At 43.0% G+C, this 72089-nt stretch overlaps 1 protein-coding gene across 1 annotated transcript; it reads left to right on the top strand.

Moving 5' to 3' along the window:
• Positions 1 to 17341: 17341 nt before the first annotated feature.
• Positions 17342 to 18973, top strand: LOC310771493 (amphoterin-induced protein 3-like; the record flags this gene model as incomplete). The annotated part of the gene is made up of 1 exon (XM_083664093.1): positions 17342 to 18973. One exon carries the CDS (start codon positions 17342 to 17344, stop codon positions 18971 to 18973), a length of 1632 nt encoding a protein of 543 aa, XP_083520219.1.
• Between the last annotated feature and the right edge of the window lie 53116 nt (positions 18974 to 72089).

The following is a 72089-nucleotide window of genomic DNA, read 5'->3' as shown; positions in this document are numbered from 1 at the left end:
GAGTGTTGTGTATGAGTATATTGTGTATATGTGAGTGTATGAGTGTTGTGTATGAGTATATTGTGTATATGTGATGTGAGTGTATATGTGTATATGTGAGTCTGTGAGTGTATGAGTGTTGTGTATGAGTATATTGTGTATATGTGAGTGTATGAGTGTTGTGTATGAGTGTATTGTGTATATGTGAGTGTATGAGTGTTGTGTATGAGTGTATTGTGTACATGTGATGTGAGTGTATATGTGTATATGTGAGTCTGTATATGTGAGTGTATGAGTGTTGTGTATGAGTGTATTGTGTATATGTGAGTGTATGAGTGTTGTGTATGAGTGTATTGTGTATATGTGAGTGTATGAGTGTTGTGTATGAGTGTATTGTGTATATGTGAGTGTATGAGTGTTGTGTATGAGTGTATTGTGTATATGTGAGTGTATGAGTGTTGTGTATGAGTGTATTGTGTACATGTGATGTGAGTGTATATGTGTATATGTGAGTCTGTATATGTGAGTGTATGAGTGTTGTGTATGAGTATATTGTGTATATGTGAGTGTATGAGTGTTGTGTATGAGTATATTGTGTATATGTGAGTGTATGAGTGTTGTGTATGAGTATATTGTGTATATGTGAGTGTATGAGTGTTGTGTATATGCCCCCAGAGCTCTATGGGCTTCCAAGAAGCAACAGCGTCGGGATTAAACCAAGATGTAAGAGGTCTTAAAACATATGCCCCAAAATAATATTTAAAATTGTGAACAGCGAGAGCCCCTGAAGATTTATCACGCTGTGATGTAGTTAGTTTAACACAAGGGTGCTTCCCTGCCCAGATGAATCTGGAAACTACCCTAGTTGATATAAATTGTGAATAATGGACCTAAAACCGAGCCTTGCCGCACCCCCTTGTGGACAGATCAAACGTCAGAATAAAAAACATCAGCCTGAACACATTGAGTCCTGTCAGTAAAATAATCACAGAACCAGCCAACAGCAGAATCAGACAATCCAATATTAATTAACCTTTGCTTCATTACATTATGGTCCACAGTGTCAAATGCTTTAGCTATTTCTCTAAGGTTTAGAGAAATCAATAAAACTTGGACTAAATAAAGACTTGGACTCGTGACCAGAGACTTGAGACTTGACTCTTAGACTTGCCCCTCAAAGCCTTGAGACTTGACTTGGACTTGAGCTCAAAGACTTGAGACTTGACTTGGACTTGAGCTCAAAAACTTGAGACTTGACTTGGACTTCCCAAAAAATGTGAGCATCTCTTATGAATATGTATATAAAATACTATAGTTGTACAGGATTTAAATCGTTTGTCTGTTTTTGATTCTTGAATCTAGTCTCATACTCCATCCTACTGTATTGTAGTATTAAATGTAATCTTTTTTGAATTTCTCCTTATACCTTCTCTTTTAGCAGACTTTTTCTGGGGTCATGGTCAGTTTATAACTGAAGTGCCTGGTCAATAGGTATACAAGTACAGGTTACATAAAGGTTAAAATAAATAACATTTCATATTTATCTAACGGGGACACAGGGAATAGTCTGAATGTAGGGCTCATTAAAAAGCAGAGATGCTGATCCAATTAGCTTGAAACCAGCCAGAGTGTCTAAAGGCTAAGAAGAACAGCAGCTTGTTAGTTTGAATTCACCGTCTGAATGTCTATAGTCATGACATGCGGGGTAGGGTTGTCAAAAGTATTGACTCGATAAGTACTGTATCAATACTAAACATTTTAAACAGATACAATACTCATTTGCAACAGTATCGATACCAGCAGTGCTTTCTCTTAATGAAAAATCAAACATACTACTGATTTGCCCCTCCCTATCATTGGTGGGTATCTGTTGCTTCAACAAGTTCAAAGTGTTGTGATAGGCTGATGACTAGAGCAGTAGTAATCACCTGTCAGTGTCTTTCTGGCATGGAAAAGGCGGTGCCTGGAGGGTTTTTTGTGAGAAGAAACAGATGATAACGCCTGCTGCTAGGTTACCAGCTTACCAGCCGCACTAACCACCTGGTTAACCTAACGTTAGCACTTGTAGCAGTAACGTTACTAACAATACAGTGTTGTAGAACAAGCAAGGCAGATGGCAGGTATTTACAATACATGTCCGATATACCGTAATTTCCGCACTATAAGGCGCACCTGAGTATAAGCCGCAGCAGCAAAATTGCCTGTTTGTTACATATATAAGCCGCGGGTGTTTTGATGTTTAATTACCATATGTAAGGGTTCGTGCACAGAGGGGATTGTCGGGAAAGAGATGGCTGTTTGGGGAAGCTCCCATTTATTAACATTTCAACAAAACAAGCATATCCCGCTGGGGATCTTTTCTTTTGGCATTGTGAGACGCTTAAAAATCACCATCGGCGGGAGCTTTACTCCAGATGCTGTGCAGCCAAGAACACAAGTGAAATTCGTTCTCTCGTGACCTGTGGTTCTCAACGTGATGGACGATTCACCTTTCTTGTTAACAGTCCTAGTGAGAGGCAGGTCGAACGTCAAAGGCACTTCATCCATATTTATGATCTGCTCCGGTCCGATGGAATATTCCTTGATCTTTCTTTGTGTGAATTCGCCGAAGTTTGTAATTTTCTCCTGGTAGTCGGGAGGGAGTTGCTGACACACAGTCGTCCGCGCCCTGACGGACAGTCCCTTTCGTCTCATAAATCTGAAACACCAGGATGGTCCACCTCTAAAATGTTCAATTTTCATTTCGGTGGCGACTGTTTTGGCCTTCAGTCGGATCTGAACGGTGGACACACCTCGGCCGTCTGCTCTCTGTGTCAACACCCTGATGCCAAGGTTACGTGCTGCTGCTCGATTTCCTTCTTTCCTTCTTCTTCTCGCCGCCATCGTCGTAACACAGCCAGTTCTCCATCTTTTGAAGCATGATGTTAGATTACAACGAGCTAGTTGTGTGGCTTAGCCTTCCAAAATGTTGCCGTTAGTTTTTTTAGAATGTAATACATAGAATTGGGAATGTTACATTAAATTTCATTCAGACTGTCTTTCAGGCTCAATCGCTGCCATTTTCCCCCCGGAGCGAGGGAGGAGGGAGGGTGTTTTACTGTAGTGGCTGAGAGAGCGTAGTGGCACAGTGCTCCAATCAGGTCGCGAGGCACATTTTTTGCAACATCATCCAATCAGGGTCTCGCTCTCGTAATGTCTGTCTTGCTCTCGTTCTGCCTCATACCAACATCCATAGATTTTGGAGGTCCCCGAGCGGCCGTTAGCTGATAAAAACCATAGATAAGCCGCACCGTTATATAAGCCGCAGGGCCAAAAAACGGGGAAAAAGCCGCGGCTTATAGTCCGAAATTTACGGTAATCCATACTGCCTTTATGATCGCTGTGACAGTAACGTCAATTCAATGATTAGCCTATAACATCCTATTACTCCATCGCCCGGCTGGAAGAAGTGGTTCACATCAGCCCTTTTCTGGAAATGGTAAATGGTAAATGGCCTGCATTTATATAGCGCTTTTATCCAAAGCGCTTTACAATTAGAGCTGGGTATTGGTTCAAATTTCAAGAATCGATTTGATTCCGATTCACAAGGTTGCAAATCGATTAATCCCGATTCGATTCGATTCCGATTCGATTAATTTCAATATCGATTTGGTTAGTGATACCAAAACGTGTTTTTTGAGCTGTAACCTGAATTACATGACTGTCCAGTTATGTAACACAGGGGTTCCCAACCTTTTTTGCGCCAAGTAGATACATGGGGAAAAGAAGTTGCAGACCGGTTGTCAATTTTAATGGTTTTAGTTACACATATATTTACTCACCAGGTGGTGACAAAGGGTAAATAACAGCCTTTTCATGTGTAAATAAAGACACTTTCACAATTATGCACAGTGATTTGATTTCAGCCTATATAATTTCTAAAAGTAGATATTAATGATCAAACATTTCCATTTATGTAGCCTACAGCAGTGGTTCCCAACCTACGGTACAAGTACCACCTGAGAAAGTACATGGCTCTCCAAGTACCACCATATGACCGACGTTAAAATACAGTCTATTCAGCTATGCACAGTTCACGCAGGAGGCAAATTTATTCCAACCTGCAGCCTATGTGCAACCTGCAGCAGCTGCACTTGTGCTGGGTTGACTGCTGTCTTCACCTCCTTGTGCTTCATCGTTGCTGCTCTCCTCTACTACAGCTCTTTTACGATTCCCTCCCGTTTTGATCCACTTTAGCATCCCTCCTCGTCTTTGTTCACCACTTGTGTAACCATGCGGGGCGGGCAGGTAATTGTGCATGCGCAACAGGTATAGTGTCCGTCAGAAACAAATATTTGTTTCTAAATCTCAAGACAACAAAATAAACCTCAATTTCAATGATCACAAGTTTATTTTCATTCGTAGTATTATTTTGATAGATAAACATGTTTTACAATTGATTTTAAAGTTGGGTTTATTTCATAATTTAAACATTGGGATTCCAGGGATCAAGTACCACCAGCAGGGGGGGGCGCAAGTACCACCTACCTTGAGAAACACTGCCAATAATATTAATAATAATTATTATTTCACTTCACATGTTTGAAAACTACTACTAATGACCACCATGGATTTTGCACAAAAACTAAAAAAAAAAAAAAAAAAAAAAAAAACTTTTTTTTTTTTTTTTCTTCACAGAGCCTTCCAAGTAACACCAGCAGGGGGCGCAAGTACCACCTACGGTACGCGTACCGTAGGTTGGGAACCACTGATATACACTATATAAAAGCGTTAAAAATATAATAAAATAAGTAGAGGAGTTAAAAGACATTGACTAAGCTACACGGTTAAAGTACATCAAACATACTGTAGGAAAACAAAGGAAATTAAAATGGGGCACTATTTAAAAGCTAATTCAAAAAGGTGGGTCTTCAGGTGGGACTTGAAAGTGTCCAGAGTCTGAGCTGCACGGATGCGGAGAGGGAGGCAGTTCCAGAGTCTAGGGGCTGCTACCGCAAAGGCTCTGTCCCCCCTGGTTTTTAATCTGGACCTGGGCACCGTAGTGCTCTGGAGGGGGTATGGTGGCGTAGGAGATCGGACAGGTATGTGGGGGCTAAACCATGGAGGGATTTGTAAGTGATGAGCAGAAGCTTAAAGTCGATGCGGTATTGGATGGGGAGCCAGTGGAGTGAGTGTGTGTGTGTGTGTGTGTGTGTGTGTGTGTGTGTGTGTGTGTGTGGCTCTGGAGACCCAGAAGAAAGAAAGGACCAGACGACAGGACATGCTCTCAGCAGTCACAGGCAGGTGACTTCTCATGCTTATACAGTATACTGTATTTTAAAAAAGAAAAAAAAGAAAGAAAGAAATACAAACAGAATATATGGATTGGCCACAGTCAGAACCCATATAAACCAGGTATGAGAGGCCTCATGGGAAACGTAGTTTGAAGAAGAGAAGAAAGCAGCTCCATAAAGAAGCTCTAAGAATAATACGTTGTGTACTGTACATCAAAGACATTCCTTTCAGCCTATATTGCTTCATGTAGGTGCCCTCAGTGTTGATCAAGTGAACCTTCTCCAGGTTGGTTTATGCCTACCCCACACTACAGGATAATTTGCAAGATTATGGCCAAGATTCCCCCCTCCCGATTTTCTCGGGGGTGCTCCAGATTTGAGGCGCGTCGGGCAGATAATCTTCCCAAATGATCCTGTAGTGTGTGGGGTTCAAAGATTCACAATCGGGAAGACTGCCTCTTCCCGATTGTGAATCGGGCATATCTAACATGTTAGATATTTACAACCCGACAGGCGATTGCATCTTGAGCAGAGAGCCAGTAGTAGCTGCGTTTCCATTAGTTTTTCGCAAAATAATCTGGTCCGCGTTCGCCCGCAGCCCCACACAGAAACAAAGAACGAGGAAATTGTCATCGAGGTGAAATACCCGTGCGTCTTTGAACGGGACGGAAAACTAATGCTATACTGCAAAGCATGTAGCCTACAACAAGCGCTTAGGTCTCATATGCTTCCCGCCACGGGCGAGTCTCCGCACGGAAAAGTGAGTCAAATCAGCAGACGCGCCTCCACAAGGCACCTGTGCAGACGGTTTTCGTCTGGCCGTGCACAGTAGGCCTACACCCCGAATGGACGCGGCTGTCCGCGCAAATATTAGTTAAACAAATCCTTTCAGTGCAAATGCATTATAAAAACAAAAAATAAGATTTGTTTAGAAAACGAAATGACACAAATGTATTATTATTATTATTATTATTATTATTATTATCATTATTACTACTACTACACCCGGTGCGCACACTGAATAGGCATTTTAAAAGTTAACGTCGAGCCCTGCTTCCAAGGTGAATCTTCGGCATAATCTTCTAGTGTGTGGGGTTGCGTTTGAACAGACGCGATTGTGTGTGTGTCTCAAGATTGAAATGTTAAAAAATCGGCTCTCTCTGTCCTGTAGTGTGTGGGCTCTCAAGATTTTTATAATCTTCAAGGATTTGAAAATCCTGTAGTGTGGGGTAGGCATTATTTGTTCATAGTTCCTTAGAAAACCCCCCCCCGGGTTGGAATCACCTGATGTCCCACGACACAATATTATCGTGAGAATTAAGTCACAATATGATAATATTGTGATACTGTGAGTGATATGCTTGTATTGCGATGTATTACCTTTTTTCCACTGCAAATCATGTCCCCATAGGAAATTTGAATAAAGTTTCAGGTCTGTTTATCTCACTTCAATCATTTTTATTGTAGCAAAATGGTCAAGCAGACAACACTGTCATCAAAACATGTCAGAAATATTGCATACACCTGACAATTTATATACCGTAATAAAATATTGCGATACTTGGTGATATATTGCCACACAAAATATCACAATACTATGGTGTATCAATTACCCGCCTCCACCCCTACTTTCAATTTCACAATTACTCCGCATGGAGCTCTTGTCTCCCATACTTCCCAATCTCAGTTTCTACCTCAGGGTCCAAAATGTGGAATTCTCTGCCATGACATGTTTTGAATTTGTCTTCATGACAGTTCAAAAGAACCCTGAAATAACTTCTCCTAACTAATATTTTCCATATGTGCTGTCTCAGAGACAGACTTCCCAGTTGTGCTGTTTATTTCTAGCTGTGGTAGACAAAGCTTCTCCAAGATAGAGCGAGATCAAAAGAGGTCTTGACTCATTCTGTTCACGAGCTGCTTCTGTGGAAAGCAGGGCTGCTCTTAACATCTGACTAACAGACCATGTGATTTCGAACAACCAATAACATGCAAACCAACAGAGCATGTGACCCCAAATAACCAATGAGCATGCAAGAACAGAAATAGGTGACACCTATCCAGGAAGTGCCAGAACCTCCAACAGAAATAGGCAACATTCATAGAAGGTGCTAGAAGCCCTAAACAGAATAATGCATGAAACATTATTCAAGTTACTTGCAAGTTACTGAACAGTACAAGTACAAACAAACTAATTTCAGGGATCGTATGGTCATGAGAAACCTGGAAAAGTAATGGAAATTTAAAATACAATTTGTTTTATAAATATTTTCATGTCATTCATTTACACTGAGTTTACAATAATTCATGTGCTAAGAATTAATGTTCACAAGCACATGCTCACTCTATCTATCTATCTATCTATCTATCTATCTATCTATCTATCTATCTATCTATCTATCTATCTATCTGTTCACTATTATTTAGGCTATACAGTAGGGTTGGGCGATGGGATGAATATATGGGCTATCTGCGATTGAGTCCACCGTCGGTTGCTTTTGTTGGGTGATCTTTTACGTGAGTGTTGTCATTTTAATTTGCAAACTGAATGGAGAGAGAGCGTGGGGACAGAGCAGAGACATGCGGCTCAGCACACACGCACGCACGCACGCACACGCACACAGAGACACACACACACACACACACACACACACACACAGACACACACACACAGACACACACACACACAGACACACACACACAGACACACACAGAGACACACACACACACACACACACAGACACACACAGAGACACACACAGACACACACACACAGACACACGCACACACGCACACACACACAGACAGACACACACACACACACACACACAGACACACACGCACGCACGCACACACACAGACAGACACACACACACACACACACACACACACACACAGACACGCACGCACGCACGCACACACACACACACACACACACACGCACGCACGCACGCACACACACACACACACACACACACACAGACACGCAGTGAGAGAGAGGCAGGGGAAACGGAGCAGAAACACGCTCATCTGGGAATACGAGGCAGGATGAGGGCAGATTAGGAGCGATGCGTCCTCGCATTTAAAATAACTGCCAAATTCCGACTGAATCAAATGAAAGTCAAACTATCGAAAAGGTAAAGCAGCCATAGAGAAGATTCAGACACTTTTTGCACCATGAGTTCCACTCTATCTGCCTGTCTGTCTCTCTGTTTGTTTAATGTGCGTGTGCGCATGTGTGTTGAAAAGAGGTTTAATTTGCGTCCGTGTCATTTTCATCGCTGTTCATTGTAACGAGCAGAGCGTGTGTTTAGCCTTTTTTTTTTTTCAACTATCACCCGGCTCCGTCCCCAAATTAATTTCATCATCCTGACGCTATTTTTTTACTTCCCCCGGGATGACGGGAGGTCCTTAGTGTCGAGCCCTGGTTAAGTGTGTGTGTGTGTGTGTGTGTGTGTGTGTGTGTGTGTGTGTGCATGTGTGTGTTTCAAACCAACTCCCCCTCCATGTTGTCGTCCTCCATGCTGCTCGCACTTTGTGAAGGGGAAAGGGGGGGGGGGGGGACTTTGGAAGCGTCTTTCAGACATAGAAATGCAACTGATAGAATGTGCACCTTATGTAGCACGATACTAACGATCTGTCTGGAAAGGCAGATCGTGAAGACATTCTAATCATTTAACGATCTAATATCGTATTGCGAACCCCTAGGTCGAACCAATATTTTCGTAGTCATACAAGTCTAACGGCCTATTTTTAGGGGTACAAGCCCCGAAGAGGCTGAAACCCTATTGTTTTGAATTGATTGATTTGAAAATGCAATTTCAAATCCATTTTCAAATCGCAATTTCAAATCCCAATGCCATTTAGCCATTGCATAGACTCTACTTAAATAGATATTACTATTTAAATATTTTCATAACGTTAGGTGGTGCTGTTGGAAGCCTTGCATCGGAGAACCAATCAGGCGGGCCTGCTTTCTGGGAGCAGTGTCATGCAGAACCGGTGCTGTCGCGTTTGCAGAGAAACATATTAATCACTTAGAAACAAACATAACCTGTTAATAGGACGTGTTTCATCCGGCCCCGGCTGCTAGAGGTCTTTCCCCCAGCGATAAGCCCGACTCCTGAGGCTACGTTACAGAGCCTGCTGATGACTTCACACAGTAGCAAGCGGACCACTTCCGGGTAGGAAAAATTATTGTAAAATAAACAACAGGTATAAATTCTCTTTGCAGCACATCAGTGTCTTGCTCTATATTGGAACTATGAAACATTGCATTGCTGCTACCAAATAAAATTCTAATAATAAATGTAGGCGTGTCTGCTGCTGGCCGTTCTCGCCGGGCTCAATGAACCAGATTTGGAACAGTAAATTCACAGACGTTTGGTGGTTAGGTAGCGCTGTTGGCGCCACTCACCAAACGTCTGGAAACCGAGACTAGCCATTGCATGACTCTTTTGGCAAAACTGTGCAAAACAATGCAAATTAGACATGTATTTGAAATCCCTATTTGAAGGATCAGAAGAGTCATTTGGAATGTAATAAAGTGTTTCCTTAATCATTATCTAATAATTGTAAATTTAAAAAGAGTAATTTCAAAACAAATTCACAAATGAAGTATTAATCTATCAATAAATAGTTCAATTTGAAAAGGGATTTTCAAAATCACCTATTAAAGAGTCAATTTAAAAATGGAATTACGAATACATCTTTTCATTGGGCATTTAAAAGGTAAATTCCTTATTGTATTTGAATTTCCTTATTGAAATTGCAATTTCAAATCCCTTTTCAAATCCAAATTTCAAATCCATTTACAGTTTCCATGACTCTCCTGGTCCTTGGCTTTCCAAGTCTCTCTCCCCCTCTCTCTCTCTCGTGTGTGTACAGTGATTTATGACATTTATGACTGATGACATGAGTGGGACAAAAATTGAAACACTGATGACATCATCAGTGATGTCACAATGCACAATTGCTCAAGTGACATCACTGATGACATCACTTATCACATCATCAGTGATTTATGACATCACTGATGACATCATCAGTGGGACAAAAATTTAAACAGAGAGAGAGAACAGAGAACAGTTTGCCCACATGCTCCCTTTTATAGATAGATAGAAGGTGGGTAGTGCATTCATCAGTATTACTCACAAAATATAACAAATACTATGGTGCATTATTATTCATTAAACCAGTTTATATAGGAATTAAAATCACCTAACCACTATGCCAATATCAACATTCATTAAGAGAAACGGTGAAAAAGACAGACTTTGCCTGCAGCCCCCACATCACTATCCACCCCCTGATCTGAAACTGCATTTCTGAACGAGAGCTCAGATGTGTTTTGCTCTGACCATTTCAGAATGAATTTATGAACACAGCCATAGTGAAACATTAACCCATGTTCATATCATTGAGTTCACTCCTGTGTGGGCTGTAGGCTGAGCATGCATAACGTTACCTGATGAACGAGGCATTTCTCCACGTGCACTTTTTACTTTCACTTAACGTTCTTTGCACGTTCGCTCAGTGTTTACAGATCACTCCTCGTGTTTCAAGCAACGTGCGTCGTCCACATCGATTCTACTTAAGTGTATAACCACACTTTAAAATGTTTAACGTTACTTCTCTCCGGGACCGTCAGAGAGAGACAGACTGTGTGTATCGTGTATCGTGTGTGAGTGTGAGCTGGGAGCCCCCGCGTGCCCCACCTCCTCCTCCTCCATACAGGCAGGCTGCCTCACATCACTGGATCATCCTGCACTCACACCTATGCGACTCCGTGAACATTTTACCCGCACACTCTAAAATGCATTCAAACTGTGTATTTCACATTGCTGTAATTATTTTCTGTCATATGCTGTCTGGAGAATGCCACTTGAGAATTGTATATTGTATCAATTTCTTCAATTTGTTTATGTAAATAAAGAAATTAAATGAAGAAAGATGTGATGGGATGGAAGGAAGAAGACGATGAGGGAGAGGAGAAGGAATGAGTGGAGTGGAGTCATGCTGCTCATGTGAGAATAGCCCAAAATCAATGCAGGAATGTATAACCAAATAAAACACATATATGTTGTGGCCAAGCATGTGGTGAAATGCTTGGTTGGGAATACATTTAGTGCACCATTACGTTGATACAGACCTAATCAATAATTCAACACAATATGGGTTTGATATGAGAGCCCTTTAAAATCAAATCTTTTTTGGGGTTTTTATAAGCCCCAGGTATACTCTCTTGCCTAAACAGTGGACTTATTTTCATGACTATAACATTGATCCATGTCAGCATCCATTATCCATGAGCAGATCTACAGCCAACTGTGAAAAACCACAGATGAAATGCTATAAGGCAAGGCAAATCAATAAGCATTATAAAGAATGATTTTAATATTTAAAATGTTATAAATATTTCTGCTTTGAATGTGCTGTAATACACCAGTGAAACATGATGACCATTTCCAGTCTTATGACTGGAAATATTCACATGAATAATGCATAGTGAGAAGTGAAGAGAAGATGACGAGGAGAGAAGAGACGAGGAGAAGAGAAGAGAAGAAGAGGAGAGGAGAAGAGACGAGGAGAGGAGAGGAGAAGAGAAGAGAAGAGGAGAGGAGAGGAGAGGAGAGGAGAGGAGAGAAGAAGAGGAGAGGAGAGGAGAGGAGAGAAGAGAAGAGGAGAGGAGAGAAGAGACGAGGAGAGGAGAGGAGAGGAGAGGAGAGACGAGAAGAGAAGGACATCAATGCTGCCTTCAAATGGGAAAAAATCTTCCACTGAGGAAGTTGTGAATACCACAGGAGGGCTGCGTTCAAATGAACTTTTCTCGTGAACACAGTAAACATGACCGCATTTGAAGGCAGCAGTTTCAGTTCAGTTCTTATTTATTTATAGTGCAACATCACCCCAAGGGGTCTCTGTACACTTCACAACAAAGCAATTCGGAGCACCGGTGTTTCCTCGAGGATTTTTTTCAGCAGCGGTGGTGGAGTCCCGGGGTGGGGGGGTGTTCTCAGCAGCCCAAACAAATGTTTTTTTCCCCCTCCATAATTTTGGTAATTTATTATACATAATATGCACAACAGTGAAGTTGTGATATTTTTTAAGAAAGAAAGAAGCAAGGGTGAAAAATACTGAATATACCTGATGTGTCTTTCCTTACTATACTATATATTTCTTAAAAAAATATTGACTAATTGAATATTTTGAAACTTGAACTCCAGCCTGTGTCTTTTGATATATATACATTTTTGACATGTGTACATCTTTTCGTTATTTTGTTCTTAGATAGCACTTCCTCTTTAAAGTGAGACTAGGTCTACCTCCAAACCAGTAGAGGGAGGTATACACCTATGTACAGTAATGTACTGTGTACTGTATGTACCGGTACCTATACAAACACTTCCTGAAATGTATGTGCTTCACATGACACTGACGAAGATCCATATCGGATCGAAACTGTTTGTCTCCGTCTATTAAATGTTGTCCACAGGAGCAAAAAGAAACTGTGTCGTGAGCCATTTTTCTATTTTATTAATAAAATACAACCATGCTATTGTTGATATGTTGTGTTTTTCTGATGTCAATTACAGAGATATGATAAGAATCAGCCCCCAAGCCCCCCGGCAAAGACATGCTGTCAGATACACTAATCCCAGCATGGTTTATGCAGTGGAGAAGGAAAACATCAAGAAAGAGTTGCAGAAGGTGAGGGAGGTGGCTCTGACTGCTCTGTGGCACAGGACCACTACCTGACAGTTACAGTACACTACGTGAAAGATGGGACAATACTACTGTATTTATGCTGTAACTATAATTTAAAAACTGCTTTAAAAAAATAAAACAAAAGATTTGTATCGTAATTTCAATGCGTAATGTAGTTTTCCTTTTGAAAATGGATATACCGTATATTAAAAAAAAAAGTATCGAAAAAAGTATCGTTCAGGAACTGGTATCGAAATCAAAGTATCAAATCGGTATCGATACCGAACATTTTTCAACAATACCCAGCCCAAGACACACACGCATGCACTCTCCCTTTCTGACACACACAAGAGATGAGATGACAGCGTCAGTCACGTTTTGGGTCTAAACACTATGAGCAGGATTTATAGTGGTTCTGAATGTAACATGGCACATCGGTGATATATTGGGATTCTACTTCCACTGGTGTAATGATAGATACGTACTAGGAGTATGTGTACGATGCGGGGAACATATTACAGGCGGAGTCCCGGAAGTAAACAGTTGTTAAATAAACTCGATAAAGGCTACACCTCTGTCTCCCGCTTGATACATACAGTACCTTGGTAACCTGTTACATGTTGTCAGAAGTGACGAATCTCGTCTCATACAGCATCGGAGGTTGGGATAAGATGTCTCATACAGCATCGGAGGTTGGGATAAGACGTTCGTTAAAACGAAAAGTACAATAATAAGTCAGCGGTTGGAGCTAAGCTATCCTAGCAGTTATAAACTGGACGCAGCAGAGAGCTAGTGAGCAGTTCTTCTGACCAACTTCTCATTAGTGGTTGAATGGGTGCTTAATGTTACGTTGTGGTAGGCTGTGTGTTAAACAGCTTCTCCACCCGCTAAAATGCAACCAGGGATACTTAACACATCGGCATTGTTGGAATGTAAAAATCTGTCTTAACCCTTCGCCAAGTTTATTCTACCTTTCATTCTTTTTTGCTTCTCTGTGTTCTTTTGTTCATTCTCTGTTATGTTGTGTTAAATTGTGGTCCGACTGTATCTCGCCTAAATACACAGCGCTGTTCGGTTCTGATCTGCTCTGTCTGTTTTCCGGTTATTTACTCCTGCCTGGGGGCCTTGAGACGGAGGCAGGGGCGGAAATTTGAAGTTTGAGGGACAGTTTGAGGGCGAATGGAGTTACGAGACTTAGTCACAAGATCGTTTTAATGCTTTTCCACTGGTTCAATTTTGTAAAACCCAGAGACAGACGTGAAGGACTGAGCTGGTGTTTCACTCGACCCTGTATTTTATTAGATCTTATTTTATTTTATTTATTTTACTTGATTATTTTTTAATGTATGTTTTTTATTAGGATTTGATGGGTTTATTTTTTAATAGCACAAATTGTCTTTTATTTTATTTTATGCTTATTCTTATTGGTGATTCACTATGCCCCACTTTCCCATATCATTCTCCCCCCTGTGTGGCAGGCACACCCACGCGTTACCCCCAGACTCTGACAAGTGCCTGTGGCACTCACACTGTTATACACTTACACACATCCAGACATACACACAACAGTACACATTTTATAACAGTCATCATGAGGACCGCAATGGAAATAAGCTGTTAGCTTTATTGCGTTTTTATCCTTTTGATAATGGTGGGCCTGTGTATGTATATGTATATTGTATATACTGTGTATTCATTATCAATAAAGAACTCAATCAATCAAAAAAAAAAGGGTGACCAATGGCATTGACTTATGACAAAAAATGAAAATGTGAAAAAAAGGGCAGCGATGATATGTTGTACATTCATTGTACTTTTTTATTGTATTATTGTCAATATGTGTTTGCTTTGGCAATATAAGCACTGACTTTTCATGCCAATAAAGCTAATTGAAATTGAATTGTGGGGGAGAGAGAGAGGGAGAGACAGAGAGAGAGAGAGAGAGAGAGAGGGAGCAAGAGGATTGGGAGCAGGGGAGAGAGAAAGAGATGGGAAGAGATAGAGGAAGAGAGACGAAGAATAGAGGGAGGGAGAGAAGAAGAGAGAGGAAGAGAGATGGAAAGAGAGAGAAAGCGATAGAGAGGGAGAGAGAGAAGATGAGAGAGAGCATGACAACGAGAGAGAGCATGTGACCGTTTCATACAGAAACAGCAAGACACAGATAGACAGAGTGGAGCAGGAACAGCTTAGTGAATGGAGGACGGGGGGAGAAGCTGAGATGATGGAGGGAGGATGCTGAGGCAGAAGGGGAGGAGGGTTAAGCCAGATGGGAGGAGAGAGGAGAGGAGGAGAGGAGAGAGGAGGAGAGGAGGGGGGAGGAGCTGGGAACGCAGCAGAAGTGGCAGACAGGCAGACGCAGCTCGGCTGGGCTCAGAGCACGCCGTAAACAGACGGGAGGCAGCTACAGCCCCACATCAGAGACAGACAGACACGCACGCACACTTCAGGATACATCAGGGACTAACGCACTTGGACTCAACACAATGGAATAACTAGAACTTTTTTTGCCTTCGTATTGCCGATGAGTTTTGTGGATGAGAGAATCTGAAGCTAAAGAACATATGAGAAGAAGCAGGGGCAGACATGGCTGTTTGTTGTTTCATGTCCAGGATTTGACACAAGGAAACCAAAGCCTGCTCTTCTGCATCAGACTTCGTCAAAAGCACACTCACACACCAGCGGCTATAAACAGCTTGATACAGAAGCAGCTGGAGGAAAAACACAGAGATCCACGGAGCAGGAGAGGCGTGTGTGTGTGTGTGTGTGTGTGTGTGTGTGTGTCTTACAGTATGTGTGAAGCCTTTAAGGGCAGCCCCGGTGGAAGTGCCCTGCGTGACTGCGTGAAGTGAAGTGGACAGCATGCTGACTTCTTTGAAAATCTGACGGGCGACTCGGGCGGTCCGTGGGCGGCCGGGCCGACAGCTGGGGCCGTGATTCACAGAACCTGACTCGCCTCAGCGTGAAAACAAGAGACGCTACAACTAAGCAGCAGCCTTCTCTCATGACAGGAGCCGGGAGGGAGAAGGTGGGAGACCTTCTCGCCTTGTTTGCACTGGGGGGTAAAAATCTAAAGGATTTCTTCAGAGACAATCTGAACACAAGTGGGGGGGTAATGACTCCAAGTGTTTGTTTCTCCGGCCAATAAGAGGAGCTAAAAGGCAGTGTGCTTGCAATGCCACTCCAGCAATCACAATGGACAGTATCATCAAACCTATAAAGAAACTAACAATCAGTCATTTTAACAGGATATGGACTTATTTTATAGTCGTGTGGATCTAAGAAAGCCCTGTTATGAGTTGAATGGACTGTCAAGACGTGAGGACATCTGCTGCAGTTCAGACCATGCGTGTCTGCTCTACGCACTTGACTTTACATGCCTGGAATAAAAACACCCGGGTGATTGAGGAGAATGTCCCGATCTTACGATGTACCTCCCTTCCTCTTTTATCATAACTGACTAACTGACTGAAGGATGTTCTTATCGCCACACTGGACCTGGATGAGTTTTACAGCAACTGACCTTTGACTGTGTTCCATTTACTAATTACATGTTTGTATCGATCTATCACTCCCTTACATCTCTTAACCCCCGTACCTGTTACTTTTCTTCTTCTTTTTACTTTATTGCCCGGCTGGGACGAGGGCAGAGAGAGTGAACTGTTGAGCATCGCATGGATGATTTGCTTCTGCCCTACTAAACACAAATTGCGCAGCGGAAGGGACTTGTTTGTTTACACAGGTACAAGGTATAGGTATAGGTATTTATACAGGTCCAGGTACACCTGGACCTGTATCTCTGAAACTGTGCCTTTTTAGGTCTTTTTATCTGATCGTTTTTTTTGCCCTCTTGGGCAGGTTGATATGGATGCAATCGCCTCATTCAACATGAACCGGGTTAGAGAAAACAAACAACCACGGTGGAGGCAGAAATAAGCCAGAGTGAGGATACATTACACTGACGTTTTGTTTGTGCCCTGTAGCTTAACGCTGACAACAGTGTTTGTCTTTCACTTGTCTTGGAAATGATAAAGGGATTTAAACATTTACATTGGATGCTTTGTGTGTGGCAGGAAGCCTGAACAGAAGCAGAAGAGAAAGGACCACCTACCATCAGTTAGGGGACAAGGACAAGACAAAAATGAGGAAATATAGACCTTTATGTGAATTAATTTGCCTGGAGTCTATTTACTTATAGCTTGAACTACAGAAAAATCTATTTCTCATATGAGTCAGAGACTGATGAAGTAAAAGATATTAACAACAAACAGAACGCTGGCTGTTCTCAGGGACAAAATAACAGAGAAATAAGCTGGACCCTACAAAGAGAAGTGTAAACGGTCCACTGGCTGCTGTGCCTGTGCCCAGAGCCTGCTGTTTGCAATATGTTGTGTGTTGGTGGTAGCAGCGGGGATGCTGGCAGATGTCTGAAGGGTGTGGCGGCACTGTTCTGGTGGTCTGTTGTGGTGCTGCTGGTGAGCCTCCAGCACCCCCAGCTGAGCACTGCCCAGGCCAGCACCTGCCCGCCCGGCTGCCTCTGTGCCTCGGACATCCTCAGCTGCACCGCCCTGGCTCTGGAACACGTCCCCGGGGACATGCCCGTCTCCGCTGTCACTCTGGATCTCAGCCATAATCGGATTGTGCAATTGGAGGAGGGCAGCTTTGGGAGGCTTCCTCGGTTGGAGACGTTACGGTTGGCGCACAACCGACTGACTGGGATTCAACCGGGGTGCTTCCGAAATAGCTCCGGGGCATCACTTCGACACCTGGACCTGTCGTCCAATCAGCTTAGTGTATTGGAGCAGCACTATTTCCTGGAGTTGTCGGGATTGAAGGAGCTGTTGTTGTTCAACAACCGTATTGTCCATGTGGAGAGCCAGGCCCTCGCCGGACTGGGCAGCCTCCGCAAGGCCTACCTCAGCCACAACCGTCTCACCGACTTCCCCTTCTTTTCCATCCAGGAGCACAGCCACCCTCATCTGTCCATGCTGGACCTGTCCTCCAATCGCCTGCCCAAACTGCCCCTGGAGGACATATCAAAGTTGCCTCTGTTGGTCCAGAGTGGACTCTATCTCCACAACAACTCCCTGCTGTGCGAGTGCTCCATGTATGTGCTGTTCCGCCATTGGGAACAGAGAGGCTACGCCTCGGTGAGGGACTACAGGCAAGAGCACACATGTCTTATCTACGGGATACAGAAAGGTACGGTGCGCTTCTTCCAGCATGGCCGCTACTTTGAAAACTGCAGCTTGACTGTGATGACTCAGCTGCACTTGCAGGGTGCGCAGGAGAGCAGTGTTCTAGTGAACCCAGGCGAGGCCAAGCTGCTGCACTGTGTGACCACTCTGACAGGGCAGCACGTGACATTCATCTGGGTGTCACCTAACCAGGAGTACGTGGCGCCTCCAGGGAACAACGGCTCCCTGAAGATGTACGCCAACGGCAGTCTGGAGATCGTGGCTGCGCGCGTGGAGGACTCCGGCATCTACTGGTGCATGGCTGTGGACCGGCGGCGGCAGCGCAACGAGACGTGGGAGGTCAACGTGACCGTGGCACTGCACCACGCCGGAGAGGCTCACGAGCCCTTCAACACCGCATTCACCACCCTCCTGGGCTGCGTGGTGAGCCTGGTGCTGGTTCTTATGTACCTCTACCTAACGCCCTGCCGCTGCCCTCCCTGCTGTAAGGCCCCCACCCCGGCCACAACCACCCCGAGCGCGGGGAACGAGGCGGGGCCGGGGAGCGCCCAGTCCTCCATCCTCTCCCCGACCCCGCCCGCTACCACCGAGGGGCCCGGCCGCAAGGTCAGTAGCAACAAGCACGTGGTGTTTCTGGAGCCCATTAAAGAGCAGCAGAACGGCAGACTCAGGGCGGGCCCGGGGTATGGACACTTGGGGCCGGGGTTACTGATAGGGGCGGAGCATCATCCCAAGCTCCACAACCAATTGCAGACGAGGGCAGGGGAGACAGACTCCATTATGTCAGTGTTCTCAGACATGCCTATCATGGTGCCATAGCAATGGGACTAACTGAGAGACAGACTGGTACTGTGATCAAGTCCTCCTCCTCCTCCTCATTCCCTCTCTCAGCCCCATCGCTTCTCGGTTACCTCCTCACCACCTCCCACTGCACCCAGCACCGGACCTGAGCCAAACACTAACTCAATACTAGGGCTGTACCAAATAGACATTTTTTCAACTCAAATTGAGGTTCCCATGAATATTCGAATGTCTGCCATGACGTCATCATGGAAAAAATACAAATAAATTTGAAATAAAGTGATTCATCAGAATAAAGTCTTTCTGTGAAATCAACTTTCTTTAATGAATAAACTGCAGTGAGAATTGCACAGTACAAATCGTGTACTAGGATGATCTCTCGTTTTCTCAATCAACCATTCATGTACATTAAGCTCTAGTACTTTCCAGTTTGTTTGTTCATTCAATCCTCACCATTCACAATGTGCTGGCTATGGGAGCAATTCAGCATAAACCATAATCACACAAGCCACACCTTAACAGAAGGATATGGCAAAGTGCAAAATTTGAAAGCTGATTTTGTTTTTATTCGAATGTCAGCATTATGAATGAATATTGGAATGTTCAAACTATTCAGTACAGCCCTACTAAATACTCACCTTGACCAACATGCTTGATTCATCTTTCCTCTGTAGAATGAACCTTGAATCTTGTAAAGCAAATTTAATTGCATTATTGTTTGCCCAGGTCTGCCCACTACTGCCCCCTACAGCCATGAACCAATGCACTGTGAAGGTGTGTGCGCTCTCTTCCACTTACAGCCGAGGCATTGTGTGTGTATAGAGGCAACAGAAAGACAAGGACAGATACCTGGGAGAGGACTCGGCTCGGGGAGGAACTCTGTGGGGGAGCATGTTGTATAAGGGGATGAGAGATGCACCATGTTGGGTTTTTTAAACGATATTCTCAAACTCTTTTGGCCGATTTCAGATGCCGATATACGTATGCACGTATTTTCCCCACCTAATATCAGAGAACATCAAGTCTCTCCTGTAGGTGAAATAGCACATTATTATGCCTGCTCTCATCATGATGGCCCACTGGCAGATGCAGAAATAAATACAATGCTTTTCAAAATGTACACATTCACTGGGCAAAATAAGAAAACTACTTCAACTTAGGTTATATAAAACCTGCCATATTTTTATTTAGTCATGTAGCATTTTCTTCCAAAGGATTTAGTCGAGCATCGATCATTTTGGACATGATTAAAGGCAGACATGTTGGTTTTGGGCTGAGGCCGATATTTCATTTTAAAGCGCGTTGGCGTGCCGACATCATGGTGCATCCCTAAAGGGAAGGAGGGAAGGGTGAAAGAGAGTGTGCCACAAGACATTCAGGAGAAACCAAAGTAAAAGGATGGCTGGGAAAGAGGGGGTGAAGGGAGAGTGCTAACCCGGCAAAGCATGGACTGCTATACTGAAACAAAGTGCACAGGGCTATCCCTTTAAGCACGGCTTGTACCTTTAAAATAAAACTTTGCTACAGAGGCCTTCTTGTCTGTCGACAGAGAGAAACAAACAACACCATCTCTTTGTACAGTTTTTTAGCTTTCCCTTTTCCAGAGCGAGTGTCAGCTGATCAGAGCCGGACAAATGTGCATCGTGTGGCTCTGTCAGAATGTGACGTGTTTTAAAGTAGACAAGCTAGAGAGAACAAAAGAGCTTTTAGGAAGTAAAAATAGATTTCAATAGATACGTTTTGACTTGAAATCCCATTGCGCCTTCTTCCCCCCTCCACACAAGCTCCACACAAGCTCCACACAAGCTCCACACAAGCTCCACACAAGCTCCACACAAGCTCCACACAAGCTCCACACAAGCTCGGATACTTTCATCAACAGTCACAACTTGAACATAAGGAGGAAAATGGAGACGGGGAGAAAACGATTTATGTGGCACAGTTCTGTGCAGTAGAGACATTGGAGATGGACTATAATTGCTTGAAGGCATTTGGAGATAGCTCTGTCTATAACAAGATTGTATCAGAGCTTTTTCCCCCCAACCGTGCTGCCAATGTTTTTGGAACAATATATAGGAAATTGATTGAATGGGTGACAAAACAAAACAATATAGCAATATAGTGCCTTTGTGTGGTGACTATATTGCAGGACTGACACAAATGTCTCCACTGTGTTCACTGCATCTCCCCTCCCTTGCACTGCCTTTCTCTCCTCTCTCTCTCCTGTCTCCTCTTCTTGTCTCTCGTCCTCTCTTTATCTCAGTGTTAATAAATCTCTGTATACTTGCAGCCATCCAGGGGAATGTCTGCCTTGTTATTGTTATGCAGAGGGAAAATACTTGTGTTGGTGTATAACTAGATAAGGAAGAAGGGCATGTGTGTCTTCAAGAAACTAACATTTCTCTACATCTATAATACAAAAAAAGTAAAAGCAGAGATCTGGCAACCATATCAAACGGTAGGACTGCTGATAATGCGTCATATTGGAGGGGATGTGGGGGAGACCACAGGAAAGCACCATTTGACTTTATATGATAAGATCATCACTAGATATGGTTGTGGATCAAAGTCTGGACATCAAAGTCGGGACATCAGCATGAAAACCAAATATATAAAAGTCAATTTGGCAAGAAGAACACTTGATTTACTTGCTTATCTGTCAAGTGATAGATCCACTTTTGTGGCTGCTAAAATATCTGGCAGGTTAAAGCTGCTGTAAGTGATATTTGTTTGTTCAAATAAGTGAAGTAATAAGTGTTAAATTGCTCAATATTCTGACAACAATCACAAGTGTCAACTTTTCTGCTATCCCACTTTATCCAATCAGGAGAGAGAACTCCAAGGCAACTTTATTTGTAGAGCACATTTCATACAAAGAGGCAATTCAAAGTGCTTTACATAAAATACATATTAAAGAAAGAAGCAAAGAGGACTGAGTCAACATGGTTCTCATTCCCAAGTATAGTCAAATACTTTGTGTTCTGGACCGGATCACCAACCCAAAGCCTCAAGCATTCAAACTCTTTCAGACTCATCCATTCAAACTCTTTCAATCTACAATCTATTTTCATATTGAGTTTTGCCCAGGTCTCAAACTCACATCTAGTCTCAGTCCATTCTGAACAGTAGGTGTTCAGATTTTGCTCAAATACTAAAATATATAAATATCAAATATATCGTTACATTTAGGACAATTTAATTACATTAAATGTATCAAGCTTATATGCAAAATGTTTATCCACTTTATGGAAGTAAAATGTAAATTCAGAAATGTCTTTGTGTCCAACTTGTATGACCAAAGAGGGACTTCTGTAACATTTGTAAGTAATAGGCTAATCCAAAGGGGTGACAACCACTGCTCTTGCCTCAACCCTAACAGCAGAGGCCTTATGAAACTGTTACTAAGGATTCCTACTAAAGAATGACTAACCTATACGCACACACCTGCATGCAAATTGCCTGTTCAATTGATAATCAGGCTCATTTATATGCGTCATGTGGTAATTGTCGTTAACCATTTATGGTTGGATAGGGGCGGATCCACATGTGGAATGTCCCAGTTGGACTGTGATTGATAAAATGTGCTTAAAGGAAGACTTACCCCCTAGATATGTATTAGAACAGTGATTTGAAAATACCTATGGAAAAAACCAAGAAATGACATATGCTCTTGTCTATACTGGACTCTTTGGCTGTGTTGAAGTCCAGATTTTTTTTCGGAAATCGACGCCATTACAGTTTGCCTATTGCCTCAAAAATAATTTATTTGAGAGGGGCCATATCTGTATAAATATCAACAATTAGCCAACGCTGGTGGCCTGTATGGAAAGAGCTTTGCTCAAAATGGTTGAAAGTTATATCAATTTGGTAATTCAGTGGCGAACTAGAAATTTAATTATTTTTCTGCATGTAACTCTATGGCAGTGTGTTGAACTACGTTACGAGAGCAAAGTGGCATGGGCTCGTTACAGCAGCACACCGCACAATACGACAAACCCCCCGTTCTGGGGTAACACAATGCGAGATTTCTCTACGTCATTCCCTCGTCCAAGTTGCCATATAGTCCCTTTTTCATTTTAGTTTGGGGGCTTTTCGTGATTGTTGTTAAAAGTTGTGCAAAAGTTTTTTCCTCTCAGCGCAGTGCAGGCTGCCTGCGCCTCCTCCCTCCTGCCAGACCCCGGCTGGCGAAACAGCCTGTTGCATGCATGGGGCGCTTGTAACCTCACGGAGCAACAAACAAACAGACAGAAATAGCTGGTGTGCGATTTAGAGAATACAGTCTGAGATTGGGTACAGGATTGAGGGAATCCCGCATCTGTTTGCGAAGGTGCGACTGGACAGGACGCTTTTCACAGACGGGCACAGTAGTCGGAGCGAGGCGAGTGTCTCTCAGGGCTACTCAGGGCAGAGCTGCAGATCTCTCCTTCTCCTCCGCGCATTCAGTCTGTCCAAAATCATTACCGATATAATCTCAGTAGGAGGGATGCAGGGAAATGATAGTAGCCGATGTGTTTAGAGAAGCTTTGTCACGTTGTCACGTCGTAGTATAGCGTTATATTTTACATGTGCGCTAAACTGCGACCATATTTGTTTGCGGAAATATCAGACTGCTCTCTCTACTCTCAGAGCACAGAGAGCTCTGCTCTGCTGCGCGCGCCCGCGGAGCTTGGAGCTAGTGCATGAGGTTTACAGTAGGACTCTCTCCCGCCTGGCTGGGCTGGAGACAGCTGCTTCCAACTCGGACTGATAATATATACATCATCATTCGAGCTTATTCAGGTAAGATATTAATAAAGTAGTGACACATTCAGCTGGAAACTAACTATAATTAAGACATGTGCCAACTTTGACAACGTTTGGTTCAGTATTTTAAGAGCAAACTTCAATAAGAATAGGCTTGGAGTTCTGAGGAGCCGAAAGGGTACAGAGGGGGTAGGGGAGTAATTATCTTGAAATCCCATAGTCTTTGGGGACAACCTGACGTCAGGTTGTACCAAATCTCCCATTCATTTGAGAAAAAAAAAAAAAGCAGTGTTGGACCCTAAGAGGGCGCTTATGCCAGATATGCTGCTGAAAAATGATACAAATGGTAAAATGGCAACAGTTTGGTGTCAAATGTGGAAATTCTGACCAGAATTCTTCACACATCACCCCCAAAGTCATATATATTGGTTAAAAGCTGAAAAAAAGTGTTTTGGAGGTAAGTCCTCCTTTAAGTAAGGGTCAGAATTGACTTAAATTATCGGGCTAATTTGTCTTGTTTACTTCATAACCGTTGTGTAATTATTTTAGTTTTTTACATCAGCACTTATGTGTGGAATACTTTTGCAAGATTACACTAAATTGTGAAACACATTTTGGATGGCGCAGGACAGTCACTGCACAAGTTAGTAATAGTTCTAATAAGGATTCTAGGCACATATTCATAAATGAGAGGCCAGACCTGTATTAGCAGAGACTGGAGTTAGATGAGAAGCTGAGACCATGTCTAACCCACACATCAGACAGACAGACAGGATTATCTGGACTGCCAGGAACACGAGGAGGAGAGGAGGAACGAGAAGTGGAGTGGAGAGGAAGGGATGAGAGAGAGAGAGAGAGAGAGAGAGAAGGGGAGTAGAGAGGAGAAGAGAATTATAATGCCAGCAGAGACGCAAAGTGGTGGATCAGTCACACTGAATCTGCTTAGGGCCATTATGACACATTAGATCATATTCCACCATAAAAGTTTTTCCTGCATAGAAAATGTGTTGCTTCAGACAGTCTGGCTTGAGAGACTAACAGGAAGTGTAAACACAATTGGAGCTACACTTCCTGTGGCAGAGCTTATCCCCGCAGCCTGCTTCCAGTGAGTCACTATAGCTTTCAGCAGAGAGACGATCTCTGGTTTGAGCAGGTAAAACAGCCTGCTTCCAGTGAGTCACTATAGCTTTCAGCAGAGAGACGATCTCTGGTTTGAGCAGGTAAAACAGCCTGCTTCCAGTGAGTCACTATAGCTTTCAGCAGAGGACGATCTCTGGTTTGAGCAGGTAAAACAGCCTGCTTCCAGTGAGTCACTATAGCTTTCAGCAGAGAGACGATCTCTGGTTTGAGCAGGTAAAACAGCCTGCTTCCAGTGAGTCACTATAGCTTTCAGCAGAGAGACGATCTCTGGTTTGAGCAGGTAAAACAGCCTGCTTCCAGTGAGTCACTATAGCTTTCAGCAGAGAGACGATCTCTGGTTTGAGCAGGTAAAACAGCCTGCTTCCAGTGAGTCACTATAGCTTTCAGCAGAGGACGATCTCTGGTTTGAGCAGGTAAAACAGCCTGCTTCCAGTGAGTCACTATAGCTTTCAGCAGAGGACGATCTCTGGTTTGAGCAGGTAAAACAGCCTGCTTCCAGTGAGTCACTATAGCTTTCAGCAGAGAGACGATCTCTGGTTTGAGCAGGTAAAACAGCCTGCTTCCAGTGAGTCACTATAGCTTTCAGCAGAGGACGATCTCTGGTTTGAGCAGGTAAAACAGCCTGCTTCCAGTGAGTCACTATAGCTTTCAGCAGAGAGACGATCTCTGGTTTGAGCAGGTAAAACAGCCTGCTTCCAGTGAGTCACTATAGCTTTCAGCAGAGGACGATCTCTGGTTTGAGCAGGTAAAACAGCCTGCTTCCAGTGAGTCACTATAGCTTTCAGCAGAGAGACGATCTCTGGTTTGAGCAGGTAAAACAGCCTGCTTCCAGTGAGTCACTATAGCTTTCAGCAGAGAGACGATCTCTGGTTTGAGCAGGTAAAACAGACTGCTTCCAGTGAGTCACTATAGCTTTCAGCAGAGGACGATCTCTGGTTTGAGCAGGTAAAACAGCCTGCTTCCAGTGAGTCACTATAGCTTTCAGCAGAGGACGATCTCTGGTTTGAGCAGGTAAAACAGCCTGCTTCCAGTGAGTCACTATAGCTTTCAGCAGAGGACGATCTCTGGTTTGAGCAGGTAAAACAGCCTGCTTCCAGTGAGTCACTATAGCTTTCAGCAGAGAGACGATCTCTGGTTTGAGCAGGTAAAACAGCCTGCTTCCAGTGAGTCACTATAGCTTTCAGCAGAGGACGATCTCTGGTTTGAGCAGGTAAAACAGCCTGCTTCCAGTGAGTCACTATAGCTTTCAGCAGAGAGACGATCTCTGGTTTGAGCAGGTAAAACAGCCTGCTTCCAGTGAGTCACTATAGCTTTCAGCAGAGGACGATCTCTGGTTTGAGCAGGTAAAACAGACTGCTTCCAGTGAGTCACTATAGCTTTCAGCAGAGGACGATCTCTGGTTTGAGCAGGTAAAACAGCCTGCTTCCAGTGAGTCACTATAGCTTTCAGCAGAGGACGATCTCTGGTTTGAGCAGGTAAAACAGCCTGCTTCCAGTGAGTCACTATAGCTTTCAGCAGAGAGACGATCTCTGGTTTGAGCAGGTAAAACAGCCTGCTTCCAGTGAGTCACTATAGCTTTCAGCAGAGACGATCTCTGGTTTGAGCAGGTAAAACAGCCTGCTTCCAGTGAGTCACTATAGCTTTCAGCAGAGAGACGATCTCTGGTTTGAGCAGGTAAAACAGCCTGCTTCCAGTGAGTCACTATAGCTTTCAGCAGAGGACGATCTCTGGTTTGAGCAGGTAAAACAGCCTGCTTCCAGTGAGTCACTATAGCTTTCAGCAGAGGACGATCTCTGGTTTGAGCAGGTAAAACAGCCTGCTTCCAGTGAGTCACTATAGCTTTCAGCAGAGGACGATCTCTGGTTTGAGCAGGTAAAACAGCCTGCTTCCAGTGAGTCACTATAGCTTTCAGCAGAGAGACGATCTCTGGTTTGAGCAGGTAAAACAGCCTGCTTCCAGTGAGTCACTATAGCTTTCAGCAGAGGACGATCTCTGGTTTGAGCAGGTAAAACAGCCTGCTTCCAGTGAGTCACTATAGCTTTCAGCAGAGAGACGATCTCTGGTTTGAGCAGGTAAAACAGCCTGCTTCCAGTGAGTCACTATAGCTTTCAGCAGAGGACGATCTCTGGTTTGAGCAGGTAAAACAGACTGCTTCCAGTGAGTCACTATAGCTTTCAGCAGAGAGACGATCTCTGGTTTGAGCAGGTAAAACAGCCTGCTTCCAGTGAGTCACTATAGCTTTCAGCAGAGAGACGATCTCTGGTTTGAGCAGGTAAAACAGCCTGCTTCCAGTGAGTCACTATAGCTTTCAGCAGAGAGACGATCTCTGGTTTGAGCAGGTAAAACAGCCTGCTTCCAGTGAGTCACTATAGCTTTCAGCAGAGGACGATCTCTGGTTTGAGCAGGTAAAACAGCCTGCTTCCAGTGAGTCACTATAGCTTTCAGCAGAGGACGATCTCTGGTTTGAGCAGGTAAAACAGCCTGCTTCCAGTGAGTCACTATAGCTTTCAGCAGAGGATGATCTCTGGTTTGAGCAGGTTAAACAGCCTGCTTCCAGTGAGTCACTATAGCTTTCAGCAGAGGACGATCTCTGGTTTGAGCAGGTAAAACAGCCTGCTTCCAGTGAGTCACTATAGCTTTCAGCAGAGGACGATCTCTGGTTTGAGCAGGTAAAACAGCCTGCTTCCAGTGAGTCACTATAGCTTTCAGCAGAGAGACGATCTCTGGTTTGAGCAGGTAAAACAGCCTGCTTCCAGTGAGTCACTATAGCTTTCAGCAGAGAGACGATCTCTGGTTTGAGCAGGTAAAACAGCCTGCTTCCAGTGAGTCACTATAGCTTTCAGCAGAGGACGATCTCTGGTTTGAGCAGGTAAAACAGCCTGCTTCCAGTGAGTCACTATAGCTTTCAGCAGAGGACGATCTCTGGTTTGAGCAGGTAAAACAGCCTGCTTCCAGTGAGTCACTATAGCTTTCAGCAGATAGACGATCTCTGGTTTGAGCAGGTAAAACAGCCTGCTTCCAGTGAGTCACTATAGCTTTCAGCAGAGAGACGATCTCTGGTTTGAGCAGGTAAAACAGCCTGCTTCCAGTGAGTCACTATAGCTTTCAGCAGAGGACGATCTCTGGTTTGAGCAGGTAAAACAGCCTGCTTCCAGTGAGTCACTATAGCTTTCAGCAGAGAGACGATCTCTGGTTTGAGCAGGTAAAACAGCCTGCTTCCAGTGAGTCACTATAGCTTTCAGCAGAGAGACGATCTCTGGTTTGAGCAGGTAAAACAGCCTGCTTCCAGTGAGTCACTATAGCTTTCAGCAGAGGACGATCTCTGGTTTGAGCAGGTAAAACAGCCTGCTTCCAGTGAGTCACTATAGCTTTCAGCAGAGAGACGATCTCTGGTTTGAGCAGGTAAAACAGCCTGCTTCCAGTGAGTCACTATAGCTTTCAGCAGAGAGACGATCTCTGGTTTGAGCAGGTAAAACAGACTGCTTCCAGTGAGTCACTATAGCTTTCAGCAGAGAGACGATCTCTGGTTTGAGCAGGTAAAACAGCCTGCTTCCAGTGAGTCACTATAGCTTTCAGCAGAGGACGATCTCTGGTTTGAGCAGGTAAAACAGCCTGCTTCCAGTGAGTCACTATAGCTTTCAGCAGAGGACGATCTCTGGTTTGAGCAGGTAAAACAGCCTGCTTCCAGTGAGTCACTATAGCTTTCAGCAGAGAGACGATCTCTGGTTTGAGCAGGTAAAACAGCCTGCTTCCAGTGAGTCACTATAGCTTTCAGCAGAGAGACGATCTCTGCTTTGAGCAGGTAAAACAGACGGCGTTTTGAACAGGAAGTCGTATCACAAACAGGCCAAGTGGGCGGGGCTACATAAGGTGAATAAATTAAAACATCCCACTAAATTGTGAGGGACATTCATTTATTCTTTCATTTTAGCTTGAAAGAAATACAAATCTTGACAATGACTGATATATATTTTTTTAGCTGCGACCAGCAGCTGTATAGGGGTATAGGTCGGTCATTTTAAATAATTTGAAAAGTTAAAGCACCGCATTTGTCATTTGAAATGGCTTCCTTTCTGAAACTGGAGGTGCTCTAAAAACACATTGCTCCATGGGCCCTATCTTCGTACACACGCTATTTGCTTTTTGCGCTTGCGGACCGGCTTGCGCGCGCTAATGCGTGTCTTATCCTATCATCCGTGCATCTTATGCTATTGTCTGTCTGTGCGCTAACACAGCTGTGGGCGTGCCCTATGACAAACCGGGCATTTCCATGCAAAATGCTTGCTTTATGCTATCGTCTGCATGCACGCAATTCATTGCTAAGACGTTTGAAAGCCACATCTTAGCGCAAAAAAAGGCCCCGCTGCCCGTGAGCACCGGTCCTAAAAAATCTAACCCGACCCAACCTGCTAGTTGAGCGTAGTGTCTCTATGGACACAGCTGTGAATAATTATTGCTTTAAGCACGCCCATTCACTGCTTTAGCGCAGAGGCATTTTGCGGTGCAAGGAGAATAGCAGTGTGCTTGGCCACGCCTCCAAATTGTGCTGTGCGTTAAAAGTCGCGCAAGTGCTAAATAGCGGGTTTGCGAAGATAGGGCCCCATAAGGTCTGACAATGACTGATATGGTCAGGATAACCCTGACTACACACTAACCAAAAATCAAGCATTTTTAATGTATCATTTTAGAGAATTTCAAAGTTAAAATCCTACTTTTTTAAACATTTAAGTTAAGAGTTTAAGTCTGAAACTTGTGGTTTAAAAACACATTGCTCCATAAGTTCAATCTTTACGCGGACCGATCATGCATACTGTAGTGCGTAGTCGCCCGTCCATTCTGAGCCAGGAAAAACCCTGGTGGCCATACAATAAAAATGTTGTGTGGAAAAAAGGAGAAATACTGCCTCAGTGCCTGCTCTTATCATTCTATTATTATCACCAACATCATTTTCATCACCATGCACCTGCAGTATAATTTCCAATAGCCCATTCCGGATAGTTCAAATGGCATCGTTTTTCATATGTGTTCGTTGGCCCTTTGGACAATAATTTTCATGTCAAATGAGATACTATGTAAGGCTGGGCAAAGCTGCATTGCTCTGTCTCATTTGAAGCATAATTTCAAAGCTGCAGCCATAGGTGCATGCATATACATTCATACATGCAACACAGAAGGCACAGTAGCTCTAACCAAGCTATCCCAATAATCCATACCTAACCATGGAAACTGTTATCAAGCGTATTATTGGTTATTAGGAAATAGGAATCTAGTTCTTCCTTGCTTCCTTGAATTATGTTTTATTCTTATACATGTACGCAGAATTGGGGAACATTTTCAGACAGTATGTGAAACCAAGGATGGTTTTTATTGCAATGATGGGTCCTTCAGCGACGAAGAACACTCTTGTTGCACACTACAAGATGCTCTATAAGCAATAATTGATCTTAATGTCCCATAGAGCACATCTCCACAGGAAATACCACGTGTGGCATCTGTTCAAAGCAACCACTGAAAGCTTCCATGTACATTACATCCGTGAGTCACAGTGTCATTATGAGCTCAATGATGTAATGCAGCCCTGCCATTTCAATGAGCCTGTGTGAGTGTTCTCTTGTTCATTATGAAAACCAGCAGAGAATTTCATAGAATTGGCGAGAGAAATTAATAGTCAAGTCATGCAGTAACTAATTAGCATATTGTGTTTTTTCCTTTCCCCAATTGTACTTTTGCTAATTGCTCCTGCCAAGCTGCCCCGGTCATTGCTCCCCCTCTGTCAATCTGGGGAGGGTGTAGACTCTCACATGCCTCCTCTGATACATGTGCAGTCGCCAGATGCTTCTTTTGACCTGACAGTGAGGGGTTTCACCGGCAGGACTAGTGCGTGGGAGGATAACGCTATGCCCCCCAGTTATATACATATATATATATATATATATATATATATATATATATATATATATTAGAGATGGGATCGTTAACGCCATTAACGGCTGCGTTAACGCGAGACTCTTAACGCGCGATAAAAAAATTATCGCCGTTAATCTATTCTCAAAGTTGTCTGGTAGCAGGGTCCACTTATATTGAGCAGGCCATGATGATTATCACTTTAGAATGTAACAGGTATGTAAGCCCGGACATTTATGTCTGCCGCTCTCATGAGGTGGTTTTTCAGACGTGTCGATATAGCAGTTTATCGCAAAAGTGTAATGGAAACAGATTTTCCGCATTTGCACGTCATGTGACCTGTCTTCTCCTTTGGAAAAGCACACACCGGTGCGGTGCTCCTGACTGAAGTCACTTCAGTATTCAGTATTCAGTGAAGTGAATACAGTGACTGTGAGTAATACATTACACACGTTTCAGGTGCAATGTTATAATAGCCTACACAACATTCTGAAATGTCTAAATCGGACCAGTTGTATAGGCTACCTTTTTTCCTCTGTCTGTCGCGCTCGCATTCACCGCAGCCAGCAACATTTTGCGACTCATTTTCTTTTGAATTGATAATCAGGCTCGTTTATATGCGTTGTAACTTCATGGTTGGTGAAGATTGGTTGGTTAGATTTGAGCATGCAGGGGACGGGATATGGGCAGATCCCCGTGCGTAATCACTGTGGCAGCTGCTGGTAATGGGGAATTGCGTTCAGGTGTGCGCGCATCAGACCAAACTCAACTTCAATGGAAACGCCTACAAGTCGCAATTGTACATTGTCGAAGTTGTAGAAATATCGCAATTATTTTGCGAAAAACTGTAATGGAAACACAGCTACTGACAGTTTAATGCCAGTTTAATATTATTGATCCCAGAAATCTGGGTTGTTGTTCTTATACCCTCTGGTGTTCATTCCACGTAGTTCAGGATAGAACTTTGTCCAGATGAAGACAAACCATGTGTGTAACCTGCTGGTTTCTTACCTTTAAATGCCTACTGGCTATTCAAGTTGAATTGAATAAACAGAAACCTGTTCACAAGGACTTACTTCTAGTCATTATTATATTTTGAATGGCTTCGACAGACTTCAAATGACCCATTTTAATCTAGATTAATCTAGATTAATGACCACGATTAATCTAGATTAATCTAGATTAAAAAAAATTATCTATTCCCATCTCTAATATATATATTATAATATATATATATATATATATATATATATATATATATATATATATATATATATATATATATATATATAATATATATATATATATATATAGGGATGCATCGATTATAAATTTTGATGTACGATTATAGTCTGAGAAAAAACCACGATTATCACGGTTTCACGATTATTGTTATGGACGTATAAAAATCACATGAGCATTCTCTAAATAGAGGTTTTATTGTATTTCCCCCACAATCTTAACAGTTGCTGCCTTCCGGAATACTAATGCATGATATGGATTTTTACAGCCGATAGTATAGGCCTACGCTAACCGATAAATATTCTCCTGGCCAATAACCGATACGATAAACATACTATGTTACTTTTTTCACATTTTTGTATTTAAAAAAATAAGTTCTTAACCTGTATTTTATGCACACCTGGGATTAAAAAAAGAAGAAAGGGCAGATGTAGTGAGCAAAGATGGATGATTTAATATTCCATGGCTCTGACCTAATCAAATCTAACTGACATCACTATTGTGAACATAAAACAAACAACATTTCTGATATAGAATATGATTGTATTACTCAATAGTCAATACAAAAAATATTTTATTATTACTTTATAGAAGCGAAAGCCTATAGCTGCTTAGTCTGCAGAAAAAACACAAAAGGCATAGTAACTTAGACTCTTATTGGCATGTTACTGGCAACTAAATGTGCCGTCTGAAATGAATTTTGCATTGGGGTCAGTTCTATTGAAGTGATGATGGGGCAGGCATGGAAAGCCTCACTATAAGCCATCATGTGTCGTTTCACTTTTTACTGGAAAATGCTCCCTCTGGATTAAAGAAAGGACACTCTGTGGTGTTGACTGGTGTTTGTTATGTAAATGTGCGCATTTGTTTTCCTTGTCTCAGTCAGATCATGACTGCCAAGCAGCTAGCTACGTTAGCTTCACGTTATTAGGCCTACATGTAACGTTAGCGGGTTGCTTTTGGAGTTAACACAAACCCTTGATGTTTCTTTTCATGTAAAGCATGAGGTTCTCTATGGTTTAGGCCAGCGCTGGGAGCATGAAGTGCTTTAAATGCGGGGATGTTTGGTCACAACGAGCTTGAGGAACTATGTACGCTAGGCCATGGCCAGCTAGCTAACATTAGCCACAACAGCTAACGTTAACGTCAATGACTGTATGTTAACGCTAAACAAATCCGCTGCCTCTTCCCCATGTTTGGTTTAACGTAACACCAGCTCAGACTTTCCCCTAATCTCAGAAACCTTGCGGGACATGTATTGCAACATTTATGTTGGGCTGGCATCCATGGCTAGGCTACAGACTGGCTACTACTGGGAGACATGGCAGCTGCCTGTGTTTGGTGCCTCCGCTAAATAGTCCGTGCGGAAACGAAGCGAGAGACAGGTTCCTCTCCTTCCAGCGCCGTCTGCGCCGCATGGGAGTTTAAACTGACGGACTGTTGTGAAACAAAACACTCGGTGTAGCGGAGCCTCTGCGGTTATATAACCGTGACGTTTTAAATCGTGGTTAATAGTCAAACCGGTTAACCCCTGCATCCCTATATATATATATATATATATATAACGTAGCTAGCTGCCAAGCAGCTAGCTACGTTAGCTTCACGTTATTAGGCCTACATGTAACGTTAGCGGGTTGCTTTTGGAGTTAACACAAACCCTTGATGTTTCTTTTCATGTAAAGCATGAGGTTCTCTATGGTTTAGGCCAGCGCTGGGAGCATGAAGTGCTTTAAATGCGGGGATGTTTGGTCACAACGAGCTTGAGGAACTATGTACGCTAGGCCATGGCCAGCTAGCTAACATTAGCCACAACAGCTAACGTTAACGTCAATGACTGTATGTTAACGCTAAACAAATCCGCTGCCTCTTCCCCATGTTTGGTTTAACGTAACACCAGCTCAGACTTTCCCCTAATCTCAGAAACCTTGCGGGACATGTATTGCAACATTTATGTTGGGCTGGCATCCATGGCTAGGCTACAGACTGGCTACTACTGGGAGACATGGCAGCTGCCTGTGTTTGGTGCCTCCGCTAAATAGTCCGTGCGGAAACGAAGCGAGAGACAGGTTCCTCTCCTTCCAGCGCCGTCTGCGCCGCATGGGAGTTTAAACTGACGGACTGTTGTGAAACAAAACACTCGGTGTAGCGGAGCCTCTGCGGTTATATAACCGTGACGTTTTAAATCGTGGTTAATAGTCAAACCGGTTAACCCCTGCATCCCTATATATATATATATATATATATATATATATATATATAGGGATGCAGGGGTTAACCGGTTTGACTATTAACCACGATTTAAAACGTCACGGTTATATAACCGCAGAGGCTCCGCTACACAGAGTGTTTTGTTTCACAAAACAATGTAATGTAATGATGTAAACAATCTCCAGAGCAGGATAATGTCATCTTATGTGTGATACATAATACATATATATATATATATATATATACCGTAAATTCCGGACTATAAGGCGCACCGGTGTATAAGCCGCACCTGCAAAGTTGACTATTTTTTACATATATAAGCCGCACCGGACTATAAGCCGCGGGTGTTTTAATGGTATTTTTTTTTTTTTTTTTTTTTATTGTGTTTTAATGTTTAATTACCATATGTAAGGGTTCATGCACAGAGGGGATTGTCGGGAAAGAGATGGCTGTTTGAGGAAGCTCCCATTTATTAACATTTCAACAAAACAACATAACACAACACCACCTGTGTTGTTTTTTACAGTGCACACAGTGTCCGCGGTGTGGTGAAAAGAGGGCAAGAGAGGAAATTAAAACAGAAGTGGATTTATAGTTAGAAAGAGTGCTAAAAAAGAGAGATTTTTTTTTTTTTTTTTTTTTAAATCCATAGATAAGCCGCACCGTTATATAAGCCGCAGGGGCCAAAAAAGGCCAAAAAACGGGAAAAAAGGTGCGGCTTATAGTCCGGAATTTACGGTACATACATATACATACACATACACATATATATACATATACATACACATATATATATATATATATATATATATATATACAATCTCCAGAGCAGGAGAATGTAATCTTATGTGTGTGTGTGGCTAATGGGCTGTGAGCTGGAGTAAATGAGAGTGGCTGAGATTCATTCTGTATATTTATTAGCTTGTCTATAGAGTGCTGCACAATGAATGTTAAAACATGGCTTCCCTCCTCTCAAAGTCAATGGCTTTTCTGAATGGGCTTTTGGTTTGTTGCTGAATCTTTGTGTTCAGCCAGATCATCTTCACAAATGAACACCACTTTTTCAAGCATTTTTTGGCGATCGTGATTTCTGCCGATGGCTTTTACGTTTCAAAAATGATCTGCTTCCAGCAGGGGCAGTTTTAGACCATTTTTGGGTGGGCTTTTTTTTTTACAGTACAGTTTTTACATACACATTAAATTGATATGGATGGATCTATACCTCTTATTAGACTATAAATACTCTGGTTGGTTGGTTGTTATATTTGATTTGATTTGATTTGATTTACTTCATTGTCCACCTTAGTGGAAATTTGTCTTTGGCTTCTCTTCATAGCACATACAGTATGTTACGTATTGTGCACAACCAGCACACCATAAAACATAGAGAACATAGAACATACATCATAGCCTTTTGGTTGACAGCACAAAGAGGGAGAGAGGAGAGTGAGGGAGAGGAGGAGAGAGGAGGATGGAGTTGGCACAGAGAGAGACAGCAAGAAACAGGTGAGAAGTAGTCAAGACCCAGAATATATTTATTGTCAGATTTGATTTTGAATTCCATTAGTATCTGTATTGTATCACAGTTAACATGAGACTCTGACTCAACATAGTATTTTTCTGCATTATCTAACAGTGTTAAGTTATTGTACATTACATAATGGTGAAGTTGAATAATTCTACATTTTGCTGGAGACCCCTAGAAACCCCTCAAGGACCCCTGGTGGTTGGTAAGATGGGCTGGTTGAGCCAATGTTAAAACAATCTTTATTTATTATTTATTTTTACTTTAAAACTCTTTAATATCTTTTATAATAATCTTTTAAGTTGGTGCCAATACCATTTGTAATGACACCTTTGTAAATTAAGTGATGGCTTTGTTGCTCAACATTAAAGTTTATTTTCTCAGATTTGTTGGTGTCTTTCTAGTCACACAATTTAATAGTCAGTGTTTCCCATACACTGATCTATTTGTGGCGGTACACCCCAAATAGATTTTGACCACCACAAATACTATCACCTATTAATTTCAACTATAGTTGACTGCAAACTCCTGCTTTAGGGCTTACAGTATATTATTATCTTGTCTGAATATTATTCCAGCCAATAAGTTAGGAATTCATTTTACTGTTATTTTCAAAGCAAATGTTACTTCAGTTGAGTTCTCCCCTGGAAGTGATTTTGGTATATGGATCACTGTATTATTTAGGCAAGCAGAATTCTAATATATACCTGTATGCAGAATATATATATAGGGAGACAATTATTTTTTCATAATTTTAAAGCCACAGAACAGTAAAGAGGATATTAATGTGATGTGTGTAGTTCTTCATAGACCTAGTCTCTTCATTTTGATCTCAAAGTGCACCAGATTGATCCATTTGTACTTTAAAATGTACACAATTTTCTCCCTGGGGAGCATGGCCCTGGACCCCCCTAGAGGGTCTGCGGTCCACCCTATAGTCTCTTTGGGGGCTGAGCCCACCCAAAGCTCTGATCCTAAAACCGCCCCTGGCTTCCAGACAAGGGAACCGAGGGTTGCACCTGCAGCACTCTATTGTAGGGAATATGGATTGCAATGGAAGATAGAAATATGAGCAGAAATATGGAGAAAATATCATAAAATCTACGATAGCTACAAGGATAAAATAAGAGATAAAGACTTCAGAAACAATCCCTGGCTCCTTAACACCACCAAATCTGCATTTCTAGGATCAGGGATAATGAACTCCTCGGTGTGCGTTAAAACGATTTGAATGTACCGGTACTTCACGGAGACAACCACCCGACGGCGCCTCCACGTCGTGCATTCAAATTGTTTAACGCACACCTAGGAATTAATTAGGCCTATCCCTGACTTATACCACTTACCACCTGGTTTTGTAAAAACCTCACATTTCATTCAGAACAAACGTCATCCTCATCATGTGGCATTGAATTCAAACACTTCCAGGCCTGTCTCTGAAAGGACGCATTTATCTGAAGGCTTTTGTTTATTACTAACAAATCCTCCGGTCACATTTTATGCAAATACATGTGCTTCAAGTCCTGGAGCAATGAAGAAAAATGCATATGAATAGTATCTCTCATGACACGTTCACAACACTGCTGTGGCCGTGAACATGCTGTTAATGGCCATTAAAGTCGCTGAGAACACTGAGATTTACAATAAACCCCATCAAAAAGTCAAGGGACATTAACAGAGAGAGAGAGAGGAATGTGTTATCAGGTAAGCAAAGAGTATTTAAGGCAAGAGATACAGCTCTGCAGCTTTTTTTTTTTTACAACAGCATATCGGCAGTTTTGACCTGGGCGGGGGGGGTGCCTCCTTGCGCCAATCAGATACAGCACAGAACCATGACAGCCAATCAGAGGTAGTGTCCTTCAGGCCAAAATGGCGGATTTGCTGTGCGCTGATGTTGCAATGGAACAACCTATTATCCTTGGGTTCTTATCAATGTAAGTTATTTGAGGTACATTAAGAGAGTCGACTGGAGTAGACTATGCAAATGGTGTCATCTTTGTGGTGTTTCACAGGATCAGCCTGCCAAGCAGTGATACCATCTCTGACTAAATCTCTGTCTTCTTAACATCACTTTGTATCATGGTTGAATCCCTCGTGATATAAGAATGTTTCAGACTGGAAAAACACCTCAAACTGGAATGTAATGCAGCGTGCGTGCGTGCAGCCTAATGCAGCATGCACGCACGCTAGGGGTGTCAAAAATAATTGATTATAAGATGCAGCGCGATGCGGACGTGCACGATTCTGCATCGATTCACAAATGTCAAAAATTGATTTTTTTTTTACATTTTTATTTTTTAAATAATCAAATAAAATATAATGGAAGTACATGCAGTTGTTTATTTTAATTATGGATCATAATACAATGCAAAAAAGAAAGTGAGAAAAAATAAATCATGTATTGGGGGAAAAAAGTGATGCATCGATTTAAGATGCATCGAGATGCATCGAGAATCGTAATCGAATCGAATCGTAGCCCTCTGAATCGAAATCAAATCGAATCGTGAGGCCAGTGAAGATTCACAGCCCTAACGCACACACACACACACACACACACACACACACGGGCCAATAATGTATCCTCCATACCAGTGTTGTTTATTTCCTCTGTGTGCTAGCCAAAGTGAGACGTTACTTCCTGCTTTCTCCCTGTATCTCCCTTGTATCATGGTTGAATCCCTCGTGATATAAGAATGTAAAAACACCTCAAACTGGAGTGTAATGCAGCCTACATATGCGTGCACGCAGCGCGCACACACACACACACACACACACACACACACACACACACACACACACACACACACACACACACACACTCCCACACACTCCCACACACACACACTCCCACACACACACACACACAAATAATGTATCCTCCATACCAGTGTTGTTTATTTCCTCTGTGTGCTATAGAGCAGTGGTTCTCAAATGGGGGTCCGGGGACCCCCAGGGGTCCTTGAGGGGGTTCCAGGGGGTCCCCAGCCAAAAGGGGAGTACATTATTTAAGTAACACAATGACTATTCTGGTTATGGGTTTTATACACTTTCTGTAATAAAACATCTAAAAGCATCAATCTTAGTATCATATTGGGGACCATGGGACAGAATCCTATCAAATGGGGGTCTGTGGTCTAATCTTTGTCAGTTTAGGGGTCCTTCATGTGAAAAGATTTGAGAACCACTGCTATAGATAGCCAAAGTGAAACGTTACTTCCTGCTTTCTCTCTGTACCAGCGCTGCGAAAAATATGACTGGCGGTGGACGGAGAATAAGGTTACTTTTTTGATCCCGTTTGAATTGTGCCACGGGGTGCCAACGCTAATTTTGTCAATTTAAAACATAACTTTGCATATCAAGAAAGTCACAGTTTGTCGTCAAACTGAAACGTAGGGGTTAGTTTCGTATAAAAACTACATGGCTTGTGGAAGCTCGTGGCATGTCGCCGGTCTTCAGCTTTGCCGGTAGAGAAAGTGATGTCACTTAGTGTATGTAGTCTTTCTGATTTATAACTTATAGTGCAACAGTTTGGTTCGGAACCTGAAAAGTTGGTTCTCAGCGGAACCAAAAAATAGTTGGTTTTCCTTGGGAACCGTGACATCGTCAGTGGGCGTGTCTCATTCTAGGCTGTGAAAATGAGCAGGAAGGAGAAGAAGGCAGTGACAACATGGAGAAAAATAATTTGCAGTGGTCTCCTGAGGAAACCAAATGTTTAGTGGCGATTTGGGCATCTACCGAATTTCAAGAAAAGCTACAAAGCAGTACAAGAAAGAGCAAGTCATATGCCGAACTTGTGGAAGAGATGGCCAAGGCATGGGTTCACTCGAACACCAGACCAAATAATTAATCAACTTAAAAAACTGAAGAAGGACTACCGAATAATGTCCTCCCACTTTGGTTCTGCTTAAACTGGTGTGAACACGGGCTGGTGTACCAGAAAGCACCAAGGTTCTGAGACTCCAGAACGGAGCCAGAGCCAGAACCAGAACTGTGTCTGTCTGAAAGTGGTATCAGTGATGCTGCCCCACTTACCATTCAGAGTCACAGGGCATTATGCAGATCTTATGTGAGGCTGGTAGGACTGAGAGGAAAAACATCCCACAACATAATACTAGGGGGAACAGAGTGATGCTCCCATGCGCTACGTCCTGCCGGTGAAACTCCTCGCTGTCAGATGAAAAGAAGCAGCTGGCGACTGCGCATGTATCGGAGGAAGCATGGTGCTAGTCTACAACTCTCCCCAGATCAGCGGAGGGGTGGAACAATGACCAGGACAGCAGGGGGAATTGGCCAAGTATTGGGGAGGAAATCGAGAAAAATAAGAGAAAACTTTATTTAAAAAAGGGAAAAGAAAGAGAGGGCAAGAGAGAAGTGGATTCCATAAATTACAAGCTGCCAATATGTTTTAGACTTGATTTAGAGGCTCTATACAAATCATTCATGTTGTTCACTGCATGGCCAACGCCCCGAGCTCTCACCATGCAGGGCCCAGACCACTGAGCTCATCATTCCCATCAATCAATCCAACCGCTCGTTTGATTTATTCAATCTTTAACTGCAGGAGACTCAAAAAGGGAGTACTACTCCCTCAATGTCATGTCATGTAATGAGTACCACTCATTTGAAGGATTCATAAAGGTCATTCCGGTCCAATGCTTTTTGAGCACAAACAACTGTGCAAAGTTAGAAAACAGACAAGTGATGTGTCATATTAACTTAACTTAACTTAACTTAGCCTGTGTGATATTCTGTGATGTTCAGCCATCAGCCAGCAGACACACACGGCTCTCTCTTCTCTAGCAGCCACTTTGGTCACGTGACTAAAACTCTTTTAGAGGTCGGCAAACTGGCACACTGAGCACAGGAGTCACTCTGCCATCAAATTGGTCCATATACTCAGAGCACCATTAGAAGTCCTTGAAACTGACTGAATGGTATCAAAGCAAATGCTTAGTCAGTGACGAGATTCTGTAGTTGTCACTCAAAACCTGTGAAAAGAAAAGTCTTTAGGTTTACAGCTTGTCACAGCCTATTGCTGCTTTCCCACTGCATGGTGTCACCTCTACTCTACTCACCTCTACTCACTTTTGGTAGTACAAATACTGTAGTACCCCCTCAATGTGCCTACCTGTACAAACACTGTAGTACCCCCTCAATGTGCCTACCTGTACAAATACTGTAGTACCCCCTCAATGTGCCTACCTGTACAAATACTGTAGTACCCCCTCAATGTGCCTACCTGTACAAATACTGTAGTACCCCCTCAATGTGCCTACCTGTACAAATACTGTAGTACCCCCTCAATGTGCCTACCTGTACAAACACTGTAGTACCCCCTCAATGTGCCTACCTGTACAAACACTGTAGTACCCCCTCAATGTGCCTACCTGTACAAATACTGTAGTACCCCCTCAATGTGCCTACCTGTACAAATACTGTAGTACCCCCTCAATGTGCCTACCTGTACAAATACTGTAGTACCCCCTCATTGTGCCTACCTGTACAAATACTGTAGTACCCGCTCAATGTGTCTACCTGTACAAATACTGTAGTACACCCTCAATGTGCCTACCTGTACAAATACTGTAGTACACGCTCAATGTGCCTACCTGTACAAATACTGTAGTACCCCCTTAATGTGCCTACCTGTACAAATACTGTAGTACCCGCTCAATGTGCCTACCTGTACAAATACTGTAGTACACCCTCAATGTGCCTACCTGTACTGCCTACCTGTACAAATACTGTAGTACACCCTCAATGTGCCTACCTGTACAAATACTGTAGTACACCCTCAATGTGCCTACCCGCCACAACTGGTCATCATAACAATGCCACAATTATGACCTACATTAGCAAATGAGACCATCAGCGATAAGAGTAGCTATTTATAGTTATTCTAAGTGCCTGTGTGCCGGCCAGGACAGGGGGAGGAGGGGCCAAGACAGGGGGAGGAGGGGCCAGGACAGGGGGAGGAGGCTTGGCATCTGTTGAGGCTAAGCAAGGAGACCAAGTTTATTTCAGAAGAGGCTGAAGTTTGAGTTGCCCAGCACGAACTGATTTCTGCAAATCAGAAATTATGTTCGATCCAAGATTCACACCTTTGAAGCGCTTCCAAATGAACATGCTTTTTTTTATGTCTTGCTGAGCCCTCCTCACTCCAAGCATCTTATTTCGAGATCTGTATGTCTGTTTGACAACTGCAACACTGTCTCTACTGAGAGGATTAGAGAAGCATGTCAGGGGGAACTTGGTACTGATTTATCTGACATTATATGGGAAAGGAGCCTGTCAGTGGTACAACCCTGCGCTATTAATAGCAGACACGAGTTGATCCTATTTAAAGTCGTTCACCGTCTTCACTACTCCAAGCATAAATTACACAGGATATTTCCTTCTGTCTCATCACTGTGTGACAGGTGTCAGGTGTCAGAGGGCACACTATCTCATGCCTTCTGGTTCTGCCCTTCACTAACGGCATTCTGGGCCAAAATATTTGATTGGTACTCTAAGGCGTAGAAAATAACCCTACAGCCGGAGGCAGGACTCGCCATCTTCGGCTGCTCCAAGTCCTCTCTGAACTTCCCTGCAGCTGTGCAACAGTCTCTGACGCAGGGGACAACTGTTGCCAAACATTTATTTATTTTGTGTGTTTTTCTTTTTCTTTTCCTGTGTCTGAGCCTGTTTGTTTTCTATTGTCTCGTATATTGTTTTATTAAAAAGAGAAAAAAAAGAAGATGCTGAAGGCAGCAAGACAAAAAGACACGAGAGTTTGGGAGATCCTAAAACAAGAGGGTAAGCTAACCGGGTACAGTAGCTAGCGTTAGCATATGTGTGCGCAAGATGATCGTCTCCGACCAATCAGTAGGCTGAAGTGTTTTCATGTCACCTTGGAACCTTGACGGAGGTGGTAGTAAAAAAGTATCACTTCAGTGCTTCTCAGCTTGTTATTTGCCAAATGGAAAGACAAAAAAGGGCAAGTAGAGTGGAGGTGAGATGTTTAGGCATGAGGGGAAAGCATACAACCATCGACTGACACTTTGCATCTTCTGACTGCAATTGTTACCTGAACTGCTCATTGATCTCTCTGATGCGCTGCACTCCATCCCCATGGAAACCCGAATGCTCTGTAAACAGTGACGGCTGTGAATGTTCACTGGTACAGACAAAACCCACCCTCGGGTGTAGATGTAACGTTGTAGTACTTCAGTGATATTTCCCATTGGGCTTTCATCTAAGCTATTCCCTCATCCTGACACCTTGCTGGCTAATGTCTGCCATTTTACTGGCGGGCCTTGTGGCTCCATCGCAGACTGAAAGAAAATATAGGACCCATCGCCTCTTCGCATGGGACCTAGCATGAAAGAGATGCGTTAGTTTTAAGCTCCTGTGATGGACTCATATGTGGTATCCAGGGAGATACAGGGTCTATGCTCGTGCACTAAACTTGCTTCATAATACAGAAGGGAGAGAAGAGCTGTTGGCAGCTGGGCTTGTTTCCATAACCTGAAGTGCTGCAAAACAACATCATGTGCCGTCTGTCCTCATGGGACAAAACCAAACTGAAACAGTCCATCTTCTAGACAGCAGCTTCTCACCTTCCTCCTCCTCCTATAGACGGTTTTAACTTGACAACTTAAAAATTCTAAACTGAACCCCAGCTCACTTCCTGTTGCAATGTTTGCGAGTACAATAGGAGAGGACTGTCAGGACTCCTAGGAAAAGCTGAGCCCACAGAAGCCCAGGGAATCTGCTCTGTGTGATGCAAAGTCTGTTCTCTCTGGCTGTGCTGTTCTCTCTGTGCTGTGCTGTGCTGTTCTCTCTGGCTGTGCTGTTCTCTCTGTGCTGTGCTGTTCTCTCTGTGCTGTGCTGTTCTCTCTGTGCTGTTCTCTCTGGCTGTGCTGTTCTCTCTGTGCTGTGCTGTGCTGTTCTCTCTGTGCTGTGCTGTGCTGTTCTCTCTGTGCTGTGGGAGCTGAAGACAGTAGCCTACATGAACAACGATGAAACTTTTAGAAGGCCTTCCCTCACACTCGCATTCAAAACAAGACAATATTTTGACTGCAACTTGTTACTGTAAATGATTTTACAGTATGCAATTCATAAGTCATCATACAAAGCAATACTTTATTTGAATAAATAAATACATACATAAATAAATACATAAACAAACAAAAAACTAATAAATACATACATAAATAAGAATAATAAAAATAAGCCGATCAAGTGAGCAACAAATCTTTTCATTTTCCTCGTCTTATATGAAGTTTGTTTCTGAGAGCCATATTAAAATAGCAGAGTTAACTGTAGCAAAGTGACACTGTTGAGAAGATGAAACTAAATATTCCAAGGCTTATTTATTACCTCCGCCAAGGAAGTAATGTCCCGGATCCGGATCCGACTCGCGCAATAAAAATAATAACGCACGAACAAGCAATAATAGTGGATAACAGCGGGCCTTGGCGGAGGTCTGCAATCTCCGAGTGCTCTTCTAGTTTCAGATATACCGGTAGTCTTTCAAAAAACAAGTCTATCTCATCCTTAACCTCCTCACACACACACACACACACACACACACACACACACACACACACACACACACACACACACACACAGTGTCAATATGTGAGTTCACAAGGGTGCAAGGGCTGCATAATAAGTGCTAATGGGACGGGCCAGGGTTTTTCAGGGTTTTTCCTGGATAGAGGCATTTTTGGCGCCTCTCAAAGAGGTTTTAGCTTTCCTGTATTCTTGGGATGTATTTGACTGCTAGCTGGCACACGTCTGCTGAAGACAAGAGGTCAAAGAGAGTGGGAGGGGAGAGACTAGAAGAGATTACAAGAGAAAAATGAGCATTGACAGAAAGACGAGATGTAACTAAAGAAAAGGGCACAGAAGTAAGCCGAGAGTTTGGGCTCAGGCTGATTTTCAATAAGTCTCAGGCTCAAAGAGCTTGGAAGGAGAAGAGGGGAGAGGGAGAAAGAAAGACAGGCACAGGTCAGGCAGCTAGCTTTGCTAAACATGATTAGCATTGGAAAACACCTCAGTTACAGCTCTGCCTTTGTTAGGCCGGTGCTTGCACTAGCACTGGCCTGTATGATCCCCTCTGTCCCAATGACTCCATACACGACTCTTCACACACCTTCACACATCAGAGTGCTGTTGCTACCAGTGTGCTCCTTCAAGCCCTGGCTAAGGGGCCCTTTACACGAGGACAGTTTCTGAAAGAAACGACACAATAGCGTTTCCTTCACACCTTTTCCTTCACACCTTCTCCCTGTTTACATGAGCGCTGTTGAATTTTTAAAACGCCGTAATGTACATGCCAGGTCGCTAGGTGGCAGTGTGATCACCTTATTCTTTGCCCATACAAGGACGCTTACTGCATGACGTAATTTCGCTTTAAACGCGGAAGTAGAGTACACTTTCCGCAGTCATTTAGACTTGCCAAAAAGCTTTTTTCAAGCTAAAAAAAACCCCCAAACTGTTAAAGTTTTAATATTTGTCGGGTGAGAATGTAACATATATGTGACCAGTTTATCAGAATAACACCTATTGGAAATCTTTAACGAGCAGCGAGGACCGGGAGCGCTGACTGTGATCTGTCACCCTACTGCTACTGGCAGTGAGAAAACACTGTCGACGTGCTGTGTAACTATAACATTAAATGCAGACCGGGTACAGCCATCGGCTCCTCGCAGCAGTAACGTTATGAACATGTAACTGAAGTTGGCTGCAGTGTAGCTTAATTCTGAATGTTGCCAAACTTAATTCATACTGACGTTTTACTTGGTTGCCAACTCGCGCATGGCATCGCGTGTGTCGCCTGTGCAGGCACGTCAGAGTTTCTGAAATGTGCCGTTCCAAAGTGATTACATGGAGCGCTCAGTGGGGAGCGTCACCAAGAATTTCACTCTGGAGGGTGGTTTTAAAATGTGTCGTTTCCTAAGCGCGAATTCGCCGTCGCCGTCTAAAAGGGAGGCACTAACGATAAAATAATTCCCCGTTTCCATAGGAAACCGTCCTCGTGTAAAGTGCCCCTAAGTGTCAACACTGCTGTGAGTATAGTCATTGAGTAAACAGGGTCGTTAACTAAGTCAACATCGAGTCCTTGAGATTGAATTGGGGGGGGGGGGTGGTATTGATATATACATCAATATCTGAAATTTTTTACTCCCCAATATCGGGATCAGCATCGGCCTCAAAAATCCAATATCAGTCGGGCTCTATTTTAAAGACCACTGACAGATGTTTAAAACAGCTGAAAACAATATGGGACCTTGAAATGTACATAAGGGAGTGAGGAGAGTACAGAACAGAAATGAGATCGATAGCGGACAGCATTGCATGCAAGATAAGGTGAAGCACATATTAAATTACTATTTCACACAGGTCTGAAATTTTACTTTTGTGTTTGTCTCACAGAGTCTGCATACTGGATTTGTATGAAGGTAATTAAGAACTGCTACTCAAACATCCACCCCAGAAGTCCAATTACAGATACAATAGTGATCCTGTCAACCGCTCTGGCTTCCCTTAACACACATTACCACAGGCTTCTCTAAAGACTCCACAGCAAATACACAACTTGCATTGGGAGAAACAGGACGTTCCATTCAAATCAACAGTGTAGAATGGTAATTGCATGGCTGCCAGTCAATGCCTGATGTCGTCAGGGCAATAGCCACTGGTTTGTTTGCATGACATACAGTTAAGTGAACATTCAAGGAGCTAAGTTAAAACAGCCCCGAAATATGTTGGGGATGCAATTTTCGGCGGGCATGCGGAGACGTTCACGGCACCTGTCGCAAGCGCAAATTAGAGCCGTGCCAATTCTGCCAAAAATCATCTGCGCCCCAAAATGCCTGTGCAAACATGATTTGGGCGGTCTTAACTACCAGAATGATTCACAGGCGTGGCCAGGCAAGGCTGGGCATTACATCAATCATAACTAGGGGTGTCACGATACACTCAGTTCACGATACGATACGTATCACGATACTGGGTTCACGATAACGATACGATACGATACGATTTTAACAATATTTTTTTAAACTTGAATAATGACAATATATGACTGGAAAAGTAGTATTTTATTTGAAATGCACAAATACAAAACATGCTGTTGTGGGAAATTGTTATTACAATAACAACTAGAAAAAACATGAGATTGGAGATAAGGCTTATCTTGAAATAGAATGAGTTACACCGTCACTTAGATTTACGTTGAACTAAAAGGTTTCTCAGCAGTATAAATTCTCATTATGCATCTTCAGTTTTTCTTCAAACTCAAACAACAAGACTTTTCTTAGTCTATTTTTTATGCATCTTCAGTTTTTCCTGTCAAGTAAACAGTTTTGCCAGAGACTCAATTGAATGGTTTCTCTCCTGTATAACTTCTCATGTGTCTCTTCAGAGACTTGTTCAACTGAACTACTTTCCACATATTGAACTTCAACAAACAAAGACGTTTCTTTGTCTACTTTTGAAAGAAAAAAAAAAAAAAAGTTTTTTTTTTTTTTTTTTTTTTTTTCACGATATGAGATTTAATCTCAACGATACATATCGTGACGTTTTACTATCGCGAAATTTCGTGGGACGATATATTGTGACACCCCTAGGACACCCCTAATCATAACCAATCAGATTCCCGTCTCGCAATGGTTTATTTGCGCGAGGCATGCAATATGCTGTAATTCTCTCCATGCGTAATAGAGTGTACTCACTCGTGCGAGGACAGAGAGAGCTTATTGACAGATCGTCTGTGGTGCCATTAATGACCCTTCGGGTTATGAAGTTGAATAGCCTATGTCCATTGTCCAACACGTTTTCTCAATACATTTCCCTCTTTACGATGTGATAAAAGTTTCTCAGTGAGTTATAGTTGATTGCCTCACTGAATTATCTGCTAATACCAAATTTAAGCAGCATAATTTGATGTCTTGGCGTGGCAAGGCTGTGCTTAATGACATATCTAAAAGGAATTCCACTTTCCACTCCGCAAATACAGAGGGGCAGAGAGGTATTTGCGCGTAAGAGGTCCTTTTCAAAGCTCTTAGCGCAAAGTAATTGCGCGCTGCTGACGATAGGGTAACGCCATCTATCCCACATTTTAGCGCTGAAACACCTGCTTTGGCATGGGGCAGCCAATGCCCAGTACAATTATCACAGGCATGCGCTTGTGTCCGCCCCCCATTTTGCATTGCGCACGGCGTTAAACGAGCACAAACGCAAAATTAGCGCTTTTGTGAAAATAGAGCCTTAAAACTTCAGTGCAGTGCACACCTGCAACATTCCATACACTGAACACACTAAACCTGTAATCACAGAAAATGCCGCCGAATCGCCTTTACTGAAAAGAAAGCGGAGCTTTCTACTTTTGTGGGAGCAATAACTCACGGGTGGAAAACAGACAGAAAACAGCGACATGGTTTGTTTTGGAGGGACTGACAATTATTGAGAACATGCGCCCGTCACACACGACAAAAGTAGCGTACAGTAGGGGTGGGGGAAAAAATCGATTCACCTAAGTATCGCGATTTTTAATGTCACGATTTTTTTAATCGATCTTTTATTCCAGAATCGATAATCGCAAAAAAAAAAAAAAAAAAAAAAAATTTGGGTGCTTGCAGTCAGGCCACTCACTGAACAGCAGGCCAGGCGCTGCCTACTGGTTTACTAGTGGTTTTATTACTTTATTAGTTAGTCTGAAGTAATAATTACACTTCAGGGTTAAAGTGGGTGCATCTCATTGTAAAATTGGACTTCAAACGGCCCAAATCTGGCTTCAAACGGCCCAAATTAGGCTTCAAACGGCCCAAATTTCACACGTGTCGGCCCATATCGGCCTGACCTGCTTGGTATCTAATGCCCGGCCTGAATTATGATCCCAGTCCGCCCCTGTTGTTGAGTTGAGTTGAGTTCACTTTATTGTCCCCTAGGGGAAATTGATTTTGCAGCAAGATAAAATACAAAACAAAGTACAACAAAGACAACAAGAGAGCATGACAAACGGCAAACAGCAAACAAGTAAACAAGGAGTTCGAGCACACAAAGTCATTTTCAAACCCATACCGCAGAGCAAACACAAGTGTAGATACAGTGCAAAAAATAATGTGCAAATATGCGAGTGTCCGAAAGGAGTGCAGTGGGGAGCTAGTTGCTGTTAAGCTTGTTGATGGCGCTAGGGACGAAAGAGGCGTGGAACCTCTTTGTGCGCCTGGCAGGCGCTCTGAAACGCCGACCAGAAGGTAAGAGCTCGAACTCACTTTGTAGTGGGTGGTTCTGGCAGTCCAGAATGGCGTGTGCCTTTCTGAGGACATGTAGAGAATAGATCTCTGAGAGCTTGGTCTGGTTGGTCCCAGAGATCTTGCTCGATATTTTGACAAGACTATTAAGTCTGTTTGTGTTTGACAAATTTAAGTTGCCGAACCAAGCGATAAAACAAAAGGTTAAAACGGACTGAATGAAGCTCTTGTAAAATAGAGTCATCATCTCAGTAGAAACACTAAAGGAATTCATTTTTCTCAAAAAGAAAAGGCGCTGTTGGACCTTATTGAAGGTAGCGTTAACATGGGACTCGAAACACAGTCTGTTATCGATAACAATACCCAGATATTTATAGTTATCTACTATGTCAATGTCAGCACCTTTGATCACAGTAGATGATGAGCTGGGTGGTGATTTTCTAAAGTCAATGATCATGTCCTTAGTTTTGGACACATTTAACTGGAGGAAAGATTGATCACACCAAGTAACAAAATCATCTACAACCGGCCCATGGTCCTGTTTCTCCCCTTCTAAAAGGCTGACAATGACAGAATCGTCGGCATACTTTAAAATGTATCTGTTCACATGTTTCACATGTTCACATGTTTTTAACTATATCGCCCAGCCCTACTCATGATATATAATATACAGTCTCTCTAGTGTATGATTCAACTTTTCCCATGTTCTAATCTAGTGTAAAAAAGCAAACAAACTGAAAAAAGAAAAGAAAAAAATAAACAAAAATCGCAATAAATCGTAATATCGAATCGCAATAATCGTAGAATCGCAATACTTAAGAATCGCAATATAAATCGAATCGGCACCCAAGAATCGTGATAGTATCGAATCGGGAGATAAGTGAATCGCCACAGCCCTAGCGTACAGTATGGCCATCAGGGAGATAGAGAAAAAAAACACACTGCACATGGAACTGTGTTTTGGTTATCGTCTTCCTCAATCAATCAATCATCTTCAGCTCAGAAAAGGAGTATTTCAACTACCAATGGTATGAGTGTAACGCGACTCTCCCTCTCAACCCAACCAACGTGTACAGCCAATCAGAGGCAGAGTAGGGTGGGTCTTGTTGTACTGTTGGTAGCAAGCTAGTCTGCATCACGACACAGAATGCTGGAAAACCATATGAAATCTGGCGATGATATGGCTCTAGATGAGAAATGAGTTAACAAATGGCGCTGGGCATGGATAATGTTAGGAGAAACTGGTGCTGGCGGGAAGCTGTTTTGGCACTTGAGGAAACCGGGCGTTTTCTATCGTGTGCTCGAGGAAGCTAATGCTAACCACTAAAGTTAACACCCACTAAAAGTAAGTGTTCATCATGAGTTCCCAGTCACAAAGCTGCTGCCTGTGCACTCAGACACATTAATGAATAACGTCGTGACTGCCACTTTGGCATCTGGCCAAATTAGTTGAAAGTTGAAATTAGACAAATATAAATAGTGAAGTTGTTGCCTATTAATTTCTTTCCAAATCCTTTATTTATCTTTCCATCAGGGCAAAGGGCGGCTACTTTAAAGAATCTAAAATATAATATAGCTTTGATTTGTTTGACTCTTATTTCTTACAGAAATAGGATAAACAAAATGATTAAAAAGGCTGGCTCAGTGATTGGCCTTCCCCCTGATTCCTTGGAGATGATTATAGCCAAGAGAACAAGGAGAAAACTGAACTCTATTCTTTCTTTTGAAGGCCATCCTTTGTTTAATGTATTTAATGCCCTGCGCAGTTCGTTTAGCAATAGGCTTTTGATGCCTCGGTGCTCTACTGAGCGATTTAGAAGATCTTTTGTTCCTGCTTCTGTAAAATTCTTTAATGAACACTGCTAGCCTTGCTTTGCGAGGCTCTCTCTCTCTCTACTGTATTATTGTTATTGTGCTGTATGTTACTGTTTCTTGTATGTATCTGTACTCGCTCTGGTGGCAAACCATGTTTCCCCTCGGGGATTAAGAATAAACACCATACCATACCATACTTTTGGTCGGAGCATAATTCACTTTTGTAGTTTTGATCTTTACTATTCGGTAAAAAGGGGAGAGAAATATGGTGTCAACCTTTTGGTTGATACTGTAGTGTATTTTAAGATGGATATATGAAGGAAAGCTGACAGAATAGACTCGCTCACTGCATAGTAATTTAACTCATTCACCGCCAAAGACGTCTTTGACGTGTTATCAGAAATAGCCCTCCCCGCCAATGACGTGTTTGACGTGTTTTTGTTTTTATTACTGCAGGGCGTAGTTCAAACACTTCCTCAGCCTGTGACATAGTATCAGGTCCCTAGCATCTAAGACAACACGTGAACAAACACATACCGCAGCTGTTGTTTTGAAATTGAGCAAGAGGAAAAGCAGAAAACGGATAAACGCTTCCTTGTGCACTATGTGCAGACAGGAGAAACGCCATTGAAACGCCCCTCGCGCGCTGCAGGAGCTGGTCGCTTTCCTGTGTGCCAGCCGGAGAAAACGGGAGAAAGTAATCCAGAGATGCGTTTGATCATCGGAGGAATGAGGAAATGATCGATCAGAGGGCGGTGAGGACGTGTTGAATAGCCGAGGGGAAAACGGGAACGATCAAATAGCAGGGAGGATACAGGGAGACATGGACGAGGACGGGTGGACCAGAACAAAACAAAATAAACACACGAACAGCTAACAAGCCAGAAGCGGCAGTCACAGCAGCCCGCTGTCCGTTCTCAAGATCTATTCAGTTGGTTCATGAAATCGCTGGGCTGCGTGCCCTCCAGTGTTGCTCCTGGCCAATCCCGGCGCCACAGGGCGTGGTTATTGCTTATCCTATGTGGGGTTAGAAATCACGCAACGAAGGGGGATCGTGTGTGTGTGTGTGTGTGTGTGTGTGTCTGTCTGTCTGTCTGTCTGTCTGTGTGTCTGTCTGTGTGTCTGTCTGCCTCATCTGTGTGTCTGTCTGCCATCACCTCTGGGAAATTGTGACTCAACCTCATACAATAATCGATACACTTGAGAGTTGAGACGGAGGGGAAAAAAGACCCTTTCTACCTGTTCATGTTGTGTGTTTGGAGCTGAGACACAGAGCAGTGGTAGGCTGCAGAGCTGAGGCACAGAGCAGTGGTAGGCTGCAGAGATGAGACACAGAGCAGTGGTAGGCTGCAGAGATTAGACACAGAGCAGTGGTAGGCTGCAGAGCTGAGACACAGAGCAGTGGTAGGCTGCAGAGCTGAGACACAGAGCAGTGGTAGGCTGCAGAGATGAGACACAGAGCAGTGGTAGGCTGCAGAGATGAGACACAGAGCAGTGGTAGGCTGCAGAGCTGAGACACAGAGCAGTGGTAGGCTGCAGAGATGAGACACAGAGCAGTGGTAGGCTGCAGAGATGAGACACAGAGCAGTGGTAGGCTGCAGAGATTAGACACAGAGCAGTGGTAGGCTGCAGAGATGAGACACAGAGCAGTGGTAGGCTGCAGAGATGAGACACAGAGCAGTGGTAGGCTGCAGAGCTGAGACACAGAGCAGTGGTAGGCTGCAGAGATGAGACACAGAGCAGTGGTAGGCTGCAGAGATGAGACACAGAGCAGTGGTAGGCTGCAGAGATGAGACACAGAGCAGTGGTAGGCTGCAGAGATTAGACACAGAGCAGTGGTAGGCTGCAGAGATGAGACACAGAGCAGTGGTAGGCTGCAGAGATTAGACACAGAGCAGTGGTAGGCTGCAGAGATGAGACACAGAGCAGTGGTAGGCTGCAGAGCTGAGGCACAGAGCAGTGGTAGGCTGCAGAGCTGAGACACAGAGCAGTGGTAGGCTGCAGAGATGAGACACAGAGCAGTGGTAGGCTGCAGAGATGAGACACAGAGCAGTGGTAGGCTGCAGAGCTGAGGCACAGAGCAGTGGTAGGCTGCAGAGCTGAGACACAGAGCAGTGGTAGGCTGCAGAGCTGAGACACAGAGCAGTGGTAGGCTGCAGAGCTGAGACACAGAGCAGTGGTAGGCTGCAGAGCTGAGGCACAGAGCAGTGGTAGGCTGCAGAGCTGAGGCACAGAGCAGTGGTAGGCTGCAGAGCTGAGACACAGAGCAGTGGTAGGCTGCAGAGATGAGACACAGAGCAGTGGTAGGCTGCAGAGATGGGGACTTGGACTTGAGTCGCACTTAAGTCACACACACAGTGACTTGACTTGAGACTCGTCCTCAACGACTTGAGACTTGACTTTGACCTGAAGGTTTGGGACTTGTGAACAATCTTTATTTTTCTTTATTTTATCTTTTATTTTTTGGGTGCATTAACAATAAGGAAATGTCTACTAATGTCATCTCTAATCATTGCTGCTCCTGTATTCTAGTAGATAAGGAGTGAGGATAATACAGTACATGAATTCCTTAGTTTTAGCTATGCATTGTTCAAAGCAGACTGGATGGCATGCAGCAGATGATAGAACACTCATCCATAGGGACTTGAGACTTGACTTGGACTTGAGCTCAAAGACTTGAGACTTGACTTGACGTACTTGCAAAAAATGACTTGTGAGCATCTCTGGTAGGCTGTAACAAGCTGACATCGCTGGTGCTCTACTGAACAGACAAGGAGCAATTAGGCTGACACAGCACCAACTGCTTCATTTCCTTATATTGCACACATCTGCCTAACAAGCAGCATCCATCATCACCGTGGCAACACAAAGGCTCTGTTGTCACAAGACAAAATCCTACACCTCCAAAAGGTCATGACTGATTATATATACACACACACACACACACACACACACACACACACACACACACACACACACACACACACACACACACACACACACACACACACACACACACACACACACACAGAGTATATAAGCTTCCACACAAAAGTCATTTTCTGTACGTCAAAAAGATGAAAGAGGCTCTATTTATTCTAGCTTAAAAGTAATGTGCTTATTTTTTAAGCCATTTAACTTTCCGGCATGAAACAAGTCTATCACTAATAATAATAATAATAATAATAATAATAATAATAATAATAATAATAATAATAATAATAATAATAATAATAAATACATTTTCAAAACACCCAATGTCGCACGATTTGAAGTATTTACAGCCATTATAATTTGCCAGGTTGTGACTGGCTTCCACTTTCTGCATAAAACATGAGGGAGGCTTGATTTATCTGATCTGAACCTGTAAACATCTGATCTGAACCTGTAAACATGTCTGGAAGGTAAATTGATCAACAATCAAACAGTTAAACGAGTGACTGTTCAGCTATATCATATCATATCATATATCATACATCACATAGTATTTTCCATGTCCCAGCTTTTCTACTGCTTTCCCACCAGCCAAACTCCCAAGAGTTCCACCAATGAGTTTTTGAAGCCTGATACTGATGCTGATAATGCAAGAATGAAGATGTGGGTTGCCAATATTTTGTAAAAATATTCAATATCTTTAAAAACTTGACCATTTCCATGCCAAACAACAGCACAAAAACTCCAGTGAAACTCAGACAGTAAATTTAGTTAGGTGGTTTGGTAGGGTGGCCCACTACAACTGTTAGATTTTAGATGAAACATTCAACCAAATAAATAAATAAATAAATAAATAAATAAATAAATAAATAAATAAATAAGTTATCTATCTAAAAATTTGGCAATGTGAACTCTGTTTGTTTGTTTGTTTGTTTCAAGAATTTTGGCCGGCCACAGCTGTGCCGTTTTACGTGCGATCGGGCTGAACCTTTCAGGGGGTGTAAAGAGCACCCGTGAGGGTGACCTGACGGAGCCAGATTTTTGAAGGCTGAGGGGCTATAGTTCAGTGATGATGCCATCAGTGATGATGTCATCAGTGATGTCATCAGTGTGAGGCTATAAGTGATGGGAGTGTAGGTAGAATCGGGAAGAACCAGATGGAGATGATGGCTTCCGCCCCTGGGCTGTGCGGGTGACCGGATGGAGCCGGATTTTTAAATTAGGTGATTGGCCTAATTACGATGTCATAGAGCAGGCGAAGCCATGACACGCAGTGGTCATTAGTGATGTCATAAGAGCAAGAGAGCCCCCACGGCGGTCGAGCTGCAGGGCGGTCGAGGCCGTGCAGCGGCCGAGCTGTGTATGCAAGCTGCAGGACCAGCTCAGCGAGCTGCCTAGGAATTGAGCGTGCCTAATTATAACAACACAACAACAACAATAAGCGCAAAAAATAACATAATTGAACAATTAAATTAATTCAGAAGATCTCACAGTATATATTACACTGTTTTTTTGTATAGTCTTTTTATCATCCAATTTGACCATACTGCACTCGTTTACTAAAATGAGATCCGCTTTGCCGTCTACTGTCTACCTGACTCCATCTGAATGGAGCATAACCCTACTGTAAACATACAACCTGCTCCCAGCAGCATAACCCTACTGTAAACATACAACCTGCTCCCAGCAGCATAACCCTACTGTAAACATGCAACCAGCTCCCAGCAGCATAACCCTACTGTAAACATGCAACCTGCTCCCAGCAGCATAACCCTACTGTAAACATGCAACCTGCTCCCAGCAGCATAACCCTACTGTAAACATGCAACCTGCTCCCAGCAGCATAACCCTACTGTAAACATGCAACCTGCTCCCAGCAGCATAACCCTACTGTAAACATGCAACCTGCTCCCAGCAGCATAACCCTACTGTAAACATGCAACCTGCTCCCAGCAGCATAACCCTACTGTAAACATGCAACCTGCTCCCAGCAGCATAACCCTACTGTAAACATGCAACCTGCTCCCAGCAGCATAACCCTACAGTAAACATGCAACCTGCTCCCAGCAGCATAACCCTACTGTAAACATGCAACCTGCTCCCAGCAGCATAACCCTACAGTAAACATGCAACCTGCTCCCAGCAGCATAACCCTACAGTAAACATGCAACCTGCTCCCAGCAGGTCAGTAAGAGAAAAGATGAGCTACAGAATGGCTGGGTGGCTCTCTGTAACAAAACATTAGCTCTCTCACAAACCAGCTGCTTCCTATGGCAAAGACATAGCCTGACATCGCCAGGCCAATTTGCATAATGCAAAGGAGTCTGGAAGGGTCTGGAACCTCTCTCAGTTCAATTTCGATTTCCAGGGGGCGTTATCAACGGGCACTGACCAAAATAGCTCTGGACACAACACAATTATACAATACAACCAATCAGAGCATGTGTATTGCTGCTTTGATGTAATTTTACAAAGTTTCAAATTAATTACGGTACAGTATTTAATTATTTTGTTATGTGAATAACTCTGTTAAGTAAGTAAACAGACTATTTTGCATTATGAATACAGGTGTGCTTTGACATTTTGACTTGCCCTTTGGTGTGCCTTGGTCACAAAAAGTTTGAAAACCACTGTTGTAGCTCATTCAATCCTAACCACTGTTGAAGTGCACTCTGAGAGCACACCCCTCTGAGAGCACACCCCTCTGAGAGCACACCCCTCTGAGAGCACACCCCTCCGCCAAGGCCAATAGTCCAGTCTGCTGTGATTGCTCATTTTGTGAGTCGGATCAGATCTGCTCCAAAAATTTAATGACTTCTTCCTCTGCCCATGTTACACAGCCTTACAAAGTTTCATGAAAATCAGCCCTTTAGAGTGTGTGTGTGTGTGTGTGTGTGTGTGTGTGTGTGTGTGTGTGTGTGTGTGTGTCAAAAACTTTTGTCAAAAACTTCACCAACTTTGGAGCTAATGATTGAATATCTCTATGAGACAGTATGTTACGACCATTTTCCAGCTAGCTAGCATAACATGGCTGGTACTATAGGTATTCATAACATGGCTGGTACTATAGGTATTCATAACATGGCTGGTACTATAGGTATTCATAACATGGCTGGTACTATAGGTATTCATAACATGGCTGGTACTATAGGTATTCATAACATGGCTGGTACTATAGGTATTCATAACATGGCTGGTACTATAGGTATTCGTCTGTAAGTCTAGTTTAGCCAGGGTTCCCATAGATTGAAATCCTTGAAAGTTTGTGAATTGGAGAGGGGGGGGGGGGGGGGGGGGGTTCAAGGCCTTGCACATTTTTGAAAATAGACATGGGTCATTGCAAGTGAATTTATATATTTTGTGCAATAATAGAAATAGAAATTGAAGTTATTTGGATATTTCTTTACTTCATCTTAGCACCCGTAAATAGGCTAAATCTTCCGCTGTCACTGTAACGCAGCACAGTTGAGAAGTGTTCACACATTCACGTCTCTTCTTACTTGTTGTCTGTGAGCTTCTAGTTCTCATTATAAACATTCTCAGTGTACTAACTGTAGACTCCGTTTTTACAAGTACACACGTGTGAAATTCTTATGCTGTGGGCTTCATTACAGACAAGCTGCAGTAGGTAAATAGTGCAAAATCACAGCAAACAACAAATAGGGCACAAAATCACAGCAAAGGGCAATTAAGGCAAACTAATTAGTAATTAAAACAAGGTAATTAACCTTGATTAGTGTCTCAAGCTGCCGTGTTGGGTCCTTGAATTTGAGGGAATTGATGCTGGAAAGCCCTTGAAAAGTGCTTTAATTTGATGTTTGAAAAGGTGTCAGAAGCCTCATTAGCATGTATGTGTGTGTGTGTGTGTGTGTGTGTGTGTGTGTGTGTGTGTGTGTGTGTGCGCACACACGCGTGCGTGTGTCTGTTCATACAGACTGGTCTGTGGGTGTGAGATGAAAAGCAGGCGGTTGTAGGAGTGGAAAATGTCTGGATGTATTCAAAATCCCAGCAGGCGAGCGTGTGTGTGTGTGTGTGTGTGTGTGTGTGTGTGTGTGTGTGTGTGTGTGTGTGTGTGTGTGTGTGTGTGTGTGTGTGTGTGTGTGTGTGTGTGTGTGTGTGTGTGTGTGTGTGTGTGAAGGCATGCAAACACACACATGGCAGAGTGGAGATAAGATGGTGAAGATAAATAAAGCAGAAGGAGGAAATGAAAAAGTATGAGTGAGGTGAGGGCATAGCTGCTATCTACAGATGACATGTGGGACTGGGAGACATGAAACCAACCTGAAACTGAGCTTGACTCGTAAAGCACACACAGCCAGCCGTGCACAATTTATGCTAAAACAAACGATTTGCCTCTCTCTCCACAAAAGTTGACCAACCTCATTATATTACATGAGAAGTTTCAATTTCTGTAATATTCTGTGGCTATGAGGAAATGTAATGTAATGTAAATGTAAATGACCAAACATTACTTATGGGATGTAAAGTGGTGTGAAATTATGAAACTCAGTCAACTCAAGTCTCCAGAATCTGTTTTTAGCTGGCTGACATAAAACTGAGTTATTGACGCATTATGATAACTGCAATATGAACTGCAACTTTCAGACAATAAATACACCAAAATGCATTCAAACATTGGATAAATGCAGGCATTGGTTTTCAGATAAGGCTAGACTATAAAGATATTTATATCTTATAAACACTTTTATGGTGGATGTCACAGGGATAGTTGCACACGCATTGCGGTAGGCAAACCTCCGCGGAACTCAAGCCGAAACAAGAGAGATCCTTGGAATACAGGAAAAAGATGTCTTGTGCCGTATGCGTATATACTAGAAGCTGGACATTCCCTCTAGGAATATGACGATGCAGCACTGCAACTTTGGCGATGTTTGGCTCCTAGAGTCTAGACCCATCCTGACAGTGAGTACGCGTCAAGAAACCTCCACCCATTGAAAGAGTTATTGTGTAAGGTAACCCGTCTGTTGCTGGCGAAGATTTGAAATACGTTGAGGCGGCGTCGGGATCTGCCATATTTAGTTGTAAAGTTGTAACTTTCTGCAACAAATTCGGCTCTGCCCACGAAATACGTCATGCTGTTTACAAACTGTAAACGCGTCTATAGAAACCGGAATTAGCCCTAAACACTTCATGCAGTAGTGCCGTTTGGCCAGAAACATCTTGCAAGGTCCCTGCTCCAATTGAAAATGGCTGCATGTATTCATGTCATACTAGTATCTTCCCTCTGGCTTTCAGACGGAGCTACAGGCATTTGATTTGTGTAATGATGAAATCACGAGATTAAGGGGAGAAATTGCCAATCGGGAGCACAGCGGGAGAAAGGGTTAAAAATAGGTAAATAGTGTTGACAGGTATGCTGTTTAGTTACGGGACAGTATCTCTAAACACAGACCAGCCTGAAGTTCAGACTCATAGATGGAGTCTATCTAACAACAACAAGGAAAATAACCAATGTAACCATGTAACCGGGTGAAACCTCATCAGTGGGCTGGATACCGCGTTCATATAGACCCATTTAGACTGGACGTCACAGGGTTAGTTGCGCACGCATCGCGGTATCCGAAACTCTGAGGAAGCAAGTGAAGCCGAAACGAGAGAGATCCCCGCAGTACAGGAAAAATATGTCTTGTCTTGTGCCGTATGCGTCTAGACACTGGACATTCCCACTAGGAATATGAAGATACAACTTTGGCGATGTAGTTGGATCCTAGACCTAGACCCATCCTGACAGTGAGTACGGGTCAGGAAACCTCACCCCATTGAAAGAGTTAGCTTATTTGTGTATGTCTGTTGCTGGCAAAGCTTTAAAATACGTGGAGGAGGCGTCTGGATCTTCCATATTTCTATGACAGCTGAACCGCTAGCTGTAACTTTCTGCTACCAGTTCGGCTCCGCCCACAAAATACGTCATCACTGTGTACAAACATAAAAAGTACTAACTAGCCACATAATATTAGCTTCCTTCAAAGCTTCTTCCCCCTCCCCGACAGTCAAAAGCCTGTTGCTATTTTGCTAAAACTGCCAAAAGATCTGCTAAACATTAGTTTGCTTTTCTTATGTGGAGAGGCAGACCACATACCAAACTCCATTCAGAAATCTGGCAACTAAATGTGGCCTTGCTTATCAGAAAATTGTATCCTGCCAGAACATAATTTACAAACCATGTGGGAATCACCGACGAAACATTTAAATATATTTGGAATGTGTGCTTCTTATTGGAGTATGTCTATGCCATAAAACGTCTATTATGTTTCCATAAAAAGTCTCAACTTGTAGTTAACCCTAAGTTGCCGACTTCAAATGGAGCTCGTGTTCATGAGAGACTGACAGGTGGACCTAACCCTAACCCATGAGTCGCATGACGGAGATGAGAGAGAAGATGGATCAAATTAATATTTTCGATGACTGTGCATTCTATGGCCGGCCCAGTTGTTTATTGTCATGTCATGTCATCTTTGGGTAATTTATAAACAAAATGTATTCTGTTTTTTTTCGATCAATTTCTTCTGGTACTGCTATTTTACATTGAAGTCAACGGCGAGTGGCTTGTGTTTTCCCCCATCAAAGGGGGCGGGGCAATATTGCGGACTGAATGTACAGTATAAAAGCCATGAGCTAGAAGGCTGGTAACATTTGCACCACAGGATAGAGAGCATGTGTTTCACTGGACCACCGTAAAAGCTATTTAGCTCTTCCAGGCACCATTAACAAGGACTCCTCCATTTCCCTCCTTCTCTCCACTAAAATGTTTCTTCATTCATGAGACCACCGAGTAAATAAGAGCAACAATGTCTCTGTCATCTGCTCCGTCTGCTCTCTTTCTCCCACTGTAGACTATATCATTGTAAACAATAACCAACAAAACAATCCAGATTGAGCACTTCATTAGCAGAGCAGCTAAGATATTCCTCTTTCTTTCATTGGTTCATTTTGTTTATTTTCACTACTGTAATAGCACCTTGGTGAAACAGAAAAACAGTAACACTGTATGATATATATGCTAGACAAAGTTCAAGACTGAGTTCACGAGAGCCTTCGTCAGGGTGCAAAGGTCACGGCAGCAAGTATACGTCATCATAATATAGCCACATCAACCAACAATATTCAGACAAGAAGTCAACACATAATATACACTTTTGTTATTGCTTAATCCAGCCCTTCCCAACAACCACCTGTTTCCTGTTTGTCCTGATTGAGGAGCCAGGCAGCGCTCCGATATCCATTCATTTGCATCGTGGGTAAAATGATAGTTCACTGCTAAAGATGCTACAGTGAAACACCTGGTGTTGTTAACGATAACATCCACACTTTAGTCTAACCTCACACAGATGCACTGGCTGCCTGTCGGGATGGGCTGGGCCGGCCTCAGACCAAAAATTTGAAGTGAGGTTCGGTGTCTGTCCGGGCTGGATCACTTTGTTCAATCACTAGCTGGAGTGTTATTTACCGTGATATTCTGGTAGATACTCTATCGTATCGTACTAGAGGTGCACCGATTGATCGGCACGCGAGCGGAATCGGCAGATCATGATATATGTGATCAAATATGCGATCGGGGAATTGCAGATATTGCTTTATTGTTGCCGATTGCATAGGCGATCATGCTGCACGTGAGAAACACGAGACAGCCCATTTATCCGCAGAGTTAATTGGTGTCAAAAAACAAACATAGTTTTCTCGATAGAAAATGTGTTTCACTTTCATATTATGCTCTATCATTTATTTTGTTGTGTTGCAAATCACACACTTTGCTTTTCGTCAGTGTTTTTTTACTCCTCTCCACACACACACACACACACACACACACACAAGTCCGCAGCAGACTCTGTCAACAGTACACGCCCCTTCCAGTTACCTCCAGTTAGGGCTGCTCGATTATGGCAAAAATCATAATCACGATTATTTTGATTGATATTGAGATCACGATTATTTAACACGATTATTGACATCATTGACATTGAGAACATCATGCATTTATTGAACATTGACACTGGCTTTTCTTTTTAACATTGGATGTCTTTGGATTTTAGATATAGTTGAAAAAATAAAATAAAAAAATAAATAAAAAAATAAAAATAAATAAAAATAAAATAAAAAAATAATAAAAAAATAATAAAAGTGCAAAGATTTAGAAATAAAATAAAAACTAAAATAAATATACAGTATATGTAGGCCTACTATGTTGCAGTGAACTGCCACAACCAACTGCAACTATTAATCTACATTCAATATGTTGGTAAACATCTGAACTAGTAGTCCTTAAACCTCAAATCTAACCAAATGAGAACGCTATTGAGTAACGTTAGTTTACATTAGGCTACATTAAATTACTCATTTGGCAGATGGTTTTATCCAAAGCGACTTACGTTTAGGTTCATAATAGGCTATTGTTAATGTTTATCTGTGAGATCGTTAGCTGTTGAATGCATATTCATGCCATATATCAATGCGGTCGCATTGTAAAGAGTGTCCTGAATCGATGACTGTGTTGTGGCAGGAGTAACTAGATGGGACTTTTTCTTTTTGTTCATTTAGCGTTATTTCTTGGTCATAGACCACTTTGTGAGTGGATTTCAAGTGATTAAACAGAGTGAGAGGTCGTGTTGCGGGGTGATGCCACGACCGCGCATATCTTGACAGGTGGGTCAAAACTCGCATCGCAATTCCATGCTGTATTCGCATCACTCTTGATGTGTAAGTTACACATCAAGAGCGATGCGAATATACAGCACGGAATTGCGATGCGAGTTTTGACCCACCTGTCAATCACAGGCACAGACTTGGAACAAACAGTGCAAGATATGCGCAGTGTAAGGACCTTTAAACTCGGCGAAACCATAGTGTTTCCACCCCACATACGTTGTTTCACCTCTCTTCTCGACCAGCGGCTCTCTTTCTGTGAAATAAGCGAGGAGAAACGTGCGACGTGCCTGTGCCTCTTCACACGACAGTCACAACTCGAGCTGGTGTGCTTCTTTGGGCTTTGGGGGAGGGGCCGAGCAAAGGAAGGGGTGCACTTGATTTACAACACAATACAGAACGAGAGACACAAGAGCCGCAAAATCGTTTGATGTCAATTATCTTGTTTTCATAATCGTGGACAGCCCAAATCGTAATCTAGATTAAAATTCGATTAATCGAGCAGCCTACCGAGGCATTTGTGCCGTGTTAAGTCTGCGTTTGACCCATATTTGCGTGTCCTCGTAACGTTAAATCTGGCAAAACATCTTCTCTCATCCTCTCGTCATCGCAAGGAAATCCATTGAGGAGCCGACAGCCAAACGTCTCCAGTCCAGAGACTTGACAACAGCTGTTCTAGTCTTGTAATCAACTAGCCAACTAACTACCTAACCTGAACTGACAACAGCTGTCACCAGACGTGCGTTGGCAAAATTACCAATAGTTTCCTTGGGTTTGGTTTGAGTTGTGTTTCTTGGATAACAGGGAAATCCCGGAATGGAGTATTTTTGTTCCTTTATAAACTGGACTGAAGCATACATAACTTTTCTTCTACCGGTTTTGCTCTAATAATCTTTGAAAATGGAACTGCTGGTTTGTCTTGTAAAGAAAATAACCAGCTTCATCTGTCTGCTGAATGCATGGATCCTTTGTGGGCTTTGACATTGACTCAAACCTTTGACTGGTTTAAACTTGGCCAAACTGCTACATAAATAAATGGCCATGTGATCATTTTATATAAACTATTTATTAATTGAAATCACAGAAAATATGCTATATTGTGATATATATCATAAACAAAATAATCATGTTGGCGGTTTCTTTTACACAATATAAAATATTGATGTAGAAAAAAAGAAAATGTGCTGCACTTTCAATTTGATGGATGAAATGTAGGCCTATGTAAAGTGGAAACTGTTCTATAATAGACTGCTACTGTAGCAGCAGATATTTTTCATAGGCGATCGGTGATCTGTGGCAAAAAAAAATTGATTGGTGCACCCCTATATCCTACCATGATGCACCCCTATATCGTACCATGATGCACCCCTATATCGTACCATGATGCGCCCCTATATCCTACCATGATGCACCCCTATATCGTACCATGATGCACCCCTATATCGTACCATGATGCGCCCCTATATCCTACCATGATGCACCCCTATATCGTACCATGATGCACCCCTATATCCTACCATGATGCACCCCTATATCCTACCATGATGCACCCCTATATCCTACCATAATGCACCCCTATATCCTACCATGATGCACCCCTATATCCTACCATGATGCACCCCTATATCGTACCATAATGCACCCCTATATCCTACCATGATGTGCCGCTATATCCTACCATGATGCACCCCTATATCCTACCATGATGCACCCCTATATCCTACCATGATGCACCCCTATATCCTACCATGATGCACCCCTATATCGTACCATGATGCACCCCTATATCCTACCATGATGCACCCCTATATCCTACCATGATGCACCCCTATATCGTACCATAATGCACCCCTATATCCTACCATGATGTGCCGCTATATCCTACCATGATGCACCCCTATATCCTACCATGATGCACCCCTATATCCTACCATGATGCACCCCTATATCCTACCATGATGCACCCCTATATCCTACCATGATGCGCCCCTATATCCTACCATGATGCACCCCTATATCCTACCATGATGCACCCCTATATCCTACCATGATGCACCCCTATATCGTACCATGATGCACCCCTATATCCTACCATGATGCACCCCTATATCGTACCATGATGCACCCCTATATCCTACCATGGTGCACCCCTATATCCTACCATGATGCACCCCTATATCGTACCATGATGCACCCCTATATCCTACCATGATGCACCCCTATATCCTACCATGATGCACCCCTATATCGTACCATGATGCACCCCTATATCCTACCATAGTGCACCCCTATATCCTACCATGATGCACCCCTATATCGTACCATGATGCACCCCTATATCGTACCATGATGTACCCCTATATCCTACCATGATGCACCCCTATATCCTACCATGGTGCACCCCTATATCGTACCATGATGCACCCCTATATCGTACTATATCGTACCATGATGCGCCCCTATATCCTACCATGATGCACCCCTATATCGTACCATGATGCACCCCTATATCCTACCATGATGCACCCCTATATCCTACCATGATGCACCCCTATATCCTACCATGGTGCACCCCTATATCCTACCATGGTTAGGCCTGGGCGATATGGCAATTTTTTTTATCACGATATGGTTTCTTATATCGATCGATGTCGATATTTATCACAATATAAATTTATCAATAATACTAATTGCACATAAAAAGCACATGAAGAATTTTAGGGGCACAATTAAAATTCAATGCAGAGCGATATAGAATGTATAAGATACGACTCTATTAATCTCTGACCGGTTACAATTAAGTTGAATTCAATTCAAAGTATTCTCATGAGAGAGGCTCAATGCAGCTCAATGGCTATTGTTGTCATTAAATGATAACCCTTTATTTAGTCGTCTGTTTGTCCATACTATTCACTTATGGCTTTTTAATGTAACTTGATCCATTTGCATTTTCATCTTATTATAATAGTTCTATGCTTGTTACTTGTTTTCCCTTATACCACTGGTCTTTGGTGTGCTTATTCTGTTGTGTGTATTGCATTATGTTGTTTTAATGCAATGAACGTCTTGGTCCAAGGCTAGGTGTTGATTATGCAGCTATAGTTAGCTGCTGTTGGTTTGATAAAGGAAGCAAAGACTGTTTAAACCATAGATGTGTAATGTTATTCGGATAGCTGCTATAGATGGTCTAACAGATAGCATAACGTTAGCAAGATTGTCAAGTATGAAGATATTAACGTTAGCGCGTAAGCTAACATTAGCGTTAGCTAACGCGATGTAGATGCTAATTTGATAGCATTCATGACAGCCAGCTACCGCTACCCATAACCAGAACTACTGTCTGCTGCAGCTTTATCTCCCGTGTACAAATCAATTCCATCTGTTTATGTTACTCTTGCCAGGCCAGGCTCTAACTGGTTAGTAACAGCAACTCAACTCAGTCAGCCGACTGCGAGGCTCTGAGCAGAAGGGATTCTTCCGCAAACGCGTGCATCACATGGTTTATTTTCCATTGATGCCATTGGTTCCACTCAGTGTTGCCTTCAAATACCCCCCAAAAACGACACGTTATTCACAATAAGCATTGCTGTGCTAAGCTGCGGTCATGTTTCTGAGGGGTTTTGAACGCAACACTGAAAATATTTTTTATCGAAATTACAGCTCATAAATTTATCATCGTTATCGTGGCCGTTTTTTCCGTGAAAATTTTCGACATCGTTTTATCGCCCAGCCCTAACCATGGTGCACCCCTATATCCTACCATGGTGCACCCCTATATCGTACCATGATGCACCCCTATATCCTACCATGGTGCACCCCTATATCCTACCATGATGCACCCCTATATCCTACCATGGTGCACCCCTATATCGTACCATGATGCACCCCTATATCCTACCATGGTGCACCCCTATATCCTACCATGGTGCACCCCTATATCATACCATGGTGCACCCCTATATCGTACCATAACCGAGCTAGCCAGACGTATGGGAGATCGAGATGACTGGAAACGGAAGGCTCATCTGAGGACGACCTAAATTGTGTGTGTGTGTGTGTGTGTGTGTGTGTGTATGCATGCATGTGTGTGTGCATGCATGCGTGTGTGTGTGTGTGATCTCTCAGCGCTCGACAGTATCCAAAGATCTGTTTCCATCCTGTGCTCATGGTACTGGCAGCCTCAGTCTGTTCACTCCCTGACCATAAAACATGGAGAACACTTTGTTTTCCCTTTAATGGCAATGTGTTAAAGGAAATGAACTTCACACAGAGATGTGATGGAAGACCAGTGGGCAAGCCCCGCCCCTTTCCCAGCAGGATGCAGAAGTAACCCCAAAAGCTGTAATTCCACGAATGGCCACATGAGGCAGGGCTCAGAAGTCCCCTCGTTCCCGTTCACCCCCATGTTAAAATGCCCCAATTTTTAGCATCTTTACAGCCACATACACACACACACACACCAAAATGAGACTTGCGATATGCAATGAAGCTACCTGTTGCTGTGTAAACTGTAAGAATAGAATATCTAGAGCAGGGCTATTCAACTCAATTGTTCAGGGGGCCACATTGTCAGAAACCTAAGGGGCCGGGGGCCGGACCGTTCCCCAAGCCTATGTAGGCTAAACTTGACACAACCCGCCACCACATTTTCGCAGCCGTGCTGGAACTATTATTAAATAGGGGATGCTGTAAGGAATGGAATCTGAAGAAGAAAATTTTATGTTTTTTGGACTTTTATCCATATTTAGAAGAATATTTAATTTTAAATTAACATTAGGATCTGTTGTGATGTCATTATTCAGTATCTTCTCCTTTTCTCACTCACTTTCATGTAACCACCTGCTCTCCCTTTAGTCGTTTTACACTACAACAGACAGCAACACAGGCATAAACACTGAACTTATTATTATTATGGAAAACCAGATTTCCAGTCATAGATCTTTGTCCACAGTCCCCCACCCAATTTTTTTTATTTTTTTATTTTTTATATATCAAACTCTGGCGGGCCGGATCAAAATTCAAACGGGCCGTATCCGGCCCGCGGGCCGCCAGTTGAATAGGCCTGATCTAGAGTGTCAACATTTTTGGCTCGACTGCAACAGTGATCTATAAATGAAGTCACTGACTGACTGGCTAGTTTGGAGACCTATGCCTACTGACAGATGAAAAGACGATTTGATCATGGGGGCCAACTACTGTACTGTAGCTACTGTATTTAACCAGAGACGGTCAATATCAGAGTGTTCAGTCACTTCCTGTATCTGTGCCACGGAGGTCATGCGGTGTCTCTATCTAATGTTAGAGGTCGCTGATTTAACCGATTCAAACTCATCTGTCCCTGTTACTCCATTTCTTTCTCTATCATCCCCCCATCTCTCTCTCATCTGCCTCTTCATTCCACAACGTTTTTCTTAACCTTCCCTCTTGACTTCTCCACTCTCACTTGTTTCTTCTACTGTACATCCCTCTCCAAAACTCAATCTCTCTCTCTCACCCACCACTGTCTTATCTGATCTCTCTCCAGGTCTTCTCTATCTCTCTCTCTCACATCTATCCTTCCACCTCCTACCTTCTAAACCTCAGCTCTTTCAATATCCATCAATCTCTCTATTCTGTGCCTCCTCTGCTTTCTATTTCTCCCTTTCTCTGTCCTTTTATCACAAAGCCTCTCTTTCAACCTCCTCATCCTCCACTTGACTCTAACCAGGCTACTCTAGATCTATGTTTCTCTTCTCTAACCAGGCTACTCTAGATCTATGTTTCTCTTCTCTAACCATGCCCATGCCCGTTCTTTCCCTGAGGCCTTGTCTCTTCTCTTCTTCCTCTCTTCTCTTTGGCTCATTTCCCCCAGAACTTCCTGTTCACCCTGACCTCTGGGCCAACGCCCCCCTCCCTCTCAGCCAGCTGTGGTTTATGCCATGCTGTCGTTTCCATGGAAACGACATGCTAACAGAAGAGCACCAGGCAATCTGCTCAGACAGGCAATCTGCTCCTGAATCAACACATGCATGAGCAGTTTATGCATCCTGAAACCTCCCACTCCACACAGGAGCTGGACCTCAATATCCAACTATTTGGAGATTGGTTCGTTGGGTAGGGAGGGATTGGGTTTTCAATTTTGCTATTGGGACATTCGGCGCAGGCCATGAGAGCCAGCAGCACCAGCTGATCTTATGGTGTGCAAAGACAGAGTAGCCTGCTGAAATGATCCAAAGACGCTGACAATATGAGACACAGGAAACAAAATAAAAACGAGCAACAAGCAACAGATACAAATAACTATTAACACATCTGTGGACATGGATCAGAGTCTTTTTTCTTTTCAGAATCACTTTTAGCCAAAGTAGCTGATCAGATCACATAGTGATCAGATCACAGTAGGTGATCAGATCACAGCAGGTGATCAGATCACATACAAGGAATTTGACTTAGTGTTAAGTATGCAGCATAGCGGGCAGGTCAATACCCAGAAGACATAAAATATAGAAAGATGTATAGCATTGACATTCCAAACCAACCCAAAGGACAACAATCTATCCTTTCTGATGAATCAGTGTGGCTTCAGCACTATTACACACACACACACACACAGCTGTGTGCAATTCTCCACCAAAAGACAGGTGTTACAGCGCTATGCCATGAGTCCTCATGCTCACTCGCTTACTACTGCATCTATCTGGAGCCCTACTCCGCACACAGACAGACAGACAGACAGACAGACAGACAGACAGACTCTCTCTCTCTCTCTCTCTCTCTCTCTCTCTCTCTCTCTCTCTCTCTCTCTCTCTCTCTCTCTCTCTCTCTCTCTCTCTCTCTCTCTCTCTCTCTCTCTCTCTCTCTCTCTCTCTCTCTCTCTCTCTCTCTCTCTCTCTCTCTCTCTCTCTCTCTCTCTCACACACACACAAATAGATGAGGACTTGAGGACTGCTTTGTGTGTGTCATTCAGTTGTGATTGGAGACGAGATCATGCTGTGTTCCATGGTGATTGAAGCTCAAGGACACAAATTGTTCAATCACAACGTGTGTGCGTGTGTGTGTGTGTGTGCGTGTGTGTGTGTGTGTGTGTGTGTGAGAGACAGACATGTTATGTTCTTCTGTGATGCTTTCTGTGTTCCCCCGAGGGTAGTAAATAATTGGACCAATCATTCCCATTGTACCTGTGTGTGTGTGTGTGTGTGTGTGTGTGTGTGTGTGTGTGTGTGTGTGTGTGTGTGTGTGTGTGTGTGTGTGTGAGAGAGAGAGTGTGTGTGTGTCAGAAATTGAGGATCCATCCATGCTACTGCCAAGCAACAAAGAAAACGTGGACCTCTGCATTCGTCACAGAGAAGAGAACTCAAGCTGCATGTCAATGGTTATTGAGGATGGAATGTATAACTATTGAGATAGAAATGGAAAGGATGAGGAATGTTGTGGTCAGCTGTGTATTAGAAAAAAAGTGGAAAAACGAGCACACTCAGAGAGTCAAACATAAAGGTCCGGTGCAAGGCACAAGCACAATAGCAAAAACGTAGAACAAGCCAGCACACGAGATGTCCTTTCTTTAATCATTTTTTATTTACCTCAGTCCGGGGTGGGTACAGCACAAACAAGTTTCGGCACTAGGCCTTCATCAGTGTAGCACTACACTGATGAAGGCTGGAGTTGTGACCCCCCCCCCATATCTTCAGTGCCTACTGCCCAGGTGGGTTATCTCGTCGAAAGGGCCTTTCTGTGTGGAGTTTGCATGTTCTCCGCGTACCCCCCAGGGGGTTCCTCCGTACATAACCCCCCACTAAAAACATGCAGAAGATCGTCATCCGACCAGTGAAGACAACATCTGAAGTTGGTCCAATGATGGTCCAATGATGGTCCCCGGGCGCTGGAAAGAAAAAGCGACCACTGCTCCTGGCCTGCCCCTCGGAGGAAAGGACAAGCCTGGATGGGTCAAATGCAGAGAACATATTTCACCGGCCACCGTCAGCATGAGTGTGTGTTGTGGCCGCATGCATGTGTTGTAGTGTGTTCGTGTGACAATAAAGACGGGCTTCCGTCTGAAATCGTGGTCAAAGTTGAATTGCTAAAGTTAAAAGGTTGGTTTGACTGTAATAAATTATCATTAAATTTGAGTAAAACCAAATGTATGATATTTGGCAATCGAAATGTAAACTCTAATATTCACGTAGAAATCAACCACGTAGAGATTGAAAGAGTTTATGAAATAAAATTCCTGGGTGTTTTAATTGACCACAGACTCTGCTGGAAACCTCACATTAAATACTTGTGTACCAAAGTGGCCAGAAGTATTGGGATAATGGGCAAAATTAGATACTTGTTCAGACATTCTTTTATTTTGAAATTTATGGATTTAGTTAAAGCAGGACTAAACCCCAAAACACTTTTTTTCAGCTTTCAACCAATATGACTTTGGGGGTGGTGTGTGAAGAATTCTGGTAAAAATTTCCAGATTTGAGACCAAACTGTTACCATTGTACCATTTGTATCATTTTCAGCTGCATAAGTGCCCTCTATGGGTTGAACACTGCTTTTTTTTGTGCCCTAAAATGAATGGGATATTTGGTACATCCTGACGTCACAGTGGGGTTAGCACATGCATCTCGGTGCATCTCCAAAGCCTATACAACTAGGCAAGATGGAAAAACACTAAGGAGCCCTAATTTAGTTCACATTGGGGCAATGGACTAACCTGACGCTGCCAGATGGATGTAAGTTGGTTCACAACATTTGTTTCACAACCAACATCCATCTGGGTTTGGCCAAGCTACCTTGCTGAAGAGGGCGGTCACTTTTTTCAAGCTACTTGGCAGGTGATTGGATGGACCGTCTGTCTGTCACCGTCTGGGCGTGCCAACGCCAACCAATCAGATCGACTTGCCTTCATGACGTAGCAGCGGCAGCGCCTGGTAAACACAACAGCTAGGACTACAATTGCTAAATAGTTAGCATGGAGGTCGCAGATTTTTGCTGTTTTTGTAAGGTGAATATTGGGTGCAAACACTGACTATTCAATTTGCCAAAAGAAAGAAGAATAACTGCAGATGTCTGACTGAGGATGAAGTGCAGGTAGGCCATTTTGCATGTTAAATGTAACTGATTGGATTAACTGATGTTACGCTAACGTTAGCAACATTTGCGAGTTAGCCTCTGTGGCCCCTGCTATCTTCATGGAACCTGGATGGAGTTGGATCACCTGCACCACCCGTATCTCTGCCTCTTTGTGCACTGTGTGTGTGTGTGTGCGTGAGTGTGTGTGTGCTTGTGTGTGTGTGTGTGTGTGTGTGTGTGTGAGAGAGAGAGAGAGAGAGAGAGAGAACAATGGGAAATGTAGCAGGGGAACCAGAGGGAGTATATTCCTGACAATTATAACTAGACTTCTTGTGTACTGCAGTGAGACAGCGGTGTTCATTTTGATTTAGTTTTAGTCATTTTGGCTAAAATGCCATTTAGTTTTAGTCATCTTTCAGTCTAGTTTTAGTTGACTAAGTATTATACGATTTTAGTCGACTAAATCTACGGTAGATATAACACACACACACCTACACACGTGTCCTGTGTACGTGCAGCTGTACAGATCGATTGCTCTATATGTGTTGGTACACAGATCGATGTGTTGTGTGTTTTAAGGCAAGAGCACATTTCATACACAGAGGCAATTCAAAGTGCTTTACATAAAATGGATCAAAGGAAAAGAGAGAAAAGAGGTAAAATACAAGATCCAAAA

This window comes from Poromitra crassiceps (genome assembly GCF_964638095.1).
Source record: "Poromitra crassiceps genome assembly, contig: HAP1_SCAFFOLD_705, whole genome shotgun sequence".
NCBI classification, from domain to species: Eukaryota; Metazoa; Chordata; class Actinopteri; order Beryciformes; family Melamphaidae; genus Poromitra; species Poromitra crassiceps.
This window is presented reverse-complemented; position numbering and strand designations above follow the sequence as displayed.